The sequence below is a fragment of the Salmo salar genome, chromosome 12, assembly GCF_965601325.2.
Source record: "Salmo salar chromosome 12, fSalSal1, whole genome shotgun sequence".
Classification (NCBI taxonomy): domain Eukaryota; kingdom Metazoa; phylum Chordata; class Actinopteri; order Salmoniformes; family Salmonidae; genus Salmo; species Salmo salar.
In genome coordinates this window covers 75,385,283-75,452,196 of record NC_138302.1, presented here as the reverse complement: position 1 = coordinate 75,452,196, position 66,914 = coordinate 75,385,283, and the positions used below count along the sequence as shown (strand labels likewise).

At 43.1% G+C, this 66,914-nt stretch overlaps 3 protein-coding genes across 11 annotated transcripts; all 3 read right to left on the bottom strand.

Moving 5' to 3' along the window:
• Positions 1-9,494: 9,494 nt before the first annotated feature.
• agtrap (angiotensin II receptor associated protein) lies at positions 9,495-15,578 on the bottom strand. 5 transcript variants are annotated; one of them, XM_014133581.2, is made up of 5 exons: positions 15,409-15,573; positions 14,948-14,982; positions 14,472-14,580; positions 14,043-14,253; positions 9,495-11,073 (listed from the first exon to the last, which is right to left on the bottom strand). In XM_014133581.2, the coding sequence occupies exons 1-5, from the start codon at positions 15,433-15,435 to the stop codon at positions 10,922-10,924; spliced, it is 534 nt and encodes a 177-aa protein (XP_013989056.1). In that variant the 5' UTR covers positions 15,436-15,573; the 3' UTR covers positions 9,495-10,921. The 5 variants fall into 5 exon arrangements, with proteins under 5 accessions (XP_013989056.1, XP_013989058.1, XP_013989057.1 ...); XM_014133583.2 differs by having other exon boundaries at positions 9,495-11,049; positions 15,409-15,570; XM_014133582.2 differs by having other exon boundaries at positions 9,495-11,052; positions 15,409-15,559.
• A 7,610-nt stretch (positions 15,579-23,188) lies between these two features.
• On the bottom strand, positions 23,189-35,367 carry LOC106565906 (draxin-A-like). Of its 5 annotated transcripts, XM_014133586.3 has the most exons (9): positions 35,229-35,360; positions 33,354-33,449; positions 32,270-32,425; positions 28,552-29,065; positions 27,707-27,933; positions 24,800-24,920; positions 24,184-24,276; positions 23,914-24,003; positions 23,189-23,764 (listed from the first exon to the last, which is right to left on the bottom strand). In XM_014133586.3, exons 4-9 carry the CDS (start codon positions 29,054-29,056, stop codon positions 23,652-23,654), a joined length of 1,149 nt encoding a protein of 382 aa, XP_013989061.1. In that variant the 5' UTR covers positions 29,057-29,065; positions 32,270-32,425; positions 33,354-33,449; positions 35,229-35,360; the 3' UTR covers positions 23,189-23,651. The 5 variants fall into 5 exon arrangements, with proteins under 5 accessions (XP_013989061.1, XP_013989063.1, XP_013989062.1 ...); XM_014133588.3 differs by lacking the exon at positions 33,354-33,449 and having other exon boundaries at positions 35,224-35,358; XM_014133587.3 differs by lacking the exon at positions 33,354-33,449 and having other exon boundaries at positions 35,229-35,356.
• A 664-nt stretch (positions 35,368-36,031) lies between these two features.
• On the bottom strand, positions 36,032-66,239 carry LOC106565907 (4'-phosphopantetheine phosphatase). The gene is made up of 19 exons (XM_014133593.3): positions 66,100-66,239; positions 65,656-65,738; positions 64,877-65,085; positions 64,566-64,749; positions 64,385-64,477; positions 46,366-46,519; positions 45,585-45,766; positions 45,003-45,084; positions 44,743-44,843; positions 43,663-43,818; positions 43,426-43,538; positions 43,133-43,220; positions 42,724-42,875; positions 42,508-42,563; positions 42,343-42,392; positions 42,037-42,141; positions 41,768-41,868; positions 41,603-41,671; positions 36,032-37,555 (listed from the first exon to the last, which is right to left on the bottom strand). The coding sequence occupies exons 1-19, from the start codon at positions 66,218-66,220 to the stop codon at positions 37,300-37,302; spliced, it is 2,355 nt and encodes a 784-aa protein (XP_013989068.1). The 5' UTR covers positions 66,221-66,239; the 3' UTR covers positions 36,032-37,299.
• Between the last annotated feature and the right edge of the window lie 675 nt (positions 66,240-66,914).

Below are 66,914 nucleotides of genomic sequence, written 5' to 3'. Positions count from 1 at the left end.
AGGCTCCGACTAGGAGCTGAGATTCTGATGGAACAGAGTGACACGAACACAGTGCCCAGGCCACACAGTGGATCCCACTGGATCCACTGACACCAGGGCAGGAACACACACACCGTTTGGGTCACTCACACACAGAGGAGTGATGGAAGGCCTTTCTCCAGCTGTCTGTATTGTCACACTCCTGTGGAGAACAGATAAATACATAATAATATAGCAGTGTGTTACAGCTCAAGACAATACACTGGAACCTTGGCCTTCTCTTGATTCCCTTCTATCTGTAGTAGGAGGAGAAAAGAGGGACCTATTGACCCCTCCTAACAATAACCACATGCGTAGTGGTAAATACTGTATGCCTTGTATGTGAGGCTGACATGGTGTGCATGGTTAGTTATCTTCTTTAGGGAACAGCCTCATTGTCATTCCTTCTTCTTTTACACAGAATACTTACGAAATTCCAAGGTAATGCTAAAACAAGCATAAATATGGTCAATCCAATACTGATGAGGCATTTTCAACAATGCTGAAAATCCACAGTTTTATGGCTTTGGAATTCACTCACAGAAAGCCTCTCTGGAGGATTATTTCTAATGCAATGCGAGCTCTTTTTAATGCTCAGAACAACAAAGGCAGCCACCGTGTCCTTGACTGGGAGGAATCACAGGTGTGAGTGCCTGAGGATGTGTCACCCAGCAGGGCGCCATGCAGGACTCAGGAGACACAGCTCAGCAGCCCCTGTATTAATCAACAGCTCGTTGGGGCTGCCAGCCCCCTGCTCTCCTCCTCCTTCTCTTCCCCATTCTCCTCCTCCTCCTCCTCCCGGACATCAGCCTCCGTTCTCGTTAGGAGCTCAGCAGGAATGAATCATTAACAGATTGGTTACTCGTTAATTAAGACCTCTCCCAGATGCTCTCACAGAGGGGAGAGAGAAAAGAAAGAAAGGAAGAGAAAAAGGAGGAAGGATGAAGAAGAAGAAAGGTACTCACAACAAGTTTATCAATAAACTACCAGAATTTTGGCATTGTTCAAGGATTTTATGTAATCTATCACAATCTAGCACATCTCAAATCAATTCAAATCACATTTTATTCGTCACATGCACCAAATACAACAGGTACAACCTTACCGCAAAATACAACAGGTACAATACAACCTTACCGCAAAATGCTTACTTACAAGCCCTTAACCAACCATGCAATTTTAAGAAAAATAAGAGCTAAGAAAATATTTACTGAATAAACTAAAGTAAGAAAGAAAGTAACACAATAAAATAATAATAACGAGGCTATATACAGGGGGTACCGGTACCAACTCAATGTGCGGGGGTATAGGTTAGTCCAGGTAATTGGGGTAATATCTACATGTAGGTGGGGTAAAGTGACTATGCATAGATAATAAACAAATAGTCCGGGTAGCCATTAGATGAACTGTTCAGCAGTCTTATGGCTTGAGGGTAGAAGCTGTTAAGGAGCCTTTTGGAACTAGACTTGACGCGCAGGTACCGCTTGCTGTGCGGTAGCAGAGAGAACAGTCTATGACTATAGGGTGGCTGGAGTCATTGACAATTTTTACGGCCTTCCTCTGACACCACCTGGTATAGAAGTTCTGGATGGCAGGAAGCTTGGCCCCAGTGATATACTGGGCCGACCGCTCTACCCTCTGTAGCGCCTTGCAGTCAGATGCCAAGCAGTTGCCATATAAGGCAGTGATGCAACCAGTCAGAATGCTCTCGATGGTGCAGCTGTAGAACTTTTTGAGGATCTGAATGTTGACCTGTTTGAAGGTCTTAAACAGGTGTCATGGCCCTTTTGGGTACTTCAGATGATTACAGGTATATGTAATTATCTCTGGCCCTCTGTGTGGCCTTATCACATGTAAAATATATTAAATAATTAAATAAGATAATTACAAAATAAAATGACAAAGCTGTATCAAATTATCCTAAATATAAACAATCAACTTAGTGAATAACATTGGTGTTTAATATTGTTAGATTCTAGCTTGAAATATACTTATTCATGTTACCAGACTAGAACTTATTGATTACTTTACACGTATAAGGAATCTATATGTTGGGGTCAATGAATGGTAAATAGGGACTTGGTGTATGGAAAGCTACTGAGTGAGAAAATGGGAAGTGCAGAAAGCTCATATTCTGTTCCATGTTTCTAAGGAGGGAGGCGAAGGGAAATAGTTAGTCTCTGATAAGGCAGGCCAGCTGCGAAAACTAGGGAGAAGTGAGGAATTCAGCTTGAGGTCAAGTCAACAGATTGTCACAGGTTCCGTTTATTTGATTGTTGTTCCCTTGGGTTACCGCTGGAGGGCACCCTTGCCTTGTGTTCTGGTTTTCAGGTTACCCTAATTATTACTTATTGGTTTCACCTGGTTTTGATTACCTTCTCTGTTCACCTGGTTGCCTTGCTATTTAGGTTCCTCGGTTGCGTGTATCTGTGCTTAGGGCTTATGTTTTGTTTAGTGCACTCCTGTGCTGTTGCCTTGTTTTTGTCAAGACTTTAAGTAAAGAGCTGAATTTACCTTTACCTCTGCTTGCTGTGTTTCTCTGTGACTGGGTTCGAGTTTGTACAAGCATCATTGTAGCACTGATGAAGTGAGAAGAAACCTCTGGGAGGGGGTCCAGAAGGTCCCACCACAACGATCCTCCAACTACAGTTATATCTCACACACATACACTTCCACGCCCACGACGGTTCCAGCATCAGAAAGGGCCATGACTACACCAGTGAGATGAACCAATTAAGTTCCTGCCTAGCAACAGAGATGAATTGGCTGTCTACATGTGTAAGGAGTTGACTCCGCCTATTAGGAGGTTATAAATATATATGCTTGTGTAATCACACCTTGTCTTTGCAGCTGTATGACCCAGTGGGTGAATAAACTTAGTTTGAGCTTTTTCTAGTCGTCCGTTTGAGTTTGTACTCTTTATCAAATAAAATAGTATTTATCACATGCGCAGAATACAACTGGTGTAGCCTTCACTGTGAAATTGTTGCTTACAAACCTTTCTCAACGATGTAGAGTTTTATGAAATAAAAAATAATAATAATTAGTAACTAAGACAAGAGGAATAAAATAAAATACACAAGAATGGAGATATATACAGGGAGTACCAGTACCAGATCACTGTGGAGCTATATACAGGGAGTACCAGTACCAGATCAATGTGGAGCTATATACAGGGAGTACCAGTACCAGATCAATGTGGAGCTATATACAGGGAGTACCAGTACCAGATCAATGTGGAGCTATATACAGGGAGTACCAGTACCAGATCAATGTGGAGCTATATACAGGGAGTACCAGATCAATGTGGAGCTATATACAGGAAGTACCAGTACCAGATCAATGTGGAGCTATATACAGGGAGTACCAGTACCAGATCAATGTGGAGCTATATACAGGGAGTATCAGATCAATGTGGAGCTATATACAGGGAGTACCAGTACCAGATCAATGTGGAGCTATATACAGGGAGTACCAGTACCAGATCAATGTGGAGCTATATACAGGGAGTACCAGATCAATGTGGAGCTATATACAGGAAGTACCAGTACCAGATCAATGTGGAGCTATATACAGGAAGTACCAGTACCAGATCAATGTGGAGCTATATACAGGGAGTACCAGATCAATGTGGAGCTATATACAGGGAGTACCAGTACCAGATCAATGTGGAGCTATATACAGGGAGTACCAGTACCAGATCAATGTGGAGCTATATACAGGGAGTACCAGTACCAGATCAATGTGGAGCTATATACAGGGAGTACCAGTACCAGATCAATGTGGAGCTATATACAGGGAGTACCAGATCAATGTGGAGCTATATACAGGGAGTACCAGTACCAGATCAATGTGAAGCTATATACAGGGAGTACCAGTACCAGATCAATGTGGAGCTATATACAGGGAGTACCAGTACCAGTACCAGATCAATGTGGAGCTATATACAGGGAGTACCAGTACCAGATCAATGTGCAGGGTTACAAGGTACTTGAGGAAGATACAGTGCAGTTGGAAAGTGTTCAAACCACTTCCCTTTTTCCACAGTTTGTTACCTTACAGCCTTATTCTAAAATGGATTGAATTATTTGTTTCCCTCATCAATCTTCACACAATACCTCATAATGACAAAGCAAAAACAGGTTTTTAGACATTTTTGCAAATGTATTACAAATATAAAACAGAAATACCTTATTTACATAAGTATCCAGACCCTTTGCTATGAGACTCGAAATTGAGCTCAGGTGCATCCTGTTTCCATTGATCATCCTTGAGATGTTTCTACAACTTGATTGGAGTCCACCTGTGGTAAATTCAATTGATTAGACATGATTTGGAAAGGCACACACCTGTCTATAAAAGGTTGCACAGTTGACAGTGCATGTCAGAGTAAAAACCAAGCCATGAGGTCAAAGGAATTGTCCATTGAGCTCTGAGACAGGACTGTGTCGAGGCACAGATCGGGGGAAGGGTACCAAAACCTTTCTGCAGCATTGAAGGTCCCAAAGAACACAATGCCTTCCATCATTCTTAAATGGAAGAAGTTTGGAACCACCAATACTCTTCCTAGAGCTGGCCACCTGGCCAAACTGAGCATTCAGGGGAGAAGGGCCTTGGTCAGGTTGGTGACCAAGAACCCGATGGTCACTCTGACAGAGCTCCAGAGTTTCTCTGTGGAGATGAGAGAACCTTCCAGAAGGACAACCATCTCTGCAGCACTCCACCAATCAGGCCTTTATGGTAGAGTGTCCAGACGGAAGCCAGGTTCACCTTCCAACAGGACAACGACCCTAAGCACACAGCCAAGACAATGCAGGAGTGGCTTCGGGACAAGTCTCTGTCTGAATGTCCTTGAGTGGCCCAGCCAGAGCCCGGACTTGAACCTGATCGAACATCTCTGGAGAGACCTGAAAATAGCTGCGCAACGACGCTCCCCATCCAATCTGACAGAGCTTTAGAGGATCTGCAGAGAAGAATGGTAGCAGAGTGAACGGTCTATGGCCTTAGTGGCTGGTGTCTTTGGCAATTTTTCAGGCCTTCCTCTGACACCGCCTGGTATAGTCCTTGATGGCAGGGAGTTCGGCACCAGTAATGTGCTGGGCTGTCCGCACCACCCGTTGTAACGCTTTTTGGTCAAGGCCGGTGCAATTGCCATACCAAGCAGGGATGCAGCCAGTCAAGATGCTCTCAATGGTGCAGCTGTAGAACTTTTTGAGGATCTGAAGGCCCCTGCCAAATCTTTTCAGCCTCCTGAGGGGAAAAGGTGCTGCCGTACCCTCTTCACGACTGTGCATGTGTGTGTGGACCATGTTAAGTCCTTAGTGATTTGGACGCCAACGAACTTAAAGCGCTCGACCTGCTCCACAACAGCCCTGCCGATGTGGAAGGGGGCGTGCTCTCACCTCTTTCTCCTATAGTCCACGATCAGCTCCTTGGTCTTACTGACGTTGAAAGAGAGGTTGCTGTCATGGCACCACATTGCTAAGTCTCTGACCTCCTCCCTGTAGACTGACTCATCGGTGTCGGTGATCAGGTCTACCACTGTTGTGTCATCAGCAAACCTAATGATGGTGTTGGAGTCGTGCCTGGCCGTGCAGTCATGAGTGAACAGGGAGTACAGGAGGGGACTGAGCACTCACCCTGTGGGGCCCCCTTGTATGTGTATGTGCCAAATAAAATTTGATTTGTTGAGGGTCAGCGAGGTGGAGGTGGTGTTGCCTACCCTCACCACGCGGGGCCGACCTGTCAGGAAGTCCAGGATTTGTATTTGTATTTATTATGGATCCCCATTAGCTGCTGCAAAGGCAGCAGGTACTCTTCCTGGGGCCCAGCAAAATGAAGGCAGTATATTTCACAACAGATTTCACAACACATTAAGTGTCTGCCCTCAGGCCACTACTCTACTATCACATATCTACAACACAAAATCCATGTGTACATGTGTGTATAGTGAGTATGTTATCGTGTGTGTACGCGTGTGTCTGTGCCTGTGTGTTTGTCTCTAAACAGTCCCCGCTGTTCCATAAAGTGTATTTTTATCAGATTTCTATCTGATTTTAATGCCTGCATGAGTTACTTGATGTGGAATAGAGTTCCTTGTAGTCATGGCTCTATGTAGTACTGTGTGCCTCCCATGGTCTGTTCTGGACTTGGGGACTGTGAAGAGACCTCTGGTGGCATGTCTTGTTGGGTATGCATGAGTGTCTGAGCAATTGGCCCAGAATGGAGCAGCACTGCTGGCCCTTAAATGTACATGGACCATATGCATGTCAATCTCTCCTAGCTAAAGTAGTAAAGTAGTAAAGTAGTAGTAATTTAAACAGACAGCTCTTGCATTCAACATGTCAAGACTTCTCACAAATACAAGTATTGATGAAGGTCAATCTCTCTTCTACTTTTAGCTAGGAGAGATTGACATGCATATTGTCCATGTACATTTAAGGGCCAGCAGTGCTGCTCCATTCTGGGCCAATTGTTATTTTCCAAAGTCCCTCTTTGTGGCACCTGACCACACGACTGGACAGTAGTCCAGGTGGGACAAAACTGGGGCCTGTAGGACCTGTCTTGTTGATACCGTTGTTAAGAAGGCAGAGCAACGCTTTATTATGGACAGACCTCTCCCCATTTTAGCTACTGTTGCATCAATATGTTTTGACCATGACAATGTACAATCCAGGGTTACTCCAACTTGTTCAATTTCCACATTATTCATTACAAGATTTAGTTGAGGTTTAGGGTTTAGTGGAATGATTTGTCCCAAATACAATGCTTTTATTTTTTTTTATTTTTTATATTTAGGACTAATTTATTTATTGCCACCCATTCTGAAACTGACTGCAGTTCTTTGTTAAGTGTTGTAGTGATTTCACTTGCTGTGGTATCTGACGTGTATAGTGTTGAGTCATCAGCATACATAGACACACAGGCTTTACTCAGAGCCAATGGCAGGTCATTAGTAAAGATTGAAAAAAGTAAGTGGCCTAGACAGCTGCCCTAGACTCTACTTGGATTATGTTGGAGAGGCTTCCATTAACACCCTCTGGATCCAGATGCAGAGGGAGGGGTTCAGTCCCAGCGTCCCTAGCTTGGTGATGAGCTTGGAGGGGAATGAACAGCATTCCCACATTGTTATTTCCCCTCTTGTAAAGGTGGGAGATGGCAATATGAAGTGCAATTGAAATTGCATCATCTGTGGTTCTGTTGCAGCGGTATGCAAATTGGAGTGGGTCACGGGTGAGGGTTTCAGCATGAAATATCCTTTATATTTTTTTTACACAACTTTATTTAGTTTACTATGTCAATAGTTTGAAGAGTTGCAGAGTTAATTGAAAGTAATGCCATTGTTGATTAGATGCTTTTTTTCATTAATTAGGCTAATTTATCTTGAACCATAAGGTCTATCTACTAGAAATTCATGGAAAATATGGAGACAGATGTAAAAAATGAATACAATATATGAATAATTCTGAAAAATAACAGTTATTGAAGTATAAATTACTAAAGTTACGATAGAGTGCCATAGATTTTCTGTTAATTACCAAAATGGCTGAAGATTCTGGTAACTTTGGTAAACTAACAGTAGCAGCAGAATTGCATTCCAGAGTGATCTCTCCCCAAAAGCCAATTAATAAATTCTTCCTAGATTCCTAGATTTTTCGAGTTTAAATAAGCTTTGACAATGTATTAAATATAATACCTACAGAATAAATACAGTTGAGTGTAAAAGGGGCAGGGCTGTAAACCAAGGCAGATCAGTGTCCTGTCCAGTCTATGATAAATCAAAGCAGTGGTGGGGCTGTGGAGTGGCTCCTGGCAGGGAAGAGCAGTGCCAAGGTTATCAGAGATATGTCTGAGAGGAGAGACAGATTGAAAGAGAGGGAAGAAGAAAAAGGAAGGGACATGGTGGGAACATCATTATGATGCATGAGGGAGATGTATGATATGGTAAAGCCTGTTTAGGGGTCACCTTAATAAAAAGTACTGTAAGGGAATTTTAATGTTTGTGCTTTTCTGATAACTAATTTCTGTGTTCTATTCATGTGCTGTTCTAATAGCCAATTTATGTGTTCATGCAAGTGACTAATTTAACAAATCCTCACTTATCAGTATCTGCAATTTGGCATGAAAGAAAGATATCTCAATTTCAAGGTCTCAGCCTAGAGAGAAGCCTCGTGGGGTGTTGGTCTGTCACATGTTATGAACCATTATTGGTCGGTCACATTAATGAAAAAACGGTAATGATTAATTAATTATGCTAAATCATGCAAATATAAGTTGTCTGTGAATAGCCGTATATAAGACAACTGCTGGGACTGCCCAAGCAGAGCTCCTGATTGACATGTGTACTATGGGGCATTGAGTTGGTTGGAACCTCTCCAGTGGCCTGACAAATAAAGGGTGATTCATTTAAGATTGACTTCGAGTGTCCCTGTGTAAGAATTTCCACGACACTACTTTGAAAATCATACAGCACTATAAATTGTCAATGATATGTTTAAGAAGAGCTCAAGTGGGTTCTATTATAATGCCTGTCAGACAGGCTCTCCTATAGAGTCAATGGAAACAACTTAGCCAACAATAGCCATGTTGTCTTGTACTGTGCACCTTGTAGAAACAGTGCTCTGTATTGTCTTATATAAAGACAAATGTAAAAGATCTGTTGTTTACACTGAACGAAAATATAAACACAACATGTAAAGTGTTGGTGCCATATTTCATGAGCTGAAATAAAAGATCCCAGAAATGTTCCATAAGCACAAAAAGCGTATTGTTCAAAAAATGTGCACAGAATTGTTAACTTCCCTGTTAGTGAGCATTTCTCCTTTGCCAAGATAATCCATCCACCTGACAGGTGTGGAATATCAAGAACCTGATTAAACAGCATGATCATTACACAGGTGGACCTTGTGCTGGTGACAATAAAAGGCCACTCTAAAATGTGCTGTTTTGTGACACTACACAATGCCACAGATGTCTCAAGTTTTGAGGGAGCGTGCAATTGGCAAGCTGACTGCAGGAATGTCCATCAGAGCTGTTGCCAGAGAATTGAATGTTAACAGCCTGATGAACTTCATACGAAGATGTGTTGTGCTGCATGAGGCAAATGGTGGTCACACCAGATACTAAATGGTTTTCTGATCCACGCCCCTACCTTTTTGTTTAAGGTCTATGTCACCAACAGATGCATATCTGTATTCCCAGTCATGTGAAATCCATAGATTAGGGCCTAATTTATTTCAATTGAATGAATTCCTTATATGAACTATAACTCAGTAAAATCTTTGAAATTGTTGCATTAATATTTTTGTTAAGTGTAGAAAACGGTTTCATTGTCTAGTGTATTCATAGACAAGTGCAAGGGTATAGCATTTGGTTGTAAGTGCAAGTACTGCAGCATTTAGTTTCTAAAAAGTACATTATGCATATATATTTCTCAACCCTGGATAATACTTCAATAAAACACTCCATGAAAAATGTAAATGATATGTCAGAGCTGTAGTTTTTTTTATTAACTTGTCGATAGAATTGCAAGGTTGTGAATGTTTGGTATTCACCCATGTTACTCAAATCAATATGGCTTGTAACTCATTCAGATCAATAAAGAGTTTCTGTATTTTATCAAGAGAACAACTCAACACTGCTGGAACAAACACATTAGTTGTTCAAAAACAGTCAATGTAAAGCTAAGAGTAGTGCTCTTTGACGAAGGCTTAAGTGCATTTACACATGAAAGGCAAAGACAAAAATCATACAAAATTGATCAGGTACATAAAAAAAATATGCATTTAGAATGATTGAGGACACAAGTGATAACATTCTACAAGGAATGTGCCCTGTTAAACACTGACAAAACTATGCAAATCACAACCGGGAATATAGTTGTTCTTCCTGGTTCAAATTTACTGGGCTGTAACAGGCATCTGCTTCTCTCTCAGCTCAGAGGTAAATCCTACCCGTAAGGTATAGAAGGCAGAAAGTCTCTCATATTCTTAATTCTGATTTTAAAAGTATACTCACAGTGAACTAGTTTCAAAAAAGAATGTCAAAGAATCGTTACAGATCAAATAACTTGCACGCTTTCTACATCTTGACCTTTTCAAAACACTCCTGATCCTGAAACAGGATCTAACAGAGGATTATATTTCACTTTACAACAAGAGATACACATCCTCCCTGAAAGCTGTAATGCTCTGTCACATAGTGAGGTAAACCTGGAAATGGCTGACAGCACTGTGTTAAAATGAATAGTCGAATGGAAGGGTTTCCAAACTGTACCACCATTATCCTCTGTATTTGACATTATCTTCAATATCTTTTGATTTGAGTAGATGGTGGTGCTGAGAATTGCTTATGATACACTAACATAAGGCTTACTAAAATAACACAAAACCAGAGCACTGGTTATTCCAAACACTGGCAATAATACTGTTGTAAACGCTCATGTCCATCTTTAAGGGTTAGGACAACACAGACCTTTCATCAGGCATCTTTTAAATAAAGTCACAAAGTAAGAAATATAGTAGCATTTAGGACAGGGTAGATATTAGTAAGAGGGCAGGCAAACGCCACTGTATAATTCTGTATTATCCCACTGTTACTACACCCTAAAATTAAAAAACTTCACTTCTCTCATTTTAGTGTTGGGCTTGTGTCCAAGGTATTTCCAGTGTATGTGACATTACCCTGAGCATCAAGCATACAGTAAGCAGATCATATTATTTTACCATGACAGTGAGTATTTAGAACGAGGCATTACTGGTAAGGGATTGAATAAAGCTCAGGACAAAGGTCTTCTGCAGTTCGCAAATACCCATATGAAAGGAAAAAAAATACATATGGAAAAGCATTATGGATGTCTTCATGACACCATGTAATTCCAAGAGAATAAAGTGAGTGCTGTATCTCAGTAGGAGTGTGGTGGTCCAGGCTTGGTGCCCTCGGCCTGGTTGAAGGGGTTAGCTGAGCTGGTGGACTGGTCCTGCTGGTCAATGGACTGGTAAGCATCTCTGTTTCGTGTTACACTGGGGAAGCCTGCTGTGTAGAGACAAGACAGACCTTTAAAAAATTAGCTGATACACAGAACATTAAACTGTCAAATGTTTTTATCATTGTTTCAACATAAAACCCACCATCAACCTCCATGTTAAGGTTGAAAGTTCATACAGAAAATGGCAAATTACATTCAATGACTCCAAGCTGCAGGACTCACACACACAATCATAGCTGTGTTAGACTACCACAGTCAGGTGAGCCAAATGAAAAGGGAGGAACAGAACACCACCCAGGAGATAAAAGGAATGAATATCTACAAAGCCAAACTCCTTGGGAATAGTTTACACTGAAAACCCTGTATATGAGAGTCCCTTCAAAACACCACATCGCAAACAAACTTGATTTATAACACACTTTTGAAGAGGAAATATGTGGGGATAATCCTACAGGCTGCAGTATTCACTCATGATGAACCACTAGTGCATACTGAACAGTCACCCAGTCCTGTATGGTCACTCTGACAGAATACCAATGGCTGCCTAAAACCAAACCTGGGAACATAGAATTGAGTGCCCGACGTGATCAATCTTATAAGATCCAACCTTAATGAAAATCAGATAACGAAAACACTGACGCAAAAATAGATTGAGCATTTTCACTTAAATAGCGTTTATTAAAAATATGACTTTAAAATGTCTGCATAAATTCATTTTCGAAAGTCTAACACTGCAATATTTAAGTGCACAAAGTTGTTAAAATCTCAAATCATCCATTTATGACCTTAAATATTCAACCTTATTCTGATAAATACAGATGCAGTCCAAAATATTCTTTACTTCGTAAAGTCATAAAAACATTAAAATCAAACAAAAGCACAAACGTCAAGCAAGAATATGTAAAGATCATGTTCATGGAGTGAAGCAGATGTCACTTTCAGAATTTTAGGAAGGAGTGACAAGCAGATATGATGTGTGATTGGCAGAGGAGGATGATGGGACACAAACACAGATACTGGAGTCATGTGGCAAGAGGTAAGACTGGACAGTCAGAAAACAGGACAGGAAGTAGAGGCATGCCTGTAGTTCTTCAGCCCAGCAGTTTCCCTTACTTCCTGTGTGAGGGGAGGAGAGGATTGATGGAAATAAAGGAATGATGAAAAAGAAGATGAGGATCAGTAGCGGCGGCCGATAAAGGCACTGTCGGCACTATCCGTGGTGCAGTGACTGTCCACTGAGGTGTCTAAGTCTGAGGGGTCAGAGGCAAGCAGCAGAGGGGGGAAAGATGGAGACAAAACGCAAACAGGGTCAGAACAGAGATACAACAGACAAGACAGAGGATTGTTTCCACTCACAGACAGAAAGCTAAAGACAACATTCAATCACTGGTAGTGCGACAGAGTGCGGTTTAGTGAAATGGTGACAATTGGATGTTTGGTATGGGATGACAAAAGCTGACTATAACAGGGTTTTGTGCCCTGACTTAAAGTTAGACTAAGATATGATGCAGAAAGTAAACAGCATAGTTGGTCAATTTCCACAACAACTGAGAGCATTGAAGTGCGAGGTTCAACTTCTCTGTTTTGGTGCCCAGGCTACCATGCTGCGAACAGCGTGAAGCGAACCCGTGCACGTGCACAGATACTGTGTGTGTGTGGGCGAAGTCTTGCATCTAGTCTCAATATCTGCAGTGCTGCTGATGGCAATGTAATTTTGCTGAGTTTACCTTTAATATTCATGATGAAAGTGGAATAAATAAATGGTTTACTTACTCTGTTATCATGTGTAATAATGTAGAAGGGTGATGCACTTGAATGCTTATAGAAACGCTGGTACAAGAAATAGACTACAGCCTAGTTTCTTGTAAGTAATGTCAAGGGGCAAAGTAATGCGAGAAGTGTTTTTATGACTGTCAATCAAAATACTAACTTCTGGTATTGTAATTCTACATAATGTACTGTACTTATCAGCGTTAAATGGTTTTAAATTGACACACCTTGATTGCCTTGTCCTTGGTGTATAGCACTGCAGGACGCCACCTTGATCCCAGAGCCCCCCCCCCCCCCCCCCATGTCAAGCAATCAGAGAGCATTTAAAAGAGACCTTGAAAACTTAGAACATTAACTATATTAATCACCTAGTTTCCAATCAGTCACATGTACCTGCTGTGCATCATTCAACTTTACCACAGACTTCATTAATGCGCTATTCTTATTTGAATAAACAAGGGAGTCAAATTGGGTTGATCAACTCATACAACTTTTGACAAAACATATCTTTGTCTATTCAGGGTAACAAGGCCTGACAGAACCATCAAATTATCTAGTATGAACACACCATTCAAAAGGATTTCAGGCATGCCCTACTGCTCTATGGGGCAACATAACATGCCATTCCTGTTCCAGTAGGTTTTGAGAACAGTCACCAAACCTCTGCAAAAACACACAGGACTTGTGTTGTGCCAACATCTCAGTTTGACTTAGATCAAGTTGAGAAGGGAATGGTTCTGCCACTGCCATTATAGATTCCACTGTCTAATTGTCCTTTACTGTATTCTTCCAATTAACTGGGAAAGACAGGAACTCCAATCAGATTATTTTGCTAATCGATGATATGTGACCTGGCTAGGATGGTCCACTAGTTAGTGGGCGTCTCAGGCGCATTTGTCTTGTGACCATCTCTGTAACTCAATTAGCTTGACTCTGGTTTGATCTGTCTGCAGTACAGTTTTACACAAAGGCTCTGAGCAGCCAGCCTGTGCACTACAATCCTCTCATGGCCAACGACACGAAACAGCCCAGGCAAGATTACAGCCTGGAGAATGTTATTTCCTGTCAACAACTCCTTGGCACTAGGATGATATCACATCACACCATGCTTCGGACTTTGTCCATACCAGTCCAGGGATAGTCCTGAGACTATTTCTACAAACCCCAAAACCTTATTTCTACCATTAGAAGTGACAGTGAGTAACTAGCCCTACTGTAAACTAATGGTTAACGCCTGCTGTCTCTACTCACACCTAGTCATACTCACCAAAGTTGACATTGTAATCTCCTCCGCGCTCTCTGTACATTTGGTAGACGAAGAAGCAAGAGACAGGTTTGAGTAGCAGGCCCAGGATGGCCATGCCCGCACTGAAGCGGAATGTGTCCCTGTTCCTCTCTGCTAGACCCTCGGCCAGCGGATAGTAGATCCCAAAATGGATGATGTCCGTCAGTATCGTCACTGCAATCCCGATAAGAAACTGGAGGAGAAATGCAGAAACTAGACAAATGTGTATAAGAGCCTGATGAGGTAGGATGATTCTTATTGATAGCTAGCCGACTAAACTCAACTCCATGATTTACTATGTGGGTTGACTGGAAATCCGATGTCATTTTATGTAATGTTGTGTGTAATTGAGGGGTTATTCTTTGGCATTTTCTGTCTGAGATGGTACAGGAGTTTGAGGAAGTGATTCACCATAAGTACAGCATCGATGGAGTCCCTCTGAGCGACGGCCCACACACCCACAGCCAGGACACTGAAGTTACCCCAGGCATAGGAGGGGGGCAGCCAGGCCATGCAGCCCCTAGGAACCACACACAGTACAAAATACCAACACACACTTCCAAATGTTCAGCATACACTAGCGTCTCTAAAAGAGTAGGCCTAATATATATCTCCAAATTGACAATTGTATTTGACAAACTCTGGAGGCAAAGCATGTAGGTGAGAAATGGTTCATTATCAGCCAGTGGTTAAAGTCTGCCTCTTGTGTGACTGACTAACTATGAAGTCTTCAGGTAGAGCATTATCTTTGTGCAGCCATCCACAGAGAAAACGCAACACAAGTGAACCATGTAGACCACTTTCCTCAGTTAGAGTCGGCAACAAGCGAAATTCCACAGGTGTATGAAAAACCCTTGAGGAGCCAACCCACCCACCCACTTACTCACCAGATGGTCAGTAGCCAGTGCATTAGTACTATGGCCTGTGGGGACAAAGAAAGTCAACATCACACACGTGATTTTCAAATTTTTAGTGCCCAATGAGGCAATTTGCGTCAACTCCACTTGAATTGATAACGGATGCCTGACATTTCATTAAACGATCAGTGATTTACAATAAATTAAGAACGTGAATTGATTGGAGAAGTTTAAACCACGAACTCAGCATCTCGTGATAAGCCCTGACTGAGTCATTTCACGCACGATAGATTGTTACACAATTGTTGCTATTTTTTAGTCTACAATGACAGAGCGCTTATGTTCCTGTAACTGTAACCGGGCTGATGTGACACGTTAATAAAATAATGTAAATACTGTCGAAGTGCGTATCAAGTAAGAGCAATGTAAATAAAGTCAGCATTGTATGTACGACTTACAACTATTGCAAACATGTTAACAACCGACTTTACCTTGAGGTTTACGGCAGGAATTTCCATATTTTCAGGCCAATGCAGATGTTGTGGTCCCCTTCAACTTGTGAGGTTTCTGAAGATTTAATACATAACTGTCCAACCACTCCCACTAACCAGGCAGCAAACACAAACCATGTGACAACAGCCTGACTCCTTCCACCTAACCCTTTGCACCCCCCATTATTTCATACTGCAAAAAACACACGTGAGCATCAGCTGCTTGGTCTTGTTCACCATTCTGTAAATCAATTATCATAAACATTAGACCATGTAGGCAGTCTAATATGGGCAAATATGTTCTGTTCAAACATACCAACTGTATTTCGAGCATTCTGGCTGAGCTGGTTACAGTGGCCACTTTTCATAGGCTACATGTCACAATAGTAAGGTGTTCAGGATAATATAAATCACAAGTTAAATATCTGGTGTTGTTCCCATGAGTCTATAAATGACTGTTCCAGGATAGAAGACAAATAAAATCTTTCTGATAATTTTATTTTCCACTGTCTCTCACCCAGGTGTCTTCCGTCAGCCTGGTCTCATAGACTAGACTTAACATAGTAAACGTAAATCCGGGACACTCAAATTAGTATGATATGTTATGTTTGGTATGGTTGTGAGTGGATGGGTGGCCATAGAACATAAATGTCTAGCAACCCAAAGGTTGTGAGTTTGAATCTCTTCATGAAAATGTTTTGCTGATTTGCAACTTTTCAACAACTTACTACTTTTTTGCTACAGATGGGTGGGCATATAATGTAAACATCCAGCAACCCATAGGTTGCAAGTTTGAATCTCTTCACGGACAACTTAAGCATTTTAGCTAATTAGCAACTTTTCCACTACTTAATACTTTTGAGCTACTTTGCAACTACTTAACATGTTAGCTCACCCTTCCCCTAACCCTAACCCTAAACCTAACCTTAACCCTTAGCCTCGCTAACATTAGCCAGCTACCTAACGTTAGCCACCTAGCCACCTAGCTAGAATTCGTAAGATATAATACATTTGGCAAATTCTTAACATATAGTACATTTTGGAAATTCATAACATATTGTTCGTTTGCAAATTTATAACATATAATATGAATTGAAATTCCTAACATATCATAAGAAATGTGTAATGGACATCGACAAATTAATAAATACCATACGAAATGTAACATATAATACTAAATGGAGTCTCGGATTTACGTACATAATAATAATACGAAATGCTCTAAGACCAGGTTGGTAATATGATTCTATCAGCTCATAACTGCAGAGGGAAGTGCAAACCCACGGTAGACATATGATATGTTACATATTCTAGCCGGGTGGTTAACGTTAGCCAGCTAGCTAACGTTAACCACCTGGCTAGAATTTGTAACATAGCTGGCTAACGTTAGCAAGGTGGGGAGTTAAAGGGTTAGGGTTAAGGTTAGGGTTAAGTTTAGGAGTTCAAGTAAATGGTTAAGGTTAGGGTTAGGGGAAGGGTCAGCTAAAATGGTTAAGGTAAGGGTTAGGGGAAGGGTTAGCTAACATGCTAAGTAGTTGAAAAGTAGCTAAAAAGTAGTAAGTAGTTGAAAATTTGCTAATTAGCTAAAATGCTAACATTGTCCGTGATGAGATTCAAACTCGCAACCTCTGGGTTGCTTGATGTTGTGTTGTACGCCCAAATAACCACCCTACTTTCATTATTGCCTGAAGTAACTATCTGTAACAATACCAAACATAACATATCATATCTACCAAATGTACATGTACTATGTTACGTCTAGTCTATGAGACCAGGCTGATGTTACATATCTTGTCATTTTCTCTGCAGATGGTCATAAAACCTATCTCACTGACTGAGGTGGTCTATCTAATAATAACATCCAGATCCTGCGTGAAGAGAATATGATCTCGCAGAACAGCAAATGCTTCAGGGAATTGCTAATGTATCTCATCTCTCTGTAACTCACCTTAAATGGGTTCTTAATGGACAGTTTGTCATGCTCCTCATGAAATCCAAATGAGGTAGAAATGAAACTATGCTGTGCAAAGTATACAGTGTCACCCTGTTATGCATTTCTACAGCACAGGAGTTTGGTGGCACCTTAATAATTATTAATGTGTGAGGACGGGCTCGTGGTAATGGCTGGAGCAGAATTGTGGAATACATCACAAGGTTGCCATGTGTTTAATTCCATTCCATTTGCTCTGTTCCAGCCATTATTATGAGCCGTCCTCCCCTCAGCAGCCTCCTTTGCTCTACATGTACATCTCTGTAAAGTAACAGTTGTTTCTGAGGTGCACTGCTAACAATAGAAAATCCTTTATTCTAACCCCATTTGTTTGTATGGCTGTTGATTCATGCAGTGAGAGAGTTACTGGATGCTAAATGCTGTGGAGTGACTATAGAGATGGAAAGAGGTCTCATCTTTGTATGTGTGGCATTGTGTCTGTGACAGCAGCATTTTAACGTAGTCAATTTTATTCTTCTTTTATGTTTGAAAAAAGTGTACAGCTAATTGGTGATTTACTGCTGCTACAACCTGAACTAATTTATTGTGAAAGGGGGATACCTAGTCAGTTGTACAACTGAATGCATTCAACTGAATTGTGTTTTCTGCATTTAACCCAACCCCTCTGAATCAGAGAGGTGCGGCAGGTTGCCACAATCAACATCCACATCTTTGGGGCCCGGGGAACAGTGGGTTAACTGCCTTGCTCAGGGGCAGAATGACAGATTTTTACCTTGCCAGCTCGGGAATTCGATCCAGCAACCTTTTGGTTACTGGCCCAATGCTCTAGTAGGATATCTTAAGGTATGTATTCATTTGTGGATGTCCAAAAACCATTTTGTGTGATATGTTACAAATGACAATTCATATGATATGTCACAAATTGCAATTCTTACAATATGTTACGAGTTTGCAATATGTTTGATATGTACTAATTCCAGTTTGTTGTGGCTAACATTAGCTAGGTGGCTAACGTTAGCTATGCTAGGGGTTAGGGGTTAGGGTTAAGGTTAGGAGTTAGGTTAAAGGGTTAAGGTTAGGGTTAGTGGAAGGGTTAGCTAACGTGCTAAGTAGCTAAAATTGTCCGTGATGAGATTCGAACACACTTCCTTTGGGTTGCCAGAGGTTCATGTTCTATGCCCATCTATCGTGTTATACCCCACCCATCCTCCCCGACCAACCACACTCCTTTTGTTTTGCCTGAAGTAACTTTATGTCTTATGCAACCATACCAAACTTAACACCAAAGGCCCAATCTGACAAGGTTAATTGACCCACAGTCCCACACAGTGACATGATATCATTGACGTGACATGCAAATAGGGCCAAATGACGTCCCCGTGACATGCAAATGACATGCAAAAAACGTCCCTTTTTCAGGACACTGTCTTTCAAAGATAATTCGTGAAAATCCAAATAACTTCACAGATCTTCATTGTAAAGGGTTTAAAGACTGTTTCCCATGCTTGTTCAATGAATCATAAACAATTAATGAACATGCACCTGTGGAACACTAACAGCTTACAGACGGTAGGCAATTAAGGTCACAGTTATGAAAACTTAGGACACTAAAGAGGCCTTTCTACTGACTCTGAAAAACACCAAAAGAAAGATGACCAGGGTCCCTGTTCATCTGTGTGAACGTGCCTTAGGCATGCTGCAAGGAGGCATGAGGGTCAGTCTGTTATATCTGGAGTATTTCTCCTGTCTTATCCGGTGTCCTGTGTGAATTTAAGTATGCTCTCTCTAATTCTCTCTTTCTCTCTTTCTTTCTTTCTCTCTCTCAGAGGATCTGAGCCCTAGGACCATGCCTCAGGACTACCTGGCATGATGACTCCTTGTTGTCCCCAGTCCACCTGGCCGTGCTGCTGCTCCAGTTTCAACTGTTCTGCCTGCGGCTATGGAACCCTGACCTGTTCACCGGACGTGCTACCTGTCCCAGACCTGCTGTTTTCAACTCTCTAGAGACAGCAGGAGCGGTAGAGATACTCTCAATGATCGGCTATGAAAAGCCAACTGACATTTACTCTTGAGGTGCTGACTTGTTGCACCCTCGACAACTACTGTGAATTATTATTATTTGACCATGCTGGTCATTTATGAACATTTGAACATCTTGGCCATGTTTTGTTATAATCTCCACCCGGCACAGCCAGAAGAGGACTGGCCACCCCTCATAGCCTGGTTCCTCTCTAGGTTTCTTCCTAGGTTTTGGCCTTTCTAGGGAGTTTTTCCTAGCCACCGTGCTTCTACACCTGCATTACTTGCTGTTTGGGGTTTTAGGCTGGGTTTCTGTACAGCACTTTGAGATATCAGCTGATGTAATTGGAATTTATTGCCTTGGCCACATCTGCAGTCCTCATTAAATACATTTGATTTGATTTGATTTAATGAGGACTGCAGATGTGGCCAAGGCAATAAATTCCAAAGTCCGTACTGTGAGACGCCTAAGACAGCGCTACAGGGAGACAGGACAGACAGCTGATCATCCTCACAGTGGCAGACCACGTGTTACAACATAGACCTGCACAGGATTGGTACCTGCAGGACAGGTACAGGATGGCAACAACAACTGCCCAAGTTACACCAGGAACACATAATCCCTCCATCAGTGCTCAGGCTGTCCGCAATAGGCTGAGAGAGGCTGGACTGAGGGCTTGTAGGCCTGTTGTAAGGCCTATTTTACCAGGCAAGTCAGTTAAGAACAAATTCTTATTTTCAATGACAGCCTAGGAACAGTGGGTTAACTGCCTTGTTCAGGGGCAGAACGGCAGATTTTTACCTTGTCAGCTCGGGGATTCAATCTCACAACCTTTCGGTTACTAGTCCAACGCTCTAACCACTAGGCTACCTGCCGCCCCGGCAACATGACCAGCAACAACGTCACCTATGGGCACAAACCCACCGCCGCTGGACCAGACAGGACTGGCAAAAAGTGCTCTTCACTGACGAGTCGCGGTTTTGTCTCACCAGGGGTAATGATCGGATTTGCGTTTATCGTCGAAGGAATGAGCGTTACACTGAGGCCTATACTCTGGAGCCACACTGCTCGTTCTTTGCGTGATTTCCTGCAAGACAGGAATGTCAGTGTTCTGCCATGGCCAGCGAAGAGCCCGGATTTCAATCCCATTGAGCACGTCGGGGATCTGTTGGATCGGAGGGTGAGGGCTAGGGCCATTCCCCCTAGAAATGTCCAGGAATTTGCAGGTGCCTTAGTGGAAGAGTGGGGTAACATCTCACAGCAAGAACTGGCAAGTCTTGTGCAGTCCATGAGGAGGAGATGCAGTGCAGTACTTAATGCAGCTGGTGGCCACACCAGATACTGACTGTTACTTTTGATTTTCACCCCCCCCCCCCCCCCCCTCCTTTGTTCAGGGACATGTCTATGGAACTTGTTCAGTTTATGTCTCAGTTGTTGAATCTTGATATGTTCATACAAATATTTACACATGTTACATTTGCTGAAAATAAACGCAGTTGACAATGAGAGGACGTTTATTTTTTTGCTGAGTTTATCATACTAAATTGAGTGTCTCGGATTTACATTTACTATGTTATGTCTAGTCTATGAGACCAGGCTGGCCACCTGCTGTACTGGAGTCCTGAACCAAATCTTGTACGTCATTAATATATTGTGGCCACTAGATGGAGGTGATATAGCTTAAAGCCATTTAGAAACCATAGCACCCAATTTGAAGAAGAAGACAATTCTCTGATCAGAGAAACACTCTTTTCACGCCACTTCGATAATGGTCTCCTAACCTGCTACGAAAATCACGTCCAGTCATAGCTGTGTCGATGCCGCTTGAAAAGAGTGTGTCTCGATCTGATATATGGGAAGGTCTCAATTTCATACTCTTCTCTCCTTGTCTCCTTCTCAAAACCAATTGATGAGAAAGGCACAAGTCCCTCCCCTCTGACCTTCTCCTTCAATGGGATTTGAGGAGGATGCAAATGAGATTTTCCCATTGGCTGATTGCTCCCAACCCATTGGGATCCCCATCCAGTTGACTACTTTAAAATGGTGGTAGCCTTCAATGGCAATGTCCATGCTAAAACTATTTAGAAACCAAGTTGAGTCCTCTAACTATCGCTAATGGTGTGACAGGGATTAGACAGTCCTGGTTATCATTAGTGTCCCCCAATTCTTTTAAGGTGTCTGTCCTCTCGCACCCTGCTGGTAATGAACCCATTTGTTGTGACAGTAACATGGCAGATGGCCACTGGCCAACCGTAGCAGGTGCAACCCCTGACCTGACCTCTTGTTGACCTCTTTGACCTCTGTGACATCAGCAACAGTAACCAACGTAGAATTCATGCAATAATGTTTCTATTCAAAGCAGGTATAATTTCTATCATTTTAATTTAAAGACGTATTTAATCTCAAAATGTCGTAGAAACAGCCACATCTGTCTCGTTGCACGTTGGTCGGGTATCCTCTATTACATTTACATTTAAGTCATTTAGCAGACGCTCTTATCCAGAGCGACTTACAAATTGGTGGATTCACCTTATGATATCCAGTGGAACAACCACTTTACAATAGTGCATCTAAATCTTTTAGGGGGGGGGGGGGGGTTAGAAGGATTACTTTATCCTATCCTAGGGGGGACTGGGGAGGGAGGATAGAAAGAGAGGGAGGTGTTTGTGACAGATGGATATATTACTTTAATTTGTGTTGTAATTTTGCTTTGCACCTGGGAGCCAAGTCAATAATCGGAATTGAATTGAATATGTGGTTGTCACCTTCCATGAGAGTGATAGAGAGCACATACACAACACTCCTCTGAAACATCTTCTCATACACTAAGTGTTAAACAATTCTCCATTCCTTTCTATCTGTAGGCTTTATGGGCTGTTTTACAGTCTAGGCAGGTCCCTTATTGATGCTGCTGTTCCCCATGTATCCTGCCACGATTTGGCTGGGTGTGATCCATCATTCGACTGGCTGCTTTCCAACTTTCAGCAGTGCACTCAGTAGCACAACACTTTCTCAGAGGTTATTATAAAAAATACATCACTACTGCTTTTATTCCAAGACTGTAAATCAGAGTGAGAGCAACATGGTCCTCCCAGTGTGCTGGTTGTTTGGGACGAAAGACAAGTGTTACTTACTCTGCCTGATCAAATATTGATACAGGTGTAATTGTGTGGTGGGAGTGGGAGCTAATGTTTTACTCACTAATACACTTCATGTCAGCTAATGCTTTACTCACCAATGCACTTGATGTCATTGATTTCCCTTTCTTTACACTCTGTGTAAAGAGAGTGTGAAAGAGGGATGCAGCAGTGAGACTGTGGAGGATCAAGGTCACCTGCATAGGAGCAGAGAGAGAGAGAGACAGGAAAAGAAAGTGAGAGACAGCATCTGTCCTCCTCCAGGAGGCCCTGGGCTCTGACACACAGCATCCCACTGAGAGCAGGGGGCATACAGCCCCATCCTCAGAGCTCCTGTGGCTCTTTGGAACCAACTCTCCACACAGAGTGCTGAGAAGAATTATCCTCACTGGTGTCATGGAGAATAACATTTCATAAAAGACCCTGATCCCCGTGACTAAACAAACTGAATACATAGAGGTAGCATAATGATAAGAATCTTAACCAAGCCTGCCTGTCCATGAAATAGTCAAAGGACATGAACCCCCACTGACTCATATGAGCCATAGCTCGCTCTGTATCATGTGAAACCCTGTGGTATGATGTAACATGAGGTCTTGGACATTTGACATGGCTAAATCCTACACCCAAAAGATCAACCCTCAACACTCAAGAACACTAGGGACAACCGTCATCATTGTACAAGAATTTAATCACATACAATTAAGTTGAAAAAACACAATATAGACAGAGAGTTCTGTTTGAAGTATTGTATAAATAAAACATAGTTAAACATATAAAAGGAAACTCAAACAAACATTTTTGCTTATCATACTAATTACCTTTTAAAGAGTAGTGTAACATTATCAGTAGAAAAGCAATTGGTAATCAATCCATTCTCAGAAAAGACATTCATATGTACAGGACACAGATAATCAGACACTGCACAGTTGTTGTTGTTTTGGACCTAACGTACATGTACATGATTTTGTGGCATTGAAGTGGGGGAGACGATATGAGTTGGTAGTATGAAAATGCTGAATGAACTATCACTGTCAGGTGATGTATAGCCTGTGTTCTGTCTGTTTTGTCAGAGGGAGTGGTCATGTTCAATGTGTGGTGTGTGTGGGGGCCTCTGGTGTGTGTCTGCCGCCCCTCACACTGTGATGAAGGCACCCTGGTCACTGTTGGCTGACTCTGGCACCACGCAGCGGCCCCTTCGCCTGGTCACCCGACGCTTCCGGTGGAACTTGGCATAGCAACGGAACCCTTAGACAAAGTAATAGGACAATATCAGAGGATGGATAAGCAGGCTACTGACATAAAGAAAGAGACCTTTATCACCTACTGTTTGTTGGTTGTGTTCTCTCAAATTCTCTGATGTTCTGTGGCTTTCACCTGATACATCCCTTACTCACCTTCCTCGCACATACAGTCGTCATAGCACTTGTTGTTGAGGCCCCGGTTGTGAGGTTTACACTCGTGTTGTCTCAGGTCACAGCAGGAGCCTATAGGAGGGGATGGAGGGAGAAACCATGTGACTTCTAGTTGTAAATTCAAAAACAAATGTTTCACCTGTCACATGGCCTTTATCATAACGATCCTTCTGGAGACCATGACCTGAGCGGTCAGAGGTCAAGGATCAGGGGTCAGGAGAGTAGTGGATGTGCGACAGTTTAGTCACTGACCTGGGAGACAGTCCAGATGGTGGTCACATGGCTCGATGGCATCAGTGTCCACTGTCACATTGCCACTGCTCAGGTTCTTACTGCGCCGCTTGTCTTCAGCATGCAAAACAACAAACAGATTGCCAATAAAGTACTTGGACTGAATGATTCAACCCAGGCTTAGACAAACAGATGGACAATCAAGCAAACACTTCAATGTCAAGGAAATAACAGATATATCAAACATGTTTATTCTGTGCTGTGTGTTAAGTACATTCCAAGGGATCATTACAGATGTAGGACAATAATATGATCACCCTGTTGCAGCAGAACTTTCCTGCAATGCAGGCAATGTTACATTTGTAGTGTATTTGAGATTTAAAAAGGATTCTGAAGTTTGTAATTTCCACATTACGAAAATGTATCAACCCCTACAAAAATGTCCATTAATTATAATCCACATAATAATTGAGATTTCTTGTTGCTGCAGGATTATTTTCCTGCTGTAGTAGACTGGCTCAAATTAAGATCCTACATCTGTATGTTTTTTTTCGGGGATGGAGTGAACACATTCATGTGTCACTTTCCACCAACGTTAACATTAGCTGTATCTTCTCAAAACATCTAAAGTGCTGACCTTTCTTCCTGGAGGATGGCCAGGCGTCCACTGGCTTCATGTCCTCGTAGTCTGTCCAGTCAAACAGAGTCATGTCCAGAGTGGGCATCACCTCTCCTTGCATCTTGCCCCGGCCAGACTTCTGTAATGCAGAGAAAATACCCCATTACAGCCTCACACCATTGGTCTCTAACTACATTCCAGTATGTTTCTGTTGGGGTGTTGATGTGCATTGCCACCTGGCCCATAAAACAGCTTGTTAGTTGTGGACAACCATGACTTCACACCCCAGAGTGCTTTACAGGCAATCCGTTGGCTACTGAGGACATGGCTACCTACTATACTGTTTATGGCCCTGAGGCAGCATACATACATCATACATCAGATGGTAGTGTTACTACTGGTCAGAGAAGACCTGTGCTGAATCACACAGCTGTGATTTTACCAACACTGTCAACAATGTCCTTCAATAATAAACCCTGAGCTGAAGCAATTTTAAGCAGAAGTCAAATTTAATAACAAAACTCCTCTGAGGATTACTCATCCAAAACCGATATGTCATAAACTTCAACAAAACTCTTTACATAATGCATATCCTCTGGACCTCTGGGCTGTGTTGACAAAATAATAGCAGGTTATTATGACGTCAATTTGACATTGAGAGGTCTCCTGGTGATGCCTAGAGAGACTGGACCAACCAGGCTTCTGGTGCACATTGATCCCAGCTCATTCCATCTCACCCCGAGGAAATATTGAGGAACATCAATTAGATGTGGGATATTAGTGCTTGGCTGTTCATTTAGCCAGCAGCCGGAATCAAATATTAATTAAGAACGCTCCCAGCATCCCTGTGTCATTGAACCCAGGTCCACTCCAAGCGAGGCTATCGCTTCTACTTCAGGCCGGTATCTGACAGCTCCTAAATAAAGACATACACACGGTCTCCAAGGTTCTCCGGCAGCTTGTAAACAGCATACCAAGCAGTCAGACAGACCAGACATCAAACACTCACAGAGGCCAGAAAAGCAAGACAGGGCTACAGTAACTCTGGAATTATAGGCCTGGGAGAGGAGAACACGATGGGCATGGGAGAGGAAAACACCATGGGCCTGGGAGAGGAGAACACGATGGGCCTGGGAGAGGAAAACACGATGGGCCTGGGAGAGGAGAACACCATGGGCCTGGGAGAGGAAAACACCATGGGCCTGGGAGAGGAAAACACCATGGGCCTGGGAGAGGAAAACACCATGGGCCTGGGAGAGGAAAACACCATGGGCCTGGGAGAGGAAAACACCATGGGCCTGGGAGAGGAAAACACCATGGGCCTGGGAGAGGAAAACACCATGGGCCTGGGAGAGGAAAACACCATGGGCCTGGGAGAGGAAAACACCATGGGCCTGGGAGAGGAAAACACCATGGGCGTGGGAGAGGAAAACACCATGGGCGTGGGAGAGGAAAACACCATGGGCGTGGGAGAGGAAAACACCATGGGCCTGGGAGAGGAAAACACCATGGGCGTGGGAGAGGAAAACACCATGGGCCTGGGAGAGGAAAACACCATGGGCGTGGGAGAGGAAAACACCATGGGCCTGGGAGAGGAAAACACCATGGGCGTGGGAGAGGAAAACACCATGGGCGTGGGAGAGGAAAACACCATGGGCGTGGGAGAGGAAAACACCATGGGCGTGGGAGAGGAAAACACCATGGGCGTGGGAGAGGAAAACACCATGGGCGTGGGAGAGGAAAACACCATGGGCGTGGGAGAGGAAAACACCATGGGCGTGGGAGAGGAAAACACCATGGGCGTGGGAGAGGAAAACATCATGGGCCTGGGAGAGGAAAACACCATGGGCCTGGGAGAGGAAAACACCATGGGCGTGGGAGAGGAAAACACCATGGGCGTGGGAGAGGAAAACACCATGGGCGTGGGAGAGGAAAACACCATGGGCGTGGGAGAGGAAAACACCATGGGCGTGGGAGAGGAAAACACCATGGGCGTGGGAGAGGAAAACACCATGGGCGTGGGAGATGAAAACACCATGGGCGTGGGAGATGAAAACACCATGGGCGTGGGAGAGGAAAACACCATGGGCGTGGGAGAGGAAAACACCATGGGCGTGGGAGATGAAAACACCATGGGCGTGGGAGAGGAAAACACCACAGACAACGAGTAGGCTCCCCAGAACAGCAGAGTCCTGTTATTTACCAGTCTAATGAGTGTGTTGGTGGTTTGATAGCATCCTATGATAAGAGGGATGATAGATGAGAAGGAGTATTTGTATTTGAGGAGCAGAGAAGATATCTAACTCTGTGTGTGTGAGCACTGTGATGCCAGGCAGCATGCTGGGAAAAAGTGACTGACAGATGGCTATGAGGAGGAGGGGCCAGGCAGCTACACCTCGCCACCACACTTCTACAACCCCCCTCATACAAATGAGCCCATTGCCTCCTAGACGTTCAATCATGGATTTACCAGACAGGAATACATAATAACCAAGACAGTAACAGAGAGGGTGTTCTACTACTTGACCAATGATGGTGTGAACTTGACCCCCGAGGCATGTGTTACGTAGATTAGCATAACTATATCCATCATATCTAAAAACCCTTGAGACCAGTCTACCATATTGGCTATTATGTTCCAGCCACCCTCAACTGTTAGGTCATTTAAAAAGCCTGTCTCCTCATTTTTCTGAGATGAATAATGAGCTATGTGATACATAATGAGCTATGTGATACATAATGAGCTATGTGATACATAATGAGCTATGTGATACATAATGAGCTATGTGATACATGGAGGTATTTCCAAATAGGAAATACAGTCGCTCTTTCTTTACCATGAACACGTATCTCTATAAACCCTACAACACTGAGGCACAACTGACAATGGTATTTCTAATAAGCACTCGTGTCTTTATGGGGTACCTGTGGTTTGGTGGAGGCTGGGGGCAGCGTTGGGAGATGCTCGCTCATCACCGTGGAAACTGCATAGGAGCCGGAGCCAAAGACCGCGTAGATGGGGGAGGGGGGTTCCGTGGGCGGGGTCAATCTGTGAGAGGGGGAGGTGGCTGCAGCGGCGGAGGAGACAGATCCCTCCTCAGACAGATCCCTGTTCTTCAGAACAGAGCCCAGCTCAGGCTCAGGGAGAAAACCTACAATGAGGGAGAGAAGGACAGAACAGGGGTGGGGGAGGTGAAGGATAGCCAGACATGATCATATACACCTAACAAGATCTCTCCCTGTTGCCAAGAAAAATGTTTTACAATTTTTTTGTTCATAGGAGCCGGAGCCAAAGACTGTCTCCTCATTTTTCTGAGATGAATAATGAGCTATGTGATACATAATGAGCTATGTGATACATAATGAGCTATGTGATACATAATGAGCTATGTGATACATAATGAGCTATGTGATACATGGAGGTATTTCCAAATAGGAAATACAGTCGCTCTTTCTTTACCATGAACACGTATCTCTATAAACCCTACAACACTGAGGCACAACTGACAATGGTATTTCTAATAAGCACTCGTGTCTTTATGGGGTACCTGTGGTTTGGTGGAGGCTGGGGGCAGCGTTGGGACTACTTAAATACTTAATCAATTTATCAATGCCCTATGACAAAATCACAGAATTTAACATTATGTTTCTGTTTTTAAATTGATTAGTATTTGTGCTCTTTTAGAACTCTTTATGGCATTTATAGAGAACTAATCCTAAACAGGCTCACGGCTCATTATCTGATAACCCTAGATCCATTGGGGACTCACCTTTAGTGAGCCGACCCTTATCTCTCCGACCTCCATGTCTCCTCTGGTCAAAGTGGTGCCCATGCCCCTGGCCCCTCCCCTTGCGTGGCCCCAGAGGGTGGTTGTCTCGGGCATGAGACGGGTTCCTGAAGCCCCCATGACCCTTCTCCTGCTCCCTGCCCACAGGACCCATCTCCAGTCTCACCGGGTTCAGGCCCTCCAGACCCGTCCCATCATCCTCAGGCCGAGCTGCGGGGTGCAGGGGCCTGCGGGAGAGAAGCCCAGCCCCAGAACTGGCTTTGGCACCACGGGACCCCTGGCCACCATGCCCCCCTCCACGCTCCCTACCGTGCCCATGCCCGTGACTCTGGAAGCCCTGATCAGGGTACTGGAGGGCATTGCCACTGCCTGGCAAGGGCTGTGCTAGTCTCCTCTTGGCATGTGTGGAGCCAGGTTCAGCGCTGTGTGAAACAGCCAGAGTGGAGAACAGGAGAGCCAGAGGCAGACACCAGGAGGAAGACATCATCTATAAACACTGTAAAAATACAACAGTTTTCAGTACACTCATTCTATATTTTACATGACAAAATGGACAGAAGCAGCTACATTATGATGACACAAACACACTATGGACTAGGCAGGTGAACTATACTTCTCAGAAAGTCCAGAGTACATTCAAATATACAGTATGTAGACAAACTTGTCTCCTTGTCATGTTTTAAATAATCCCTACAGAACAGAGTGTTTCACACCATCAGTCACTGCTGATTGGTGTGATATCCCTCTGTGAGTGCCTGTGGCTTTGAGCCTCTGCGATGGAGTCCTCCACCAGGCAGTCACACTATCCTCCTCTGCCATGGAGTCCACCACCAGGCAGTCACACTATCCTCCTCTGCCATGGAGTCCACCACCAGGCAGTCACACTATCCTCCTCGGAAGACCCCAGACAGTACGCTGTTCCCTTGTCCTCTGTTCCCAGAAGCACTCTGCACCACCATATCATAGCCTACTCACCCTTCCACCATCCCTGATGCTGTGCTACGGCAGCACTCATCAGTCCTAGCAGTAATCATTACCCTCTTGTGCTAGCCTCTCAAGCTGCAGTGGCTCTTTAGGAGCCTATATAGGACAGAGAGATACAGACCCTTAGTGCTGTAAAAATGTGTTGTTAAAATGAATTTCCCGGTCTGTCTTTGGCCTTGGAACATCCTCTTCATCATAAGATGCTTCAGCCGTTCTCCACCACAGCCTTGCATTATGTATACCTGTGGGCTCTAGGAGCTGCATCTCCAACCCACCTGTCTATTTATTAGAACAGTAAGAATCAAGTGTGAGGTCGATATGATTGAGAAATAATGACATAACCCAATTAGTGGCACTGCCACTGAATGCACTAAGGAGATCAAAAGGTGATTGGTACAGTGGGACTTTCTGAGAATATGGGCATGGGGCCTGAGGATTAATAACCACTAGCTAACTGACCGACTTCATTTGTATTCAACTCAGGATGTCCTAGTAAAATGTCAAAGTCCTTGTTTCTAACCCCCTGGTCTAGTTCATGTGAGTTCATTTGGGCTGTTTATTAAAAAGAACAAGGTGAGTTTCTGTTCCTCTCTGATGGGTTTGGACCATCCATCGCCCTGGCAACGCAGCATGACTGCTCTGCCCCTGGCAGGCCACTCTTTTATGTTAAAGACAGACGATGGTGCGGCCCATACAGAAAATCTATAGGAGAGAAGTATTGACCTGCTGCTGCTGGGGTGTTGTGGGTCGATAGCCTTGCCTCTTCAATCAACACACACACACACACACACACACACACACACACACACACACACACACACACACACACACACACACACACACACACACACACACACACACACACACACACCACACACACACACACACACACACACACACACCCCCCCCCCCCCCCCCCCCCTCCACCCTGAGGTTTACAGTGAGTTATTTAGGTGCTTTGTGAAAACAGGCCAGGACTAGGAGGTTGTGTTATGGGGAGGAGGAGAAGCGACTGCTGTCAAGGGGAATGTGTGGTGCTATTGCAAGCAGGTCTGTATGGGGATTAGACACAAACTGCTTTCTCTTGCCTGTCTCTGGAGGGGGTTCTACCCACAGTGCAGTTTGCAAACAACAGTGGGACGGACGGTAGCTGCTTAGGTGAGACCTTTATCTTCTATAACCTTACAGTGTGTCTGAGAGAGAGGTACAGTGCCATTTCCCATACAAAGGGTTTGGTCAGGCTTGATCTCATCCTCCAGCCCTGTACATTTCACACTGCTGTGGTAGAGAAGGGTATTTTTAATCAAAGAACAGAGAGACTTCCCAGAAAAATGGCATCGCTAGAAAACACTCTAGCTTGTTGGTCTGCTCAGTTCTGGAGGAGTGAGATCCATGAGGCCTTGCTGACAAAATGAACCAACCAACCAGTTCCAAAAGATAAACAGCATCCAAATGCACATGATGTACTGTACATATTGACTGAGCCTAGACTCATATTGGAGATCACAGAGTCCTCTGAAATGAGTGTGCAGATAATGGGGTGCAGACACAGAGGCTGAGCAGCAGCCTGATTGAATGGCACCACAAATATTTTTCTCTCACATAAAGAGAAAAGGAGCGCCACCATAGAAACGGTGTGGACTGGTAGTCGGAGCCTGAATAGCCCTGTCGCCTTAAAAGGAAGGCGGTGGGTAACAGAGAGGGGCACAGAGGCAAAGAGCATCCTTGCCTAGCGGAGCCCCTTCTCCTTTGGCCCTTTCATGTAGCCGTTAACAGGTGGTCCTTTCAGAAGACTCAGGATGGGGGTGGTGATAGAACACTCTGGGGTGGAGTTCTCAGCATCTTCTGATGATAAGCAGCCCCTACTAAACAGTGTATTATACAGCACTGTGTGATATAGGTAGGACGCAGCAGGGGTTAGCATCTGGCGCCAAGGCGGTGGCCAGGCCAGGGGGGCGAAACCAAGTGGCCAGGCCAGGGGGGCCAGGCCAAGCGTGAAACTCTTTCTGAAGACAGAGAGGGCTTTGAGAGCACATGAGGAGGAGTAGGATACAGTATGCGGTGTACCTTCAGTTTATATACATGGAAAACTGTGAACATATTGAACAACCTATTGAAAAACTGAGTAAGAAGAAACCATGGTAGCACAGATTCTGAAGAACGTTGTAGAACGACTGCACATCATGAGTTGCAGGCCACTAGCTGGGTTAAAACAATTGAGATGAATTAGTGTTCAGACAGAGGTAGGTCCAGTGATGATGAGTGCAAAGGGCCACCTCTGAGGCCTGGTTCATTAAACACTGAGATCTGAGACCTCTCTCTGGTCCATGACCAATTGGTCAGTGCTCAACAATATCAGGCCCCGACATGCTTCACAGAAGCCCAGCTTACAACAGATCATGGACACAGCTGAAATGATAGTTTGAAGAGGGCCTCTGTGGTAGTGAGGGGAGCAGCGAGGCAAGGTGAGGCGAAGCAGGGGAGGTACAAGGCACTGGGCTGGCAGTGGACTCTGTTTTATGTGCATAGATAACTTCACCTGCTGGGCCACAAGCCTCCAGAAGCCATCTGCTCCTGTCCTGTTGTCTCTCCTAGCAACCAGCGTGGCCACGAAGAACGACCAAACAAAGACCCCAAAACCCCCGGAATCATTCTGGGTTTACATAAAGAGATTACAGGCCCATGTCTAAAAGCACATTTATATCAGATGATTTACCTGATTAGCAGTGTTCCGTCAGGTTGCAGAGTGTGTGCCTTCTGTGTAATGTGACAGTGAGAGGACAATGGGAAGTCAGGAAGGGAGGGGGTGGCTGGGCTCAGGTGGACTCTGGTCCCTGTCCCCGTCACATACGGCTCACTGGAGAACAACAGACTTCACACCAACCAGATCAGAAACGCATGACTAATTCACCATCCTTTCTTTGCTCCCCCAGTGAACAATGCCAATAACCCCCCCCCCCCCCCCCCCCCCCCACCCCAAAACAAAACTAAATGTGAGGTCTTGTGGTAAACACAGCTGGTGATCCACTGCGATAACTGTACACTCTAGTCAAAATAAGAATGCATAGAAAAAGATCATTCAATAGCCTGTATATTTAAATGCCCAAGAAAGGATTGATTTCTCAATCATTTGGCAAACTTAAAGGGTCAATGGATGCCTTCATGTATCTATTAGCCAATTAAAATATGCTGTTCATCAGGTGTTTGCCATGTAATTAACACATAAGGTTCTCAATGTTTACCAACACTTAACTTTCATAAGTCTGATTTCCATCAGATTTCTCAACAAACACTTTAGGAAAGCTACTGAAAGCACTATAAAAATATGTTTCAGCAAGTAGTATTTCAACTGCCCAATCAAGAGAGCAATAGTAATGGCGTCTTTTTGTAGGCACTGACTCAACCTATGGGAAAATGAATGGAGTTTTTGTAGGGTTTTTGGATAAATGCCAAAAATAAGGTCTGTGGTAAACACGGGTTTAGGAGATCTTATATGTTTTGTTCTATAAGATAATCTTCAGCAGCTAAAGTCACTTTTTGTGAATTTTGAGCCCATAATGGCAACATAATTCCTGAAGGTCATGTTAGCTGACTGATATGTCATAGAACACAACATAGAAGATCTCTTCAGACTGTGTTCATCTCAGACCTTATTATCGGCGATTATCCCAAAACCCTGAACGAACCAGAGGTAACTCATTTCTGGGTTTTAGGACTACAAGCTGGCAGGCTCTATGACCGCTGATTTAAACAGTTTGAATTCTTCAGCCCTCTAGAGAACAATATTGGAGATTTCATACCATCAACTGGGAGCTTTTGCAGTTCTGAGTGTGCAGCATTATCCGCTGAGCCCCTGCAAACTGCTCAGTGTGATGAGAGCCATAAGGAAGGCCCATCTGTCAGCAAGTGAACCGATGCAGAGAAGAGGCACAAACTGATTCAGTGGCAATTTCGTTACAGGTACAACAGATGTGGGGCAAGATCGAACATTGCCACGGTTGCACAGCAACATCACAGACATCCCGCAATGTAGCCATTATCTTCCTGTAGAGCACGCTCAGTGCACACACACACACTCACAGCGGGGCAACCTCCTCCAGATACCCACAGAGCAGAGAGAGAAACACGTTCCAGCAACGCTCTGAGACACAAACAGCACCAGGAGAACAGAGCTACAGACATCCCACTGAGAGGAGAGAGAAAGACAAGGGAGAGACAAAGAGACAGGGGGAGGGTAGGCCAAGAGAACAGAGACAGACAGACACAGCGAGAGCAAGAGAGAGAGACAGAGAGAGACTATTTATCCAGGGCAGGGTTAATTGGAACAGTGACAGTGGAATATCTCTCTCTCATTTGATGTCACACAAGGAGACCAGCTGGGTCCACTGTTCAAAAACCAAAACACAACAACCAATCAGACTGAACCAACCTTGAACCCAAAAAGATGACTGTTGACAGCATATCACACTCATTATAAGACATGGAGATGTTGGTCTACTAACCATCTCCATGTTAGTAGATCACCAATGTACATTTTTACATTTTAGTCATTTAGCAGACGCTCTTATCCAGAGCGACTTACAGTAGTGAATGCATACTTTTTTTTTTTTTTTTGTGCTGGCCCCCCGTGGGAATCAAACCCACAACCCTGGTGTTGCAAACACCATGCTCTACCAACTGAGCTACAGGGAAGGCAGTCCATAGTGGAGGAGATTGGCTATATTGGCACAGCTCACTGCTTTACCTAGCCTACCCATTATATGAAGAGGCAGCATAGTGATAGTGTACTAAGAAGTTATCTACGTAAGTGGAATGGGGGAATAACTTTTGTTAATTAATTGCTGGTTAGGCTACCATAAAGTCATGATTAATCTTTCAATATCTTCCTTGAGTATGTTATTATTTTTATGAAATTTCTCTCATTAGTGAACGTGGACTGGATATGACCCCCAGATCGCCCTGCTGGCAGCTTCACAATCAGGTCTCTCCACAGTTCTCATAGTGATCACATTCACATTCCTGCTGATTGGCTTGCTTTTAATTAACACCCTTATTAATGATGAGTCCACAAATATTGTACACCCACTGTCTCTGCTTTATATTCATTTACAGTTGATTAATAAAATGCATGATCTCACATGGAGACAGCATACCTAAAATCTCTGACTCCCTCTCTACATTATTTCAATATATGATTGTCTCTTTTAACACGTTCATTAATACTCTTTGGGCTATTTTCCTGATACAGAACAAAAACAGAATATTTTTTCCCCATATTAGAATGACTTTCCCCTATGCCAAATAACATAACACATCGTTTTGTTCAGACATGACTATCATAATACGCACCACTAAGCAAGTACGAATATTGAAGGCACTATTGAATATAATAAAAAGGCAAACAATTTCACATATTTCTTTCAATTTAGAATATTTGGCTGCCACGGTTTCTATCTTGCCTTCAGTGGAGTTCATTCATATAGCCTAATAACTTTATAGGAGAAACAAAAGTGGGTGTTATTTATTAATGCACTAACTAGTACAAGATGTAGTCTATTGAATGCAACAATATAAAGCAAAATGAATGATACAGATGGCACATTTGGTTGCCTATAGTTCGTTATTGCGACAGAGAACCTTCTTTAACACTTGAATAAAATGACAAATTACCTTACCCGCGTTGGTTAATCCGTTGAGTTTGACTATTATTGCAAAGGGAATTCAGTCATATGGGATGACCGATATAGTTTGATAAAGCGCACAGGACTCAAATTCCGTCTGTGTGCTGGTCGTTGGGATTCTATCTGGTTTTTGAAGAGTCACCGGCTGAAAGCGCGTAACCGTATGCGCGTTCATGCGCGGACTGATGTCCACGTTTGTCACATTAGGTGAGGCGCAAGAGAATAGGTTTCCTGAGCGTGCGATAGGATACATCAATTTGTCGCCAGTGTTGGCTGGTAAAGTGAGAAACTGTCTAAATGTAATCCTTCTTTGATCAAATTATCACCTTCGTGAATTATATAAAGTTTCCTACATGCAATGGGAACTGAACATTGAAACAAGTAGTACGCAAACAGTGTACACAAATGTGCATCAAATAATTTCGCAAGAAAAATAAAACTATACATAATTAGGTTTCTTCTTGTGTAAGAATATTGTACAACTTAAGAACCGGCATCCATTCATGTGGCAGTAGAGGGTAATGAAGAAGTTGAGGCACAGCATGTTGTGGAGGACCCCCTGCTTGGCACGGTGCATTATAAGCATATGACTCCCCAGCAAGAGCGCACAGCAACTACTGTGCCACACACACCAGCTCTCCATTCTCACATAGCGCCACCGGCACTAAAAACGCTTTGATGATTCTAGAGCAGTGCGTTGTACTCCCTCGCATCCTAGCAGTTATCCACTCCTCTCAACTCCCTAAAATTCCATAAGTACCGCCCTCCAAAATCAAGAAACACAAAGAGAAATTGCATTACTTTAAAATAAATTCACATTTAATTACAAGTGATTGTAAAGAGAACAATAATTTCCCTAAATGTCTGTGCATCATGAACTTAAGTAATGCAAATGAATTATATTTACACATGTATTTACAAATGATAATACACAATATCAATCCACAGGTTAAGCAAATAAAGTCATGGAAACATTTGGACAGCAACACCTCAACCCAAACAAACTCCTTGAATTTACAAAGGCTGCCAACAATGTTATTGATAAAAAGATAGCTTAAAAATTTGCTATAAAATTACCTTAAATACACTTTTTTGATTGACAACTCTCAGAACATCCAATGAATAACAAAATATCCGTATCATTAATTTGGTTGTTAGGAGCTCATGTTCACATGAAAATACTGCCACATTCTGTAATTACACTTTTTAACCCCTCAATAAAGTGCCAAAAATTCCCTGCAACATTTTAGCTTCTCAGGCAATGACAGTCACAAAGTGAATAATCTCAATTGACCTAGCGGCAGTGATGAAAGGAGGCAAATCTTGAGATTCAAAAGGAAGACAGAACAGAAACCCATAGAAAAGCCACTTTCATGTAGCCTCCTGGTAACAAACATCCATGTTTCTCCTGCAATAGAAATTAAACCAGGTTGTTTGCATTTTGGACGAGCTATGCTTTTTAATCACTCCCACCTCAAGGCACATCTACCATATATTTGTGAAGCGTCACCACAGATTGCTATAATTACCCTGGTAGCACAGCACTCGCAAAGCATCTCTTCACCACTGAAAGGGGCACCTTGTTGTCATGGTAACCATTGGGATGCTGTGAGTAAACAGCAGGGTACTAATAACCTGTCTATAAATGCAGTTAGAAGAGGATCTCACTTGCATTAACAGTCAATCTGCAAAGAGGACACATCTACCACTGACAACTTTATCTGTTCTGATACCATAACTAGAATTTTGGCAGTGATCTGCAAGAACACAATATGGTGCAAAGTATGGTTGTATATTCAAAAAAGGAAGACATTTAAACATTGAGGTTACTAAGCGATGTTATACTCTACCCTGTTTTGACATCCTTGCTAAAATAGGCTGCCAAGTTTTCAAATCATTCCAAACGCACTGAAATTGATCTTATAAAAACTCCTCCCAGGACAAACAGCATATAAATCATGAGTGGGTGAAATCAACCCGATTACAGCTAGCTGGACCTCTCCAACTAGTACCTGAAACAGTTCCACCTGTCCCATAATCAGACTTGAAAAGGAGAGTGATGAGATCATGAAGGCATCACTGGAACATGATCCAGGGCGGTGGGTTTTTTGTCTGGTGGCACCTCGTACTTGAAGACCACACTGAAGAGCTTGCCTCCCAGTCGGTCAGCCAGCCAGGAGTTCTTGATGACTGCCATCTTGAGGCTCTCGCAGCTCAACAAGGCATAGTAGTTGGTGTGGATGGCCCGGCCCATGCCCTCGATGATCACCAGGTCTGTGTGGCGTTCCCGCACAACCCCAGCCAACACCTTGTCCAAACGGCTGAGGTGGGGAGAGAAATTGTCATATTTACAGGAATAACCTTAAACATGTATATTAGAAGAAATTACTTAGTAACTATACTGAACAAAAATACACATGTAACATCCAACAATTTCAAAGATTTTACTGAGTTACAGTTCATTTAAGGAAATCAGTCAATTGAAATACATTCATTAGACCCTAATCTATGGATTTCACATGACTGGGAATACAGATATGCATCTATTGGCTACAAACACCTTAAAAAAAAAAAGGTAGGGGTGTGAATCAGAAAACCAGTCAGTATCTGGTGTGAACACCATTTCCCTCATGCAGCGCGAAATCTCCTTTGCTTAGAGTTGATCAGGCTGTTGATTGTGGCCTGCTGTCCAACTCCTCTTCAATGGCTGTGCGAAGTTGCTGGATATAGGAGGGAACTGGAACGCGCTGTCATACACGTCAATCCAAAGCATCCCAAACATGCTCAATAGGTGACATGTCTGGTGAGTATGCAATCCATGGAAAAAACGTGGACATTTTCAGCTTCTGGAATTGTGTAAGGATCCTTGCGACATGGGGCAGTGCATTATCATGCTGAAACATTTATGACGACATGACAATAGCAGGATCTCGTCACGAAATCTCTGCATTCAAACCGGAATCGATAAAATGCAATTGTGTTTGTTGTCCGTAGCTTATGCCTGCCCATACCATAAGAACTGGTACATTATTGATACTGACCCACAATTGAAAACCACTTTTAAAAATCCCCCACATATGGTTTTTAAAAGACCCCCAAACGTGAGAGATAGTGATTAAATCTGATTACCCACCAGAGAAAATAAACCTTTTTGGACAAGGTTCCAGAGGGTAATTACAAATGTGGCCGATGTGCTCAATGTAGCTTTACGTACAAAGGCAACTCATTTACCCACCCTCGTACAGGACAAATACATACGATCAAGGGCCTGTTAACCTGCATGTCCAACAATGTTATTTACATGTTGAAAATGTCCTTGTGGTCTGTCTTACACGGATCAGTGAGCACTGCAGCAATATACGGACGTGAGAAAAAAAATCTGGTTGCTGATCATTTTGTACAAGCTGGACATCCTATTAGTTCTCTGAGATACATTGGAATAGAAATGGTCAAGATGTCACACAGGGGAGGGGACATTGAGAGGAAACTTCTTTATGAAGAGTTTGACTTGAAACCATTTTTATAGTTTCAATGTCTAAATAGTTTTTTTTTAATCCTAATTGAATATTGTATGTATATTACTGTAAATATTGATCACATTCCCTGTGTATGATCACATATTTTGATCCATTGAATGTTAATATATGAAACTACGTAACAAATATAAAAATAATTACCTCCTATTTCAGGAAGTGATGTCACTGAGTACTGCCCCTATATATAGGACCTTTCACCCCCACCTGGGATATGGATGTCTGATGTAGAGGTCGACCGATTACTGGAGGACCCCCCCCCAAAAAAGCTGATACCGATTAATCGGCCGGGGTTTTTTTTTGTGTGTAATAATGACAATTACAACAATACTGAATGAACACTTATTTTAACTTAATATAATACATCAATAAAATGAATTTAGCCTCAAATAAATAATGAAACATGTTCAATTTGGTTTAAATAATGCAAAAACAAAGTGTTGGAGAAGAAAGTAAAAGTGCAATACGTACCATGTAAAAAAGCTAACGTTTAAGTTCCTTGCTCAGAACATGAACATATGAAAGCTGGTGGTTCCTTTTAACATGAGTCTTCAATATTCCCAGGTAAGAAGTTTTAGGTTGTAGTAATTATAGGACTATTTCTCTCTATTCAATTTGTATTTCATATACCTTTGACTATTGGATGTTCTTATAGGCACTTTAGTATTGCCAGTGTAACAGTATAGCTTCCATCCCTCTCCTCGCCCCTACCTGGGCTCAAACCAGGAACACATCGACAACAGCCACCCTTGAAGCATCGTTACCCATCGCTCCACAAAAGCCGCGGCCCTTGCAGAGCAAGGGGAACAACTACTCCAAGTCTCAGAGCGAGTGACATCACCGATTGAAACGCTCTTAGTGCGCACCCCGCTAACTAACTAGCCATTTCACATCGGTTACACCAGCATAATCTCGGGAGTTGATAGGCTTGAAGTCATAAACAGCTCAATGCTTGAAGAATTGCGAAGAGCTGCTGGCAAACGCACGAAAGTGCTGTTTGAATGAATGCTTACGAGCCTGCTGCTGCCTACCATCCCTCAGTCAGACTGCTCTATCAAATCATAGACTTAATTATAACATAATAACACACAGAAATACGAGCCTTTGGTCATTAATATGGTCGAATCCGGAGACTATCATTTCGAAAACAAAACGTTTATTGTTTCAGTGAAATACGGAACCGTTCCGTATTTTATCTAACGGGTGGCATCCCTAAGTCTAAATATTGCTGTTACATTGTACAACCTTCAATGTTATGTCATAATCATGTACAATTCTGGCAAATTAATTACGGTCTTTGTTAGGAATAAATGGACTTCACACAGTTCGCAACGAGCCAGGCGGCCCAAACTGCTGCATATACCCTGACTGCTTGCACGGAATGCAAGAGAAATGACACAATTTCCCTAAATATAAGAAATTCATGTTAGCAGGCAATATTAAGTGAATATGCAGGTTTAAAAATATATACTTGTGTATTGATTTTAAAGAAAGGCATTGATGTTTATGGTTAGGTGCAACGACAGTGCTAAATCATCACCCATTTGGCGAAGTAGGCTGTGATTCGATGAGAAATTAACAGGCACCGCATCGATTATATGCAACGCAGGACACGTTAGATAAACTAGTAATATCGTCAACCATGTGTAGATAACTAGTGATTATGTTAAGATTGATTGTTTTTTATAAGTTTAATGCTAGCTAGCAACTTACCTTGGCTTCTTGCTGCCCTCGTGTAACAGGTAGTCAGCCTGCCACGCAGGCTCCACGTGGAGTGCAATGTAAGGCAGGTGGTTAGAGAGTTGGACTAACAAGGTAAAAATCTGTCGTTCTGCCCCCGAACAAAGGCAGTTAACCCACCGTTCGTTCCTAGGCCGTCATTGAAAATAAGAATGTGTTCTTAACTGACTTGCCTAGTTAAATAAAGGTGTACATTTGTTTTTTTTATAAAAAAAAAATAAAAAACAGCCAAATCGGTGCCCAAAAATACCGATTTCCGATTATGAAAACTTGAAATCAGCCCTAATTAATCGGCCCTAATTAATCGGCCATTCCGATTAATCGGTCGACCTCTAGTCTGATGAAGATCTAAGGGTCGAAACGTTGTTAATAAATACCACCTGGAAGCATGAGCAGCAGTGTGCGGCGTTTTCCTTTCTGGTTTCCATGAGTTTGCCTACAACTCCAGCACCTGCGGAAGTACCTGGATGTGCGCATGTTCTTCAGCTTTGGTACATGCCCATACCATAACCCCACCGCAACCATTGGGCACTCTGTTCATAATGTCGACATCAGCAAACCACTCACCCACACAACGCCATACACACTGTCTGCCATATGCCCGGTATTCTTGAAACCGGGATACATCTGTGAAGAGCACACTTCTCCAGTGGCAATCGTAGTTGAGCCTTTGCCCACTGAAGTAGGTACCAACGCTGAAACTGGAGTCAGGTCAAGACCCTGGTGAGGACAACGAGCACTCAGATGAGCTTCTCTGAGACGGTTTCTGACAGTCTGTGCAGAAATTGTTCGGCTGTGCAAACTCAGTTTCATCAGCTGTCTGGGTGGCTTGTCTCAGACAGTCCCGCAGGGGAAGAAGCCGTATGTGGAGGTCTATGCTGGCGTAGTTACATGTGGTCTGCGGTTGTGAGGCCGGTTGGACGTCCTGCCAAATTCTCTAAAACGACGTTGAAGGTGGCTTATGGTACAGAAATTAACATTCAATTCTCTGGCAACAGCTCTGGTGGACATTCCTGCAGTAAGGTTGTTTTTAAACATAGTTAACACAGGTATGTAACGTTGAAATAGAATTCATACATACGAAATAAAACAAACCTTAAGTCTAAGCACGGAGAGCTGGAGCCACTCTGGACTAGCGTCAACCTGTCCTCCTTCACGGCAGACCTGAAAAACAAATTAAAGGACATTGAAATGGTGGGAAAGGACCACTGGATCCATAATCCAGTCACAAATGCAGTGCTAAAAGACTTAAATGCTCACTGTATGACTGGATCCATTGCAGCTATTCGTTCAGTCAAGATCTGCAGCTCATTGTTTGTCACATCATTCAGAGCTGGGCTTGAGTTGCTGGCAAGGACTACCTGGAAAACAGCAAATGCAGGGTGTCAAAGTCCCAAAAATATCATAAAGTGGAAAAAAGTAAATCTTGCTTCGGTCACCTTGTTTTATTAAACCCAGTGTGTATTTGAAGGGGTGGTGAAGGTGACAGTGTTTCAAGATATTAGGGGGTGGACAGTGTGGTTCCTTACCTCTGTTCCCCTGCAGAGAAGCTCTCTGACAAATGGGAAGACTCCCAGTATGATGTCTATTCCACTATTATCTACGAAAAATAATGCACACTTATGAGGTGGGCCCTGCAAAAGAAAGCCAGCAGGCATGGTATTCAATTACTGTTCCACAGCATCAAGTCATTCACATCTTTGGGACAAATCCTAAATTGAGATCCAGGCACAGAACTTCTGTGGAGCTTAAGTTAGGATGTGGCCCATAACAAGAATACAGCTAATATAATCAAAATTTAAACACTAACTTCAGGAAACAGTGTAAATCCTTACCTTCAGTCTTTCGAGCCATTGGTCATAGGTGTCGACAAGCCACGGCCTCTCTATGGAGAAAACAGGACTGTCATTATGTAGCCTAAATAGGTTACAGCAGCAATATAAAATGCAGGATCCATTTAAATATCCAAATGTTTTCCCAGTCAACAAGGGCTTTCATACCTTCCAATTGCCGTTTCGCCTGTTCAAAGCCAAACTCCGGATCAGACTCCAGAACACTAAGTGAAAACGTGAGCGACAGTCTTTGTTCATCCAAAATTGCCATATAATTCTCAAGAATATACACACACATACACACATACATACATAATAGACAGAATTTGTCATAATAATCCTACATAGTCCCAAATTAAGGAGTGCAGACTCATTAAGACTCACTCTGAAACAGCCTTGGCTCCCCAGTCAAAGACATTCCCAGCCAGGAGGCCCCTGACCAGGGCAAACTGCCTCTGCTCCCAGCTCAGCTCCTCCAGGGACTTGACTGCCTTCTGGAAGTACTTGAGGGCCATGTCATTCTCCCTCTGCTTGATCTGTGGAAGATGAAGACAAAACTGAAACACAGAAGCCTCCTCCCACTTCTCACAGCTAATCTACCACATTAGCAAATCATATAATGACAGACACTAATCAAGGCAAGTGGACATGAAATTACATTAAAATGCACCCAAGACCACACGTGTAAGCTTCATCATTAGATGACCAGAAAAAGAGAAGCACTGGAGCATGTATTGGGAACCGTGAACAGAGAAAAAGAGTGCTATAGAAGAGCTATAGAATCCAGTCAAACCTTCGAGTAGGGGTCAGGGAAGTTGAACTCGTTTAAACAGTGTTCTCTTGTGTCTAAAAGACTTCTGACAGTGAGGGATCCATAAGCACTACAGGTGAGAAGAGAAGTACTCTACATTAGCAGACAGAAAGACAAACAGATTGCACAGGAAACAGTGAGACTTCATGTACAAGAGTCAATCTCATCCACTACTTGGGAGGCCTTCAGAGATATGCATCTACATAAATGATCAAGAAACAGCTCTGGTAGTCCAACAGCCTTTAAAAAGGATCTGCAGCTGTGGCTCCCCTTACAAAGGCTGGTGGCGGAGGGTCTGCAGCTTGTGCAGGTACTTGTGCCGGAACTTCTCCGCTCGTTCAGCAGCCTCTGGAAGATCAGGCTGGCTGGCCACAGCTCTTTTTACCACCTGTCCAAAGCACATCACCCAGATCGGCAATTTTAAAAGCAACCAGGTTGAGGACTCGCTGTGTCAACAAATGCAATGTGTGTGTATTGATGAATAGACCAGTAGAAGATGCTCTGCCTCTTACCCCATCCAGGGCCTCCTCAAAGCAGTAGAGCCAGTACTCCCGTGCAAGGGCATCCTCTGAGAGGTCCACTGTGTCTGGGATGTAGGAGGACGGGTCCTGCAGCAGGGGCAGGTTCACGAGCTGCCTCTCCAGACGATCCATCTCCAACATGTCAAACTGGAGCCGGACAAGAGACACACTAAGCACTGCACATAGTGCTGGGCTAATGCACTCAAAGTGAAACCAAAACGACTCGACTCCTTCAAACGTCACAAGAAATGCCAATATAACCGTTTTCAATACACCACCTAGTGGTCAGTGAGCTGACAATAGCATGTGTCAAGCTCCATATCACTCATGGACAAGTACACTGTTAGTGCAGTCGACACACACATCAAAGTATCAAAGATTAGATGTACCCTATACGGACTCCTCACACCAGTCAGTGCCTTGAGTATGCTTTTAAGTTCAATGTCTAAGGTGAACAGACCTGATTACTATTCTCCAGTGTCACAGGTGACTTTAAGGTTGGTTATAACACAATTCAAAACAGTGACTACTAAAAGCAACACTTCAAACGCTGTTAAACAATGCAATGTGAAAGGAAAAGGCTGGCATTTGGCAGTTAATGCAACAATTGTCTCTCTGAAACCTTATTTAACCCAATGTGAATGTTAGGGCAGGTGTAGAGCTACAAAGCCAGAAGCAAGAGGAAATATTTAGCCCTAATCAAACCACTACACACAGAGCATGGGGAAGTACTTACAGGAAACTGAGGAAAGAGTTACAGTAGGTAAACAGATGTAAGATATGGTGGATATGAAGAGAAGAGATGAAAACAATCAAATGTTAGATGAAATTATCAATGAAGATTGTCGTCACACCAGGCCTGTGGATTTTAAAAAGGACAGCGGTGGTGACATTTCCACAGAAAATATCAAATCTACAATTATCTCAGAAATCAGATAAAAGGGTGGTGGGGGGGAATTGCTAAAATGGTTAATGAAATGTCACCAAAATTAAATGGCAACAAGTGGGTTATGAGCACACCCTAGTGGTCCAAAGCTGACCTTAAGGTATTTTCTTCTCCAAAGGACTTACTGTTCCACTGCGTGCACGTTGCATGGGGTTCAGGTCTGGAGAGGTACTCATCAGGCCAGAGCTCCCAGCATAGTTCTCCCCCCAACTGTACTGGTTAGGATCTAGATAAAGTGACAATTATAATAACAGTGAAAACGACTCAAAAGAAAGAACTTCTCATCAACAGGAAAATGCACACCAAACCAAGAGTGTAATAAGGCATGACTGCCAGTGCCACTATCTGTCATGAAGAAATTCCATAGAGGAAAACATCGACTTACTGTCTTCCTCTGCTCCCTTGAGAAAGGCACCAATAGTCCCCAGATAGCCTTCATGTCTCAGGAACAGCGCCTGGACTTCACCCTGCAAAAAATTTTTAAAAATAATAATAGATACATACACATACATACACACACAGTCAGAAGGAACCATTTCTAACTCTCATTACACTTGCAGATTGTATTATGTAAAAGTAGCCTATGGGGACAATATAATCAAACTTGTCATATCAATGTTTTAGTTTTTTCTAACTGCCCACACAAATGTCTCTGAAAATGTAAACAATTTACCTGTGAGGTGACTGGAGTCTACCTGCTGTGTAACAGAACCCAAAGATATTCTGAATACATTGAATTCAGAAAAAAGGGTACATTTCCATGCTACTGTGTAAATACAGCAGGGCAGATTTGATTGCTGGTTTTCAAGCTCTGAACCAGGCCCAAGGGACATATCCCTGATTTTAGTCAGCTGACATCAAATCAAGCTCTTTCAGGGCTAAATCTAGAGCTTAATCAAACGTACCTGAAAGCAAAACCTGGATTGAGAAAGAAATGCTTGTTTAGGCGGTACATTGGGGGGCTTGCCTTGGTGAAGAAGTTGATACTGTAAGTGATGGTGTGCATAGTGACAGGGTGTCCTCGGATGAAGAAACCCCCAAAGTAGACCCTGGTCAAGTTGTGGAGCCGGGCATAGAGGCATGCCAGCTGCCCAATGTCATTGCTGATCATATGGAGCAGGCTCTTAGCCATATCTTCTTTAGAGAACTCTAATTCAGGAGGAAACAAAAGTAAAAGTATGTCAACATACAGCCAAGTGAAGATCCAGAAACATGAAGTCACTCTAGACAACAAGCCAAGGTCCCATTGAAGTAAGTACAGTGTTGGTTTAAGTATTGACCGTTTGTGTCAGGTATTATTGGCATTATATTAAAAACATTATCTAATAGAGTGAGTGAATGAATTGCTTGCTTTGCCTCCATGGCTGTCTGCCTCGTCTATTTCTCAACAGTAACCACACAGCCTAGAGGGGACAAGGCCACAGTAACTGGGTAAGAAGTCATCAATCTGTTAGTGCTAAACAGGAATTTAAGCTACATTACAGTATATGGCAGTGGAGGCTGGTGTGAGGAGCTATAGGAGGACGGGATCATTGTAATGGCTGGAATGGAATTTAATAAATGGAACGTATCAAACATATGTTAACTCCATTCCATTTCATCCATTACAGCAATTACAATGAGCCTGTCCTCCTATAGGTCCTCCCACCAGCTTCCACAGGTAGACTGCATGCCAGGGAGTCCGCTCCTGAAGACAGGTTTTGGGGCAAAAGAATAAACGTACTGCAAGGGCTCTGTTCTCACTTTACCTTTGTCAGCAGTAGCAGATTTTCCAAAGCTGCTTGCGATAAGGTCCCCAGTCAAGCCCAAGGACCCATAAGATCCCCCGTAGATGTCTTTGACAAGCATGTCAACACTTGTGTGCTGCCCCTTCGAAGCCAACTGAAGTAGTTCATCAAATCTCTAGGAGGTGAGAGCAGAAGGACATGGGAGTACAGTAGTTTTAAAAAGAGCACTTTAACCCAGATAGCCAAGCTATTTTGTAACATCCATGTTTTTTTCTGGGTCAAAAATGGGGCTTAGGTGGTTGGCGTGGCCATTGGTGCAGTTGCCAACTGAAAGTTTAAGAGGACCTCCTGTTGGCACAATCACTGACATGAACCCTGCAAAATAAATACTTGCGCGCACACACCTGATTAGCTGACCAAAGCCAATTAAATATTTTTTTTTCTACGCAAGATTGTATGTACAGTGCATTCGGAAAGTATTCAGACCACTTGACTTTTTCCACATTGTTACGTTACAGTTACTTTGCATTTCTAAAATGGATTAAATGAATTTTTCCTCATCAACCTACACACAATACCCCATAACGACAAAGCGAAAAAAGTATTTTGAAATGTTTGCAAATTTACAGTGAGGGGAAAAAAGTATTTAATCCCCTGCTGATTTTGTACGTTTGCCCACTGACAAAGAAATGATCAGTCTATAATTTTAATGGTAGGTTTATTTGAACAGTGAGAGAGAGAACATAAAAATCCCCAAAATGCATGTCAAAAATGTTATAAATTGATTTGCATTTTAATGAGGGAAATAAGTATTTGACCCACTCTCAATCAGAAACATTTCTGGCTCCCAGGTGTCTTTTATACAGGTAACGAGCTGAGATTAGGAGCGCACTCTTAAAGGGAGTGCTCCTAATCTCAGTTTGTTACCTGTATAAAAGACACCTGTCCACAGAAGCAATCAATCAGATTCCAAACTCTCCACCATGGCCAAGACCAAAGAGCTCTCCAAGGATGTCAGGGACAAGATTGTAGACCTACACAAGGCTGGAATGGGCTACAAGACCATCGCCAAGCAGCTTGGTGAGAAGGTGAAAACAGTTGGTGCGATTATTCGCAAATGGAAGAAAGACAAAAGAACTGTCACTCTCCCTCGGCCTGGGGCTCCATGCAAGACCTCACCTCGTGGAGTTGCAATGATCATGAGAACGGTGAGGAATCAGCCCAGAACTACACGGGAGGATCTTGTCAATGATCTCAAGGCAGCTGGGACCATAGTCACCAAGAAAACAATTGGTAACACACTACGCCGTGAAGGACTGAAATCCTGCAGCGCCCGCAAGGTCCCCCTGCTCAAGAAAGCACATATACATGCCCGTCTGAAGTTTGCCAATGAACATTTGGAAGATTCAGAGGACAACTGGGTGAAAGTGTTGTGGTCAGATGAGGCCAAAATGGAGCTCTTTCGCATCAACTCAACTCGCCATATTTGGAGGAGGAATGCTGCCTATGACCCCAAGAACACCATCCCCACTGTTAAACATGGGGGTGGAAACATGCTTTGGGGGTGTTTTTCTGCTAAGGGGACAGGACAACTTCACCGCATCAAAGGGATGATGGACGGGGCCATGTACCGTCAAATCTTGGGTGAGAACCTCCTTCCCTCAGCCCCTCAGCCAGGGCATTGAAAATGGGTCGTGGATGGGTATTCCAGCATGACAATAACCCAAAACACACAACCAAGGCAACAAAGGAGTGGCTCAAGAAGAATCACATTACGGTCCTGGAGTGGCCTAGCCAGTCTCCAGACCTTAATCCCATAGAAAATATGTGGAGGGAGCTGAAGGTTCGAGTTGCCAAACGTCAGCCTCAAAACCTTAATTACTTGGAGAAGATCTGCAAAGAGGAGTGGGACAAAATCCCTCCTAAGATGTGTGCAAACCTGGTGGCCAACTACAAGAAACATCTGACCTCTGATTGCCAACAAGGGTTTTGCCACCAAGTACTAAGTCATGTTTTGCAGAGGGGTCAAATACTTATTTCCCTCATTAAAATGCAAATCATTTTCTAACATTTTTTACATGGATTTTTCTGGATTTTTTTGTTATTCTGTCTCTCACTGTTCAAATAAACCTACCATTAATTATAGACTGATAATTTCTTTGTCAGTGGGCAAACGTACAAAATCATTAGGGGATCAAATACTTTTTCCACCTCTAAAATAAAATAAAAAATAATTACAGAAATATCTTATTTCCATAAGTATTCAGACCCTTTGCTATGAGACTCAATTTTGCTCAGATGCATCCTGTTTCCATTGATCATCCTTGAGAAGTTTTTACAACGTGATTGGATTCAACCTGTGGTAAATGAAATTGATTGAACATGATTTAGAAAGGCACACACCTGTCTATATAAGTTCCCACAGTTGACAGTGCATGTCAGAGCAAAAACCAAGCCATGAGGTCAAAGCAATTGACCGAAGAGCTCCGAGATAGGATTGTGTTGAGGCACAATCAACACAATCCTTCTGGGGAAGGGTACCAAAAAATGTCTGCAGCATTGAAGGTCCCCAAGAACACAGTGGCCTCCATCTATCTTAAATGGAAGAATTTTGGACCCACCAAGACTCTTCCTAGAGCTGGCCACCCAGACAAACTGAGCAATCAGGGGAGAAGGGCCATGGTCAGCGAGGTGTTCAAGAATCTGATGGTCGCTCCAGAGTTCCTCTGTGGAAATGGGAGAACCATCTCTGCAGCACTCCACCAATCAGGCCTTTATAGTAGAGTGGCAAGACGAAAGCCACTCCTCAGTAAAATGCATGACAGCCTGCTTGGAGTTTGCCAAAAGGCACCGAAAAGGATTCTCAGACCATGAGAAACAAGATTCTCTGGTCTGATGAAACCAAGATTGAACTGTTTGGCCTGAAAGCCAAGCGTCACGTCTGGAGGAAACCTGGGACCAGGTTGTTGGTGCCAGGTTGGGGATGTTTTTTAGCAGCAGGGAATGGGAGACTAGTCAGAATTGAAGCAAAGATGAACGAAGCAAAGTACAGAGAGATCCTTGATGAAAATCTGCTCAAGACCTCAGGCGGGGGCAAAGGTTCACCTTCCAACAGGACAACTACCCTAAGCACACAGCCAAGACAACGCAGGCATTGCTTCAGGACAAGTCTCTGAATGCCCTTAAGTGGCCCAACCAGAACCCAGACTTGAACCCTTATCGAATATCTCTGAAGAGACCTGAAAATAGCTGTGCAGCGACGCTCCCCATCCAACCTGACAGAGCTTGAGAGGATCTACAGAGAATAAATGGGAGAAACTCCCCAAATACAAGTGCCACGCTTGCAGTGTCATACCCAAGAAGACTCGAGGCTGTAATCACTGTCAAAAGTGTGTCAACAAAGTACTGAGTAAAGGGTCAAAATTAGAGGTCGACCGATTATGATTTTTCAACGCCGATACCGATTGGAGGACCAAAAAAGACGATACCGATTAATTTGCCGATTTTTTTTATTTATTTGTAATAGTGACAATTACAACAATACTGAATGAACACTTATTTTAACTTAATATAATACATCAATAAAATCAATTTAGCCTCAAATAAATAATGAAACATGTTCAATTTGGTTTAAATAATGCAAAAACAAAGTGTTGGAGAAGAACGTAAAAGTGCAATATGTGCCATGTAAGAAAGCTAACGTTTAAGTTCCTTGCTCAGAACATGGGAACATATGAAAGCTGGTGGTTCCTTTTAACATGAGTCTTCAATATTCCCAGGTAAGAAGTTTTAGGTTGTAGTTATTATAGGAATTATAGGACTATTTCTCTCTATTCGATTTGTATTTCATATACCTTTGACTATTGGATGTCCTTATAGGCACTTTAGTATTGCCAGTGTAACAGTAAAGCTTCCGTCCCTCTCCTCGCTCCTACCTGGGCTCGAACAAGGAACAATTCGACAACAGCCACCCTCGAAGCAGCGTTACCCATGTAGAGCAAAGGGAACAACCACTCCCATGTCTCAGAGCGAGTGACGTTTGAAACACTATTAGCGCGCACCCGCTAACTAGCTAGCCATTTCACATCGGTTACACCAGCCTAATCTTGGGAGTTGACAGGCTTGAAGTCATAAACAGCGCAATGCATTGCGAAGAGCTGCTGGCAAAACGCACGAAAGTGCTGTTTGAATGAATGCTTACAAGCCTGCTGGTGCCTATCACCGCTCAGTCAGACTGCTCCATCAAATCATAGACTTAATTATAATAAACACACAGAAATACGAGGCTTTGGTCATTAATATGGTCGAATCCGGAAACTCTAGAAGAAAAAGAAACGCACACCAATTAAGGCGAGGTGCTGGCTAGCGGAGTAGAAAACTTGAAAATAAGGGAGAGCCGCACACCGTAGGAGCTCAGATGCAAAAATGTAATGTCCAACGTTTCGACAGCCAAGCTGTCTTCCTCAGGGTATAATCACAAACACTGCGAGATGACTCGTTAATATAGTGTCAGAAGACACACAGGTGTCTGTAATCATGGCCAAGTGTGGCCTAATATCATTGGTTAACTCTGAAATACACTGCTCAAAAAAATAAAGGGAACACTTAAACAACACAATGTAACTCCAAGTCAATCACACTTCTGTGAAATCAAACTGTCCACTTAGGAAGCAACACTGACTGACAATAAATTTCACATGCTGTTGTGCAAATGGAATAGACAACAGGTGGAAATTATAGGCAATTAGCAAGACACCCCCAATAAAGGAGTGGTTCTGCAGGTGGTGACCACAGACCACTTCTCAGTTCCTATGCTTCCTGGCTGATGTTTTGGTCACTTTTGAATGCTGGCAGTGCTTTTACTCTAGTGGTAGCATGAGACAGTCTACAACCCACACAAGTGGCTCAGGTAGTGCAGCTCATCCAGGATGGCACATCAATGCGAGCTGTGGCAAGAAGGTTTGCTGTGTCTGTCAGCGTAGTGTCCAGAGCATGGAGGCGCTACCAGGAGACAGGCCAGTACATCAGGAGACGTGGAGGAGGCCGTAGGAGGGCAACAACCCAGCAGCAGGACCGCTACCGCTGCCTTTGTGCAAGGAGGAGCAGGATGAGCACTGCCAGAGCCCTGCAAAATGACCTCCAGCAGGCCACAAATGTGCATGTGTCTGCTCAAACGGTCAGAAACAGACTCCATGAAGGTGGTATGAGGGCCCGACTTCCACAGGTGGGAGTAGTGCTTACAGCCCAACACCGTGCAGGACGTTTGGAATTTGCCAGAGAACACCAAGATTGGCAAATTCGCCACTGGCGCCCTGTGCTCTTCACAGATGAAAGCAGGTTCAAACTGAGCACATGTGACAGACGTGACAGTCTGGAGACGCCGTGGAGAACGTTCTGCTGCCTGCAACATCCTCCAGCATGACCGGTTTGGCGGTGGGTCAGTCATGGTGTGGGGTGGCATTTCTTTGGGGGGCCTCCATGTGCTCGCCAGAGGTAGCCTGACTGCCATTAGGTACCGAGATGAGATCCTCAGACCCCTTGTGAGACCATATGCTGGTGCGGTTGGCCCTGGGTTCCTCCTAATGCAAGACAATGCTAGACCTCATGTGGCTGGAGTGTGTCAGCAGTTCCTGCAAGAGGAAGGCATTGATGCTATGGACTGGCCCGCCCGTTCCCCAGACCTGAATCCAATTGAGCACATCTGGGACATCATGTCTCGCTCCATCCACCAACGCCACGTTGCACCACAGACTGTCCAGGACTTGGCGGATGCTTTAGTCCAAGTCTGGGAGGAGATCCCTCAGGAGAACGTCCGCCACATCATCAGGAGCATGCCCAGGCGTTGTAGGGAGGTCATACAGGCACGTGGAGGCCACACACACTACTGAGCCTCATTTTGACTTGTTTTAAAAGACATTACATCAAAGTTGGATCCGCCTGTAGTGTGGTTTTCCACTTTAATTTTGAGTGTGACTCCAAATCCAGACCGCCAAGGGTTGATAAATTGGATTTCCATTGATTATTTGTGTGATTTTGTTGTCATCACATTCAACTATGTAAAGAAAAAAGTATTTAATAAGATTTCATTCATTCAGATCTAGGATGTGTTATTTTAGTGTTCCCTTTATTTGTTTGAGCAGTGTATTAAAATGGCATACAAAGAACATACAAAAAAAACAAATGGATAGCATACGATCATAGATTCATTTTAGACTACACAAGCTTAAACAATTACAATGGCAAAGTCACAATAATCACAAGAATGGCTTCAGATCAAAGTCTACATTGAGTCCGAAGGGAGCAAGGTTCTTTAGGTTAAAGATCCAGGCAGCCTCTCGTTTTAACAATAAATTGTCGAGGTCACCCCCTCTCCTAGGGAGGGTGACATGTTCGATGCCAATATAACGCAGAGACGAAATCGAGTGGTTTGCTTCCAAAATGTGGGCCGCAACTGGGTAAGTCAAGTTTTTGCACCCAATGGTGCTACGATGCTCTGAGATACGTACTTTTAATTCACGCTTTGTTTTACCCACATAATTTTTACCACAAGGACAAGTTATAAGATAAATAACTGCCTTAGTGGTGCACGTGATAACACCTTTGATTGGGATCAATTTCCCTGTTTGAGGATGTTTGAAGGATCTACATTTATAAGTGCCATTGCATTGAGCACAGCCATTGAACTTGTAATTTCCATCCAGTAGGGGCGCAAATAGACGTTCAGGAATATCTTGGGGTGGTAAATCAGAGTGTACCAATAGGTCTCTGAGATTTCTGCCCCGCGAGAATACGACCAAGGGAAGGTGTGAAAACACATTACCGAGACTATCATTGGATTTTAGAATGTGCCAATGTTTGTGAACGATTCCCTTAATTTGTTCAGAGCGCTTTGAATAGCGGGTAGTTAGAACGCAAGAATGCGTCTTTTTGCGAGACTGACCTTGAAAAAAGGTCATGTCTCGTTTTATTTTGAATTTTCTCAATGGCAATATTAATCTGATAATTTTTGTACCCCCTCTCCTTGAACTTTCTGTGCGTCTCAGCCATATTTCTGTCAAAATCTGATTGTTTTTTGCAAATTCTTTTGATTTGACAGAATTGGCTGTAGGGCAGACTATTTTTCAAGGGAAGTGGGTGACAACTGTCAGCCCTCAACAATCTGTTACGATCAGTAGGTTTCCTGTAAAGATCAGTGTATAGAACATTATTTTCACACAATATCAAAAGATCAAGAAAACTGATTTGACGTGTATCAGATTGCATAGTAAATCTCAGAACAGGAGTTAAGATAAGCATGGAATGCCTGGAGCTGTTCTGCATCACCCCTCCATAGAACAAAAATATCATCAATATACCGTTTCCAAATAATGATGTTAGGCAAGAAAACATTTTTGAGAGGATTGAAAATAGACTGTTTCTCCATGTAACCCACATACAAATTAGCATAGTTAGGAGCCATGGGGGATCCCATAGCAGTACCCTTCCTCTGAATAAAGAAATCATTTAGAAACATGAAATAGTTATGTGTGAGTACTATTTCAGCCAATGTTATAATGCAGGCACTGGAAGGTAGTTCATTAGGGTCACGTTGCAGAAGAATCCGGAAACTATCATCTGGAAAACCAAACGTTTTTTTTTTCCTTTCAGTGAAATACGGAACCGGTCCGTATTTTTATAAGATAAGTTTAATGCTAGCTAGCAACTTACCTTGGCTTCTTGCTGCCCTCATGTAACAGGTAGTCAGCCTGCCATGCAGGCTCCTCGTGGAGTGCAATGTGAGGCAGGTGGTTAGAGCGTTAGACTAGTAACTAGAAGGTTGCAAAAACGAATCCCCAAATCCCCCCTGAACAAGGCAGTTAACCCCCGTTCCTAGGCCGTCATTGAAAATAAGAATGTGTTCTTAATCTGACTTGCCTAGTTAAATAAAGGTGTAAAAAAAAAAAAGGAAAAAAAAAAAAAAATTAGGCAAATCGACGGCAAAAAATACCGATTACCGATTGTTATGAAAACTTGAAATCGGCCCTAATTAAAATTGGCCATTCCGATTAATCAGTCGACCTCTAGTCAAAATACATATATGTAAATGTGCTAAAAGTTCTATAAACCTGTTTTTCTTTGTCATTATGGGGTATTGTGTGTAGATTGATACATTTTTTTAAATCCATTTTAGAATAAGGCTGTAACGTAACAAAACGTGGAAAAAGTCAATGGGTCTGAATGCACTGTACATGACTTCTCTGTCGAGTGTGATAATGTGATTGGCTCCATTGATATTTGTGTTCATAGGTTGGAAATCAACCTTATAGTTGTCACTAGAGTCTTCAAGCACACCTGTATGAATAAGGCAACAGGTCCTGATGGCATCTCTGCTTTTCTTCTAAAAACATGTGCAGAGGAATTTACTACGGCTTGGTGCCCTATCTTTCAGAGGTCTGTAGAAGAGCTCGACCAATTAAATCGGAATGGCCGATTAATTTCAAGTTTTCATAACAATCGGTAATCGGTATTTTTGGCCACCGATTTGCCAATTTTTTACATTTTATAATATTTTTTAACTAGGCAAGTCAGTTAAGAGCACATTCTTATTTTCAATGACGGCCTAGGAACGGTGGGTTAACTGCCTTGTTCAGGGGCAGAACGACAGATTTTTACCTTGTCAGCTTGGGGATTCAATCTTGCAACCTTACGGTTAACTAGTCCAATGCTCTTACCACCTGCATTACATTGCACTCCATGAGGAGCCTGCCTGTTACGCAAATGCAGTAAGAAGCCACGGTAAGTTGCTAGCTAGCATTAAACTTATCTTATAAAAAACAATCAATCATAATCACTAGTTAACTACACATGGTTGATGATATTACTAGTTTATTTAGCCTGTCCTGCTTTGCATATAATCGATGTGGTGCGCATTCGCGAAAAAGGACTGTCTTTGCATATTTAGCTAAAAGAAATCCAGGTTAACAGGCAATATTAACCAGGTGAAATTGTGTCAGTTCTCTTGCATTCGTTGCACGCAGAATCAGGGTATACACAATCTGTCTCGTTGCGAACTAATTTGCCAGAATTTTACGGAACTATGAAATAACATCGTAGGTTGTGCGATGTAACAGGAATATTTAGACTTATGGATGCCACCCGTTAGATAAAATACGGAACGGTTCCGTATGTCACTGAAAGAAATGTTTGAGATGATAGGTCATTAATATGGTCAAATCCGGAAACTAAGGTTTATTATATTATAGTTAAGTCTATGATTTGATAGAGCAGTCTGACTGAGCGGTGGTAGGCAGCAGCAGGCTCGTAATAGTCAAAGGTATATGGTTTAGAGAGAAATAGTCGACGCGTCATAATTCCTGTAATAACTTGCAGCTGAACTTGAAAGGGGTTCCTTCGTTATTTTACCGTTCATGTCTTCCATAGAGAATGTCTTGATCTACTTCAAATAGGGTCTGTGTTTTGTGCTTAAACTGCCTCGGCGTTTTGATACCCGTGTAAATCTCACTAGGTAACGTTTGTCAACATATTTTCATAAATCCACTCTACAATTTTTTTTTATCTTCGCTTATATTGATCAGAGTTATATCCTATGGATATCTACACAGTTATAAAATTGGCAAGGTGGTGTAAGCCTAAACCAAACAGACCTTATTTTAAGTTAATCTAAAAATATCCTATGGAATAAATGAAGGAACCGCTTTTCAGATTTTGCTAGAAGGTGTCATGGGAATTATGACTCGCACTTTGGTAGTCAATTCTTACCATGCCCATTATTAAAATAGGATTTCCTGCATATAGAAATTACAGTTTTTGTTTTCAGCATTCATCACAGGTAACTTAAACTATTTTTATTATTCAAACAGTTGAGAGCATTTGTCTCCTAAGCAGACTCTTCAGTATCGTTGTCACTTCAGAGCTGTGTGTATATACACACATATTTAAAAAAAAAAATCATAATAATAATAGGCAGATTAAAAAAAATTGGTAGCGGCTTTTTTGGTCCTCCAATAAATCGGTATCGGCGTTGAAAAATCATAATCGGTCGACCTCTATCTACACACACACACACACACACTCAAAAGTTTGGGGTCACTTCTAAATGTCCTCGTTTTTGAAAGAAAAGCAAATGTTTTGTCCATTCAAATTGATTCAAAAATATAGTGTAGACATTGTTAACGTTGTAAATGACTATTGTAGCTGGAAACAGATTTTTTATGGAATATCTACAGGCGTACAGAGGCCCATTATCAGCAACCATCACTCCTGTGTTCCAATGGTATGTTGTGTTAGCTAATCCAAGTTTATCATTTTAGAAAACCCTTTTGCAATTATGTTAGCACAGCTGAAAACTGTTGTTCTGATTAAAACTGGTCTTCTTTAGACTAGTTGAGTACCTGGAGCATCCGCATTTGTGGGTTCGATTTACAGGGTCAAAAATGGCCAGAAACAAAAGGACTTTCTATTCCATGTGAGAAATTGCCAAGAAACTGAAGATCTCGTACAACACTGTGTACTACTCCCTTCATAGAACAGCGCAAACTGGCTCTAAACAGAACGAGGAGTGGGAGATATTTTCTTTCAAAAACAAGGACATTTCTGTGACCCCAAACTTTTGAACGGTAGTGTATATTCTACCTCTTGGTGATGTCATTCAGAAACACACTATCAACTTTCACTGCTATAGAGACGACACACAGCTGTACATTTCGATGAAACATGGTGAAGCACCAAAATTACCTACCCTGGAAGTATGTGTTTCAGACATAAGGAAATGGATGGCGGCAACATTTTAAAACTCAGACAAAACAGAGATACTAGTTCTAGGTCTCAAGAAACAAACAGATCTGCTGTTTGATCTGACATTTCACCTTGATGGTTATAAAGTCGTCTCAAATAAAACTTTAGGAACTCGGCGTTACTCTAGACCCTGATCTCTTTTGACGAACATACATAAAAGTATGTGGACACCCCTTAAAATGTGTGGATTCAGCCATTTCAGCCACACTCATTGCTAACAGGTGTATAAAATTGAGCACACCGCCACGCAATCTCCATAGACAAACATTGACAGTAGAATGGCCTTACTGAAGAGCTCAGTGACTTTTAGCATGGCACCATCATAGGATACCACCTTTCCAACAAATCAGTTCATCAAATATCTGCCCTGCTAGAGCTGCCCGGTCAACTGTAGGTGCTGTTATTGTGAAGAAGAAATGTCTAGGAGCAACAACGTCGCAGCCGCAAAGTGGTAGGCCACACAAGCTCACATAACAGGACCACCAAGTGCTGAGGTGCATAGCATGTAAAAAATAGTCTGCAACCTAGAACAATCTCACTACCAAGTTCCTAACTGCCTCTGGAAGCAACGTCAGCACAAGCAAGAACTGTTCATCGGGAAAGTCATGAATATGGTTTTCCTTGGCCGAGCAACCGCACAAATGCCTAAGATCAGCATGCACAATGTCAAGCGTCGGCTGGAGTGGTGTAAAGTTCGCCGCCAATGGACTCTGGAGCAGTGGAAACATTCTCTGGAGTGTTGAATCACGCTTCACCATCTGCCAGTCCGACGGACGACGCCGGGTTTGGCGGATGCCAGGAGAAAGCTACCTGCCCGAATGCATAGTGCCAACAGTAAAAAGTTTGGTGGAGGAGGAATAATGGTCTGGGGCGGTTCTTCGTATTTCGAGCAAGGCCCCTTAGTTCCAGTGAAGGGACATCTTAACGCTACAGCATACAATGACATTCTAGATGATTTTGTGCTTCCAATTTTGTGGCAACAGTTTGGGGAAGGGCCTTTACTGTTTCAGCATGACAATGCCCCCATGCACAAAGTGAGGTCCATACAGAAATGGTTTGTCGAGATCAGTGTGGATGAACTTGACTGGCCTGCAGACACCTGACCTCAACCCCACCGAATACCCAGACTGTGAGCCAGGCCTAATAGCCCAACATCAGTGCCTGACCTCACTAATGCTTGTGGCTAAACGGAAGCAAGTCCCTTCCCAGAAGTGGAGGCTGTTAAAGCAGGCAAGGGGGGGGGGGGGGGGGGGCAACTCCATCTCTGCCTCCTTGTGTTTCTTGTCTATTTACATTTTGTTCACAAGCTCGGTTGTTTTTCAACGTTAGTTTGAGTCTGCTGCTTCAACTAATAGTCAGATCTCAGACACACATGTGACATGACTCCAGTGACCCTGTTACCATGGTAACCTCTCTACCTTAAACATTTGTCTCTGATATTTTGATTAAAAGACTGGTCACAAAAAATGTAATTAAAATTTAACATACCACATTTCTTGTTTTAGGAACATTACAAAGCATGGGCATTAGATTTCTTTCATTAAAAAAAAAATCTATATATATTTTGACCAACTCCATATTAATGCCCATCATTTTGGAATGAGATGTTTGACGAGCAGGTGTCCACATACTTTTGTCATGTAGTGGAACAAGAACACATTTCAAGAGCAGCCCCCCCCCCCCCCCCATCTTCCTAACACTGCGAAAATCTTAAACTTTTTGTCCAAAAATGCAGAAAAACAAATCCATGCTTTTGTCACATCTAGATTAGACTAATGCAATGCTCTACGGCTAAAGCACTGAGTAAACTTCAGTTAGTGCTAAATACGGCTGCCAGAATCTTGACTAGAAAAGAAACATTTTATCATCATTTACTCCAGGGCTAGCTTCTCTACACTGGCTTCTGTTAAGGCTAGGGCTGATTTCAAGGTTTTACTGCTAATCTTCAAAGCATTAGATGGACTTTCTCCTACCTAGCTCTGCGATTTGGTCCTGCTGTACATACCTACACGTACGCTACGGTCTCAAGACGCAGGCCTCCTTATTATCAATAGAAATTCTAAGCAAACAGCTGGAGGCAGGGCTTTCTCCTATAGAGCTCAAATTTTATGGAATGGTCTTTACTGAAGACTCATCTCTTCAGTAGTTTATTTTATTGAGTGTAATCTGGCCCAGGGGTGCAAAGATGAATGGCCATCCCTGTCTCTGCCTGGCCGGCTCTCCTCTGGGATTCTCTGCCTCAGACCCTATTATTGGGGCGGAGTCACTGGCTTACTAGCGCTCTTCCATGCCATCCCTAGGAGGCTTTTTCGCTAAACTCGACTTGAGTGGGTTGAGTTACTGTCGTGATATTCCTGTCTGTTTTTTCACCCCCTCGGGCTTGTGTAGTGAAGGATCTCTTCGTGGGCTATACTCAGCCTTGTTTCAGGGTAGTAAGCTGATCTCTAGTGATGTGGGGGCTGTACTTTGGCAAACTGGGTGGGGTTATATCCTGCCTGGTTTGCCCTGTCTGGGGGTATAGTCGGACAGGGCCAGTGTCCCCCGACCTCACGTCTCAGCCTCCCGTATCTATGCTGCAATAGTCTATGTGCCGGGGGGCTAAGGTCAGTCTGTCCCATCTGGTGAAATTCTCCTGTCTTATGTGGTGTCCTGTTTGAACTTAAGTGTGTGTGTATAGTTTTTTCTCTTTCTCCCCCCTCTCTCCTCAGCTATAAAAAGCCAACTGACATTTACTCCTGAGGTGCTGACCTGTTGCACCCCCTACAACCACTGATCAGAAAACCAGTTGTATCAGGTGTGACCCCCAGGGCCTAACATTAACTTTTTGGTCCACCAGCCAGTGAGGCAGGTTCAAGATTTTTTTTTACTAGCGCATACACATATATATATAGACATATATACACACACACACACACACACACACACATATATACACTGCTAAAAAAATTATAAAGGGAACACTTAAACAACACATCCTAGATCTGAATGAAAGACAATCTTATTAAATACTTTTTTCTTTACATAGTTGAATGTGCTGACAAAAAATCACACAAAAATAATCAATGGAAATCCAATTTATCAACCCATGGAGGTCTGGATTTGGAGTCACACTCAAAATTAAAGTGGAAAACCACACTACAGGCTGATCCAACTTTGATGTAATGTCCTTAAAACAAGTCAAAATGAGACTCAGTAGTGTGTGTGGCCTCCACGTGCCTGTATGACCTCCCTACAACGCCTGGGCATGCTCCTGATGAGGTGGCGGATGGTCTCCTGAGGGATCTCCTCCCAGACCTGGACTAAAGCATCCGCCAAGTCCTGGACAGTCTGTGGTGCAACGTGGCGTTGGTGGATGGAGCGAGACATGATGTCCCAGATGTGCTCAATTGGATTCAGGTCTGGGGAACGGGCGGGCCAGTCCATAGCATCAATGCCTTCCTCTTGCAGGAACTGCTGACACACTCCAGCCACATGAGGTCTAGCATTGTCTTGCATTAGGAGGAACCCAGGGCCAACCGCACCAGCATATGGTCTCACAAGGGGTCTGAGGATCTCATCTCGGTACCTAATGGCAGTCAGGCTACCTCTGGCGAGCACATGGAGGGCTGTGCGGCCCCCTAAAGAAATGCCACCCCACACCATGACTGACCCACCGCCAAACCGGTCATGCTGGAGGATGTTGCAGGCAGCAGAACGTTCTCCACGGCGTCTCCAGACTCTGTCACGTCTGTCACGTGCTCAGTGTGAACCTGCTTTCATCTGTGAAGAGCACAGGGCGCCAGTGGCGAATTTGCCAATCTTGGTCTTCTCTGGCAAATGCCAAACGTCCTGCACGGTGTTGGGCTGTAAGCACAACCCCCACCTGTGGAAGTCGGGCCCTCATGGAGTGTGTTTCTGACCGTTTGAGCAGACACATGCACATTTGTGGCCTGCTGGAGGTCATTTTGCAGGGCTCTGGCAGTGCTCCTCCTGCTCCTCCTTGCACAAAGGCGGAGGTAGCGGTCCTGCTGCTGGGTTGTTGCCCTCCTACGGCCTCCTCCACGTCTCCTGATGTACTGGCCTGTCTCCTGGTAGCGCCTCCATGCTCTGGACACTACGCTGACAGACACAGCAAAGCTTCTTGCCACAGCTCGCATTGATGTGCCATCCTGGATGAGCTGCACTACCTGAGCCACTTGTGTGGGTTGTAGACTCCGTCTCATGCTACCACTAGAGTGAAAGCACCGCCAGCATTCAAAAGTGACCAAAACATCAGCCAGGAAGCATAGGAACTGAGAAGTGGTCTGTGGTCCCCACCTGCAGAACCACTCCTTTATTGGGGGTGTCTTGCTAATTGCCTATAATTTCCACCTGTTGTCTATTCCATTTGCACAACAGCATGTGACATTTATTGTCAATCAGTGTTGCTTCCTAAGTGGACAGTTTGATTTCACAGAAGTGTGATTGACTTGGAGTTACATTGTGTTGTTTAAGTGTTCCCTTTATTTTTTTGAGCAGTATGTGTGTGTATATATATATATATATATATATATATATATATATATATATAAATAAATAAATAAATAAATAAATAAGCATCTGATGCCCATGCTTTGTAATGTTCCTGAAACAAGAACTGTGGTATGTTAAATTTAATTACATTTTTTGTGACCAGTCTTTTAATAATCAAAATATCAGAGACAAATGTTTAAGGCAGAGAGGTTACCATGGTAACGGGGCCACTGGAGTCATGTCAGATCTGAGATCTGACTATTATTTGAAGCAGCAGACTCAAACTAACGTTGAAAAACAACCGAGCGTGTGAACAAAACAATGTAAATAGACAAGAAACACAAGGACAAAGTCTCACTTTGTAGACTTCAGTAAATTCAACCAAGTTTTATGCCTGCGCTCAGCATCTCCAAAAATCTACAGTATCAGCACTTCACTCAGTGCGCACAGCTCCCCTTCCAGGCAGTGGTGGGATATAGGATGAATACTTATTGTTCAACTAGCAGCTATGAAACAAAACAGCACAAATACTTTGAAAACAGCTACTGCAGCATTTTTCTAACTAACATAAGACAGCTGAACAATTTATCAAATGGGCACCCGGACTATTTACATTGACACCCCCTTTATTTTTTACACTGCTGCTACTCGCGGTTAATCATCTATGCATAGTCACTTTGCGCCTACCTTCAAGTACAAATTTCCACAACTAGCGGTTAGGGCGTTTGCCAGTACCCAAAAGCTTACTGGATCGAATCCCCGAGCTGACATGGTAAAAATCTGTTGTTCTGCCCGAGCAAGGCAGTTAACCCACTGTTCCCCAGGCGACAAAGACGTGGATGTCGATTAAGGCAGCCCCACACCTCTCTGATTCAGAAGGGTTGGGTTAAATGCGGAAGAAACATTTAGTTGTACAACTGACTAGGCATCCCCCTTTCCCTTACCTGTGCCACCACACATTGACTTGGTACCGGTACCCCCTGTATATAGCCTCGTTAATGTTATTTTATTGCTAAAAAATGTTTATTTTTTACTTTAGTTTAGTAAATATTTTCTAAACTTTTTATTGAGCGGCATTGTTGGTTAAGGGCTTGTAACTAAGCATTTCATGGTCAGGTCGCACGTGACAAAAAAAGCATTTTATTAGATTATAATTTTTTTTTACTCATAAAGGTAATGCTCGCACTGTAGAGCCATGCAAATTGACCACCTGCCAACGTGTCTGGTGAAATAGACATTCTTACCCGCCAATACCTAAATCTACCCGCACTTGGCAGGTGTTAATTTTATGCCCTAGTGACCACCATTTGCCTCATGCAGTGTGACATCTCCTTCACACAGAGTTGATCAGGCTGTTGGTTGTGGCCTGCGGAATGTTGTCCCACTACTCTTCAATGGCTGTGCAAAGTTGCTGGATATTAGCATGAACTGGAACATGCTGTCGATCACATCGATCCAGAGGATCCCAAACTTGCTCAATGAGTGACATGTCTGGTGAGTATACAGACCATGGATGAACTGGGACATTTTCAGCTTCCAGGAATTGTGTACAGATTCTTGCGACACGGCCCGTGCACAATCATGCTTAAACATGAGGTGATGGCAGTGGATGAATGGCACTACAATGGGTCTCAGCATCTCAACATATTTACATTTTAGCAATTTAGCAGACGCTCTTATCCAGAGCGACTTACAGTAGTGAGTGAAAACATTTCACACTTTCTCCGTACCAGTCCGAGGGAATCGAACCGACAATCCTGGCATTGCAAGCGCCACTCTCTACCAACTGAGTCACAAGGGACCCCTCAATACGCTATCTCTGTGCATTCAAATTGATATCAATAAAATGCAATTGTGTTCATTGTCCGTAGCTTATGCCTGCCTATACCATAACCCCACTGCCACCATGGGGTACTCTGTTCACAACATTGACATCAGCAAACCGCTCGCCCACACAAAGCCATACACGCTGTCTGCCATCTTCCTGGTACAGTTGAAACTGTGATTCATCCCGTGAAGAGAATTTCATCGTGCCAGTGGCCATCAAAGGTGAAAATTTGCTCACTGAAGTCAGTTATGATGCCAAACTGCAGTCAGGTCAAGACCCTGGTGAGGATGATGAGCACACAGATAAACTTCCCTTAGTTTGTGCAGAAATGCTTTGTTTGTGCAAGCCCACAGTTTCATCAGCTGTCCAGGTGGCTGGTCTCAGACACAGGTATAGAAGCCCGATGTGGAGGTCCTGGGCTGGTAACACGTGGTCTGCGGTTGTGAGGCCGGGAGGACAAATTCTAAAACGAATGAGGCTTATGGTAGAGAAACTAAGATTCAATTCTCTGGCAACAGCTCTACTGGATATTCCTGCAGTCAGCATGCCAATTGCACGCTCTTTCAAAACTTGACACATTTGTGGCATTGTGTAGTGTGACAAAACTGTACATTTTAGAGTGGCCATTTATTGTCCCCAGCACAAGGTGCACATTAATAATGGGCATGCTGTTTGGACATAGACTGCCCATCCAAGACTTTTAAACGCCGAAAATCCCCTGAACCCTATTCAGAACGAGAGCTTGTAAGTACAGAGGGCAGTCTTCCAGTTAATACAAATAAAAAATTTGCAGTAATGTTAATTGGCAAGATATTAGGCAAGAACGAACAGAAAATAAGACTACACATTTCAGTTCATTTGAGTAGCCTGACTATTTAAAAAGAGTATTGCTTGAAGTGTCAGCATGGGGGTGAAGAGGGGTTTTACCTTTGTTTTTGTGAGTAGAGCTCCAAGGCCCCAGAATGTTCCCCCACCTATGGAGCTTCCGCCAACACGCTCAAATGTATCCTCTGATTCAACCTGTTTGGAAATAAATATTGTTTGTTGAATGAATTGGTACATAGGCCACATGTCACACCAGATCTAGATGTGTGTCAGGCAATGGTACCTTAATGATTGACACCCCTGAGCCGATGTTGATGAGCAGGTAAGGGAAGATGTCAGGGTGAGTGTTCTGGAAGCGGAACTCAGAGTCTGCATGCTTAACATAGACAAAAGCCTCGTGGGGGATGTTCCTCAGCACAAAGTTGCAGCCCTTAATCAGGCATGTCATTTCATCCTCCTTGTCCACCCTTGTCAAAACATGAAGCGCAGCTACATTATAATAAGCTCAACCTTATATTGGTCAAGCTGTCTTTAAAAATAAAGCCATTTTAGATTTTAAGAAAATACCTCAAAACATCATATTCCTTTTCTCACCTGAGCTTCAGTTTCTTCTCTATGAGATCTTTGAACTTATGAGCCCCTCCACCGGTGGCTTTGATGACTTTGGTGTCAGTGTTGACGAGGTGGTCTTTGATAAAGTCCAGGCAGGTTTCAATGTAGGCATTTTCAAACTTGATGAAGTGAAGGCGAGCCAAGATCTCCTCCTGCATTGAGATCTCATAGAGGGGGTCATTCTCAGTGTCCTGGTAAAGAGGGACACACAGATAAGGAACCAGTCCAACACTGTAGACCTGAGACCTCCAGGGCAACCTGAGTGGGCTCAGTAAGACTTGTAAGTCTACACATTCACTGTCCCAAGGTACACACCCTTTTGAAGCCCAACATCATGAATCAGTGGCCTATGTCTACCGCAAACCCCACACTCAAGCAATCCCATATTGGCTACTCTTTAATTAACACAAAGTTAGTTAGTTTACTTTTCTGTAGCTACATTCACACACACCTTTATCAGGTTGGCCCATTGGAGACCTAAGACTAAACAGTACAGTGTGCTGAGAGATAAGCACAACTATTCTGGCATGAATCCTCCAGGCTTAAACACTGTAATAACACTCCGCATAGCAGTGCACTTGGGCAGCAAATCACTTTAGCCCCTCAATTGAACACTGACATTTGATGTTATTGTTCCCGAGTAAATAGCTTAAATAGCACACTACACGTTGGACGCAAGCTCTTATTTAGCTATGTCCTCTGCTCCATTGGACCTAACGTTTGTTACTGACAGTGTTCCAAAGTTTATTGACACCACATACCTTTGCAGTATGGTCGAATGACCGTACTTTCGCTACTTTGTGTTGAACAGTGGAGTAATAGGCGAGTTTCGTCAGAGAGCCACCTGTGGGAGGAAAACAAGGTTTGTGCAGTCTCACGTGAGATAGATAATTCCATCAGTCAACTATTGACAACTCACCGGTCAAATTAGCTGGTTTAGTTAGCTAGTTAGCCACTTGAGAAGCCTGTAGCTATCTAGCCCATAAACAAACGCTAATTAGCCAGCTAACATTTATGTGGCAAGCCAGTGGCACGAAGGTAACTTCGCAGCTACCGGTTGCTAACTACGGTACTTAAATCAGCTAGTTTAGCTAGCCAGCCACACATCGTTGCTTGCTAGCCTCTCGTGTGCCTGCTGTGTTGTCAAAGTAACAAGACAAGTGAATATATTCAAGTAGCGATATAAATATTAACTTAGTGTATACCTATGTCTATTGCGAACCTCTTTGCATTTTCCAAATTCCTGAAGATCTCATTGGGTGGAAGAGTTATGCTTTTATCCATGCTGTGACTACTCCTGTCTACTCTCTCACTTTCCGCCGCCATCTTGTGTTGCGCAATGACGTTCAGGTACAAACAAATTATAATCCCTCAATGGAAAAATCTCTGGGGCGTTCAGGAGGACGCCACGTTTTGGAACGTTCAGACATGTAGAACAATGAATCACATTGGTTCTATTCATGGAATTTCTATCTGCAACGTTCGATAACGTTTGGCAACTGAACATGGCCCTGGATTTCTGTGATAATGTGGTAGGTAATCTCTGGTTTTCTGTGATATTTTCTGTAAACCTACATACATACACATAGGTGAACATTTGGTAAAGCACGAAGCTATTCGCCACACATTTGATGTGCAACTAAAATCAATATCATATCGTCATAAACCTCCTGCATGTCATGCTGAAGTGATGGGAATATTTTCATAACAAAATTGTAATTTGCAAGCATTTAACGTTTAGGCCTACGCCTACACAATTATTGAACTGAAATGTAAACTATCATAGTAATTATAAGAAAAAGTAAATAAAGAACAAGAAAAAAAGTATTTCATTTGATTGTTTTTTGAATTTATTAAAATCGTCTCAATGAGACACTGTGCAAAGTGATTATACATCACAAACAGAACTTGGAAAACTCTCCAAGACATACTCTAACAGAGTATGGGCTGCCAGGTGGAGTATGAGGATATTGCCTACATTTACTGTCTTTACAAAAGACACACCGGATTGTTGAAAATA

Excerpts from the sequence above, each read along its gene's own strand:
- LOC106565906 (XM_014133585.3), bottom strand. The coding sequence starts at position 29,056 with ATGATGTCTTCCTCCTGGTGTCTGCCTCTGGCTCTCCTGTTCTCCACT. Across the intron at positions 27,934-28,551 it reads TAAGGGTCGGCTCACTAAAG|GTTTTCTCCCTGAGCCTGAG; the intron begins GTGAGTCCCCAA and ends CCCTCATTGTAG. Across the intron at positions 23,765-23,913 it reads CGACTGTATGTGCGAGGAAG|GGTTCCGTTGCTATGCCAAG; the intron begins GTGAGTAAGGGA and ends ACTTTGTCTAAG.
- LOC106565907 (XM_014133593.3), bottom strand. The coding sequence starts at position 66,220 with ATGGCGGCGGAAAGTGAGAGAGTAGACAGGAGTAGTCACAGCATGGAT. Across the intron at positions 65,739-66,099 it reads GAGGTTCGCAATAGACATAG|GTGGCTCTCTGACGAAACTC; the intron begins GTATACACTAAG and ends TTCCTCCCACAG. Across the intron at positions 43,819-44,742 it reads AACGTGCACGCAGTGGAACA|TTTGACATGTTGGAGATGGA; the intron begins GTAAGTCCTTTG and ends GTCCGGCTCCAG.
- agtrap (XM_014133579.2), bottom strand. The coding sequence starts at position 15,435 with ATGGAAATTCCTGCCGTAAACCTCAAG. Across the intron at positions 14,983-15,408 it reads TTCCTGCCGTAAACCTCAAG|GCCATAGTACTAATGCACTG; the intron begins GTAAAGTCGGTT and ends TTGTCCCCACAG. Across the intron at positions 12,122-14,042 it reads AGATTACAATGTCAACTTTG|GAAGTAAGGGAAACTGCTGG; the intron begins GTGAGTATGACT and ends CCCCTCACACAG.